Source organism: Talpa occidentalis, unplaced genomic scaffold (assembly GCF_014898055.3).
Source record: "Talpa occidentalis isolate TD23 unplaced genomic scaffold, MPIMG_talOcc4v2.1 talOcc4.3, whole genome shotgun sequence".
Classification (NCBI taxonomy): Eukaryota; Metazoa; Chordata; class Mammalia; order Eulipotyphla; family Talpidae; genus Talpa; species Talpa occidentalis.
Window position 1 is genome coordinate 131,379,855 of NW_023603184.1, and position 72,089 is coordinate 131,451,943.

Below are 72,089 nucleotides of genomic sequence, written 5' to 3' on the forward strand. Positions count from 1 at the left end.
ATTATCTAGCATAAATCAACAGAGTGATGTCTAATCATGCTGAATATGTGAAGAGACGGAGGACAGCAAATTTCATTTTAGAAAGTAGAAATTGACAAAGTAAAATTATCCCACTTTCAAAAATAGCATTAGAGGGCTGATGCTTGATTATGCTAATCATCATTGATTTTTCTTGTTTTGAATTGAATTTAGAAATAACACTGAGGGTGATTTGCTCATTCATGTTCTTGTGGAAATTGGCCAAACTCCTTAGAATGATATTCAAGACTCTCTACAATCTGGTGAAAATCTATATTTGATTTTGATCTCTTTTATTCCCAGCATAAAGCCTTTTGTTGGCATTGCTGGCTAACCTGCCCCTCCTTAGAGCTGCCTTTATATTACTGCAATGCATGCTCTCGCATCCCAGTTCAACTGAATCTGTATATCCTTCTGGGTGAGAACGGAGATTGAATTGATTGAATGCAATCTCTAACATAGAACAAGGGCTAACAGATATTTGTAGAAAAAATGAAGACTTGTTACTTATTTTTCTCTTGCAGTTTAGTTTCTTTAGAGATCCTCTATGTCTAGAATAGTATGGGGTGTGTTTTCTTCTGTAAGATAAAGTAACTCATTGACAATCACATGTTTAACATCTTAAGTGTAATTTTTTTAAGAACATAGAAGTTGTGTGTTCCAAAAACTTCATTTTACATGTAAGAAGACTGAGCTAATTGAAGTAACATAGGACACCTGGTGGCAGTTTTTATCATATGCCATATTTTCTTTTTACTTTATTTTCTCTTTAATATTTGCTTAATAAGAGAAAGAAGACAAGAAATGGAGAGGGAGAGAGAGAGTGAGACCCTGTAGACAACACTAAAGAAAATTATATAACCAAAGAAAATTATATAAGACTATATTATTAAGCGTGTTTCTGGTATTCAACTTAAAACTTAACCAGCTATTTGAGACATTGCTGTACCAAATATGGAATGTAGTCACAACTTAAAACAGGAAAACCCAGAATAAAATTCTGAGCTGTAAATAAATGTTAGAGAGTTTATAGGGAAAAATAAGGGGTGGGGGTTACTGTAGATATTGGCCATTTTTGATTGATTCTGGCATTCAAGGTCATTAAAAATTTGCAGAGCAACCGAAGTGAATAGAGGAATGAAATTAAAGGCAAGTCTGGTTAAAACCTCTGATAATAGAACTTTCCTAATGCCCCTTAAAGGCCAAACCTTTCAGGGCTATGGCTAACCCAGAGAAGATTGAGAAAAGAGATTGATATGATTTGTTGCAGGAGCTTAAGAGATTTTTTTGACCTCATGTAATCTCTAGTCTCATTGCACCAGGTCAAAGACATCTCAAACCTAGCTCAGATGGGTAAATTTAAAGCAAAACTTACATAAATTATAAAAACATTGTCCTATTGTAATAACTATAATAACTAATGTTTATCGAGTGCTTTTTCTCTGACTTAAATTATTTTATCGAGACTTTTCAATGGTACCCATGAGAGAAGCATTATTGTTCCATTTTATAGATGAAATCCTTCGGGCTTGATGAGCTTACATTGTTTAGGGTCACATAGCTAATATAACAGGACTGAAGCAAGGCACTTTGCCTCCAGGCCCACAACTTGTTATTCTACAAAACTGAACCAAGTCAGTTCCTTTTCAATTCATGTCTCTTCTCATATCCATAAAATACCAAGCTTCCATGACAAACAGCAGGAAAGATCAGCAGGACGTGCCAGATCAGAACCCTGTGCCAGAACAATGCAGCATTGTTCTAGAAGGACATCACATCTTTTTAAGTCATCAATATCTACCCAAGAGCACTAGAAAGAAGAATGAGTTGAGACAAAAAAAGCATCATTGTTTATTTCACCCATGCATACTGCAAATAGGTCATATGAGTGCTAAAATCATATGGTACTACATCTTATATTGGGGGTTGGAGGTGAAGGGGTATTGGAGAAAAAGACAGTGTATGTTAAGACAAAGCAAGATGGAGTGATAGATTATCATCAGGTGACCTACTTAACCATTATACAAATGAGAGAGGTCTATAAACCTGAAGAACTGATCAGACCCCCTTCTATAATTAGGTAACCCAAAAAAGCAATCCTAATTCCAGCTAAAACCCCATGTAGTATGGTAAAGTTAATAAGTATTTATTAATACTTGGAGAAAATAGGAAGGACAAGCCAACCTAGAAAGATAAACTCACAAGAGTGAACAGGAAGACTCCTCCTAAACAGCAGTGGCTGACAGAAAGGAAATAGTGAGAGGGGTGAGTGGAAGGGTTATCAACCGCTGGGAGCCTGCTGCCCTAAAGGGAGCTGGAGGTTTTGTAGAATACCTGTTTACTCTGCATGTGGTGTTCCAGGATGTTAGAAGTTCTGCAAACAGAACTTCTTCCCAGAATTGACTCCTGTTTTCTGAGGATGTACCAGCCTTTGTGCATGTTCCCTACTAACTAGAAAAACTTGTTTTCAGTAGTAACTTGTTAATCTGTATAAGCATAAACACAATTGTGTGCTATTTTCTTGTTCTTTTGTTCATATTTTTAATAAAAGCTTGGGCTTGGGAGAGTGAAAAGCAGAGCTGCTCTCAATGGCGCTCTCCCCAGCCTCCCCTTACTGCACATTCATTTAGACTCTGAGTCTTCGTTAATGGCAGAGAACTTCATTGGCTGTCCTGACCATAGCAATAAACCTAGTGGAAAAGGAATGTAAGGGAAAACTGGGGGTCTTGAGAGCAAACAATGGATGTTCTGGTAATATGGCTCTCAAAGTAAAATTCTTAGTATTTTTTTTTTTTTCCAAAGGAAAAGAAAACGTTTTTTTGTTGTTGTTTCCTTGGGAGTAATTTAAGCCCAGATTTGCTGGGGACATAAAGGATTATGAGATCTAGAACAGTGGGTTTAGGTAATAAAGCAAAGCTGATATGCATAGAATTAATGAATTAAATGTGCTGCTGGTCAATGGTAGGTATTATGTGTGACTGTATAGTCCACAGTAGAGTTTATCAAAGGTAAATCATGATTTGCTATTGTCCATGTAGGTGGTTCATTATCATAGACAAAAAATCTCATTTCAATGGCATATCCTGATTTCACTGCAAGTTACTCTCTGTGTCCTAAGAGACAGAATATGATCACAGAGTCAAGTGGGCTGTGAATTCACAGTTTTAAATTTTAATATCCTCTTACAATGATTAGGAAACACAACGAGCAGGGACAAAAGCTGGCAGTGTATTTACTTGCAAATGATGCTTGAACTTTAGGGTATGATGCCTGCTTAATGGTTAACAGAAGGAACCCAGCCACATTTGTTGATGAATAATGATTAAATGTCCAATCTCTGCAATGAGGTTTCATAGGCTAATATTTTTATTGGTTCGCTCATTTCAGTGACATGAGTTTCCTCATTTGTAAAACATAAATACTGGCAATGTTTATTTGACATGGATAGTGTGAGAATTAAGATAGTGATTACATGTAAAGTTCTCAGAACTATTTGCTCATCATGTATCAGTTATGGTCATTACATAGACTGAGTCAACCATGGGAAGAAAAATCTGCAACCATCTGGGAAAGTATAGGATAAGAGGAGAGATTTTACTAGGAAAAGACAGACCAGAGAAAGGTTATTTCTATTCTGTTTCAAGCCTCTTGAGGGTCTGGGGCAAAGTCTTCCACAGTAATTTTTACTGCCCAATCTGTTCTCCCCATTGCAATGAGAAGAATCCTTTGCAAAACTCAAATCATCTCAAGTTTTGCTTTAGTAGGTGTGATTTTGTTATTATAATAATGACCCAAATCATTACATGGTATCTAGTAGGTGGCCATATAATTTATTATTCAAACCGGTATACTTTATAAGAGAAAGGAGGCACTATTTTTACTTAATGTCAGGACAAGTATAACCCGGGACCACCCAGGCAAACAGAGTCATCTGATCACTTTGTCTGCAAGATCTTAGAGGATCAGGTCCCTGCTTTTACCATGTCAGTCTTATTTCTGTCACTTTCCTTGCTGAGTCTTGTGTGTCTGCCATACTATTTTTTCCAGCATCTTCTTTATGTCTTAGCATCTTTGCATGTTCTATTTCATCGAACACGATCCCCCTTCAATTGGTTAACTCCCTTTCCTTCAAATTTTTGTATGTTTCCCTGACCCTCCCAGGCTAGCTAAGGTGACAAGAGGATACTCTCTTTATTAACTTGTCCTTCATATTTCACATAACACTTAAAGAATATGCTTGTATCCTTACTCAATTGTGAGTCGCTTTTTTCAAAGTTATAAGCTCCATAAGTGTGGCTCACATGTCTGCTTTCCTCACTGTGCTTCATACCCCAGATTGGAATCTAATATAATGTGAGTGTGCAATGTTGACTAAAGGATTTATCATGTTTGCTTTGGCAACTAAAGCACCCCAAAACTAGGATGTGATTCTCATCCTTAGATTCAACTCTGGAGAAAAAAGAATAAGATGAGGTACAGTTTTACCAAAAATCAAGGTTAACGTACTATTAATCGCTATTATAAAGCTGTTCATTAAGACATGGTGGCAGCTGATCACCATGTGACACTCGATGGGCTTGAATGAAACTGTCTAAATTAATGTGGGGTCTTTACAACAAAAAGAATCGGGTTTGAGTACATTATTTAGGCATTATCAAGCTCAGTTTCTTCATCTATAAAGAGTGACAGTACATCTTTATCATTGTAATCAGTAAACAATTGTAAACAATAGTAGTAGTATTTACCTGATTGTCATTTAAGATTGATACTTTTCTCTTGTTCCAGTTAGACTGAAGTAATATTCATTCCTTCCAGTCAACACATAGGCTCAAAAGTAATGCCTGCTTCCTGTCCTCTAGCTGCTTTCTGGATAAACAGACATTTTCAGCTGACTACAAATATTCTTCTCAGACTCTCAACTTAAAAATACTCAGAAACATTGGAGCTTCTATTCTTCCTTAAGCCCATATACTCTATTTAGCCTCCTATTCCCTCACTCAAAAAAAAAAAAAACCAAACAAAAAAAAAAAACTTTGAAATGTCCTCGTTCAACACTGAATTTTTTTCTCTTACTCTCCCCTAAGGACTGCTGTCCTTACATCCCCTCTGTCTTCTTAAGTCAGGGATATAATGGGCTAAATTGAAAACTGTCTGTACAGGGAGGTTGTATGAGCTGGGTGAATGGGATATGTCATCTCAACAGATGAAGGCACACTTCCGGGCAAGGGACAGGACAAAAGCATGGTGCAACTTCGACTGGAACAGTCCATGATGTCTTACAGTTTCAAACTTTAAGACAATTTTCTTAAAATGAGTTGGGGAAAGGGAAAAAGAAGATAGAGAGCAGAGAAGCTGGAAAGGGTGTAATTCTCCTCAATATCATTTTGAAACACATGGAGGACACCCAGAAGCCATGCTCTCTGGAGGAGAATGCTAATGGAATGCCTCTATCCAAGTGAAAGGGGAATATTTCACTTGAAGTCATTGAGCCAATTTTATATATTGAAAGTCAACAGCTTCAGAAACTTTTGCTGAAATGCTGATCTCTTTCATGCAATCCTTAACCGTGAGACATAAAGCAATCTTTAAAAAAAAAGCAACTATAAAAGTTGAAAATAATATTGGGTATTTTCTCTGTAGGAGAAATACAAAATAAGTAAGTATATTTGTGACTAGGATCCTGTCACATATACTCAGGAAGTAGGGGCTACATTTTATGTATAATATATATATATGTATATATATATATATATATATATACACACACACACACACATATACACACATATAATACTTTATATAAATTTTAAGTATTTTATATAAAAATTATATAGAAACATGTTTATATATTTTTAATTTTTATAAATATTTTATAAATATTTAAATATTTTAAATATTTTTATATTTTATGTTTTATATTGCTATAAAATATAAAAATATTTTATATAAAGTATTAAATTCTAATTATTTGGATTTCTATGACATAGCCTATTAAGATAATTTATGGCACTTTTTCTATGTGCCAATATTCACATGCACTCTGCCTTCTGAGAAATTCAAACTAAAGAGATTATAAGAGTAAATAGGTAGGGTGCAGGATATGCATTATTACCTTTCCCTGTTGTTCAAACACACTCCCTCCTGCTTTGCTATAGTATGTCACTTTTCTGTTTTCCTAATACATTTTTCTGTTAGAAACCTGTTGGAGCTAATAAATGCTTTCCCATGGAGAAATTATAAGTGAAATCATTACAGGCGAACTTTTATACATTAACCTAAAATTATGTCATCTTTTAAGAAAATGGAGCCCGAGAATTATTAGTGTTTGCTTTGTGTTGAGGACAGAGGATGCTTTTATTTAATTCTGTCATAAGTGCAACTTAGTTCCTTGAACCTTTTCATTCTTAAAGAGAAAGGGTAAAAAAGAAGCAACTCCAACACTCTGACTTCACAGAAACTCTATATTTTACTAAGACATCAAGCCAAGATAATTGCTTTAATTTTTTTTTTCAGTAAGAAAGTGAAAGTTGAAGAATGCTATCATGAAATACTGTAAATGTTTCTGATAATAAGTCTGATGGGAGTTATTTATAAATCAACCCACTTTGACTTCTCGAAGATGCACAAAAACTATTTCTTTCTTTAATTATTATTGACGTCTCACCTATTAGACAATAAACTTCCACAGAGAGTACCAGCTGAATGACAAATTCTCTTTGAAAAGCATAAAGTGAGTGAAGTGGAAACAAAACAACCCCCCTCCCCCACAAAATCGCAAAACACTATCTTCTGCTAAATTGAGTTCTATTACTATTGCTGTTTTAAAGATAAGGAATCCAAGGCACAGAAAGAGTGAACTAATTTCCAAATTGGAACATTTGCAAATGCTGGAGAAACAGTTGGGAAGCTAATGGTCTCATTGGATTAAGTCCACTTGTCCCAGAATAAAGTTATTCTTGGGCATTACTCACTAGTTCCACTTTCCTTTTTTAAATACATCCCATTTTATTGTCTACAGACCTCATACCATCCATAGGATCACCTCTCTGGAAGTATAAATCTTATTTCAAGCAGTCACTGACTTTTTTTTTGCCAAAATTTGTTTTTAAATTAACATTTGTAAATAGTCTGATTAAAAAATCCACTTGTTGTATTAACTGGATTTGCCTAAAATTTAGAAATCATATCCCTGAGTGTTATTTTTTTAATTGTATTTCAAAATCTTCTTAACAATAGGTAAAAATAGGAACTTGATAGTACCTTACATATACCAGAAATATATATTATTTCTTAATAAATTTAGTTAATACTAATGCTTCTATACTAGTTTATTACAAACACATTTGGAGATGTTGATATAAATTGTAGAGCAAAATGATTCTTCCTATATTTTCTTTATAACTGTCTTATGAATATGTAAATTAGCCAGAATCATCACCAGTTCTTTATTTTCATCAACAGCAGTCCCCAGTAGTCTTTAACAGACAACAGTGACACCCAATCGATAATTAAATGGCAAATTAACTTTCAGTGCTTGTGAAAGCATTTTCTCTTTCCTAAAATTAGAATGATTCATCCTATTTGCTGATATCATTTAAAAATGCAGAAAATTTATATAAAATTTGTTAGTTGAAAGGCATTTTAGGTTTCTTTGGAGTTCAACCCACAAATAAATCAAGTGGCATTTCTTTATTTACCTGTTAAACATATCTATTCTGGTTTAAACAATAATAAACATTCCTAAAATCAGTATAGTTCTTAGATTGCAAAGATTATTCACAAACATTAGCACATTTTGGTTATCATTTTCATTATCTTCTCAGATAGTTCACATTAATTGAGACTTACTATGTGACAATCATTATGTTAATGGTATTAAATGAGTTAACATATTTAACCTCTCAATATTGACATAAATTGAGTTCTATTACTATTGCTTTTAAAAATAAGGAATCCAAGGCACAGAGTGAACTAATTTCCAAGATTACCCAACCACTGAGTGGCATAGCTCTGATTCCAACCTAGGCAATCTGATTCAAGAAAATGCATTTTTAACCATTTTTCCAGTTGAGAAGCTAGGAATGAACAGAGCCAGAGGGGTTTCAAATACTGAGGAAATCTTAGTAGAAATAGAATAGGAATTAAAATCATACCATGGAAGCTAACCAATCTAGGTGGTTGGAATTGTTTGTAAAAAACATTGATTAAAGAAATGAAAAATAAAAACAATTGTGAAACTGAGGCTTTTGAGGAGGTACAAAAATACTTAGGCACCTGGAAAGAAAATAAAGTGATAAAACTGTATATTTTTTTCATATATATATATATATATATATATATATGAAATAGGGAAAATGAAAACTTATGTATGCATACATTCATTTGTTCTAAATTTATTGTATGCTTTTGTTACGCATTATCTGCAGAGAGTATAGAGTGCATAAAATGATCCCTACTTTTGAGGGTCTTAAGTTTCAGCAAAGAAACTACAAATCATGAACATCTTATACTTGCATGACACTTCATATTTTTTTTAAGATTTATTTATTTATACAAGAACTGGGGTACAGTCAGAGGCGCGGGAGGATGAGAGCATTCACCAGAGCCAGAGTGGGGAGCAGAACAGGCAGAAGGACCGAAGACACTGCTGAGGGGAGCCGCAGGTGAGGCAGGAGAGGTCTGCCATACCATGTGGGTCTCTCCCTGGCTGGCCAGGAATCGAACCCGTGCTCAGAGGATGCAGACAGCTTCACAGTGGGGCGCTCAACCCACTGCACTACTGGGGAGGCCTGACATTTCATATTTTTAAGAGATTTTTCACATTTATTTCACATTAAGCCTGTTATGTGAAACTCTTTTTTACAGGCAAGTAAAGTGAGGTTCAAAGAGGTGAAATGACACATCCAAATTTGCAGTTATTAATGAATCCATTAAGGAGCATACAATAAAGATCAGAAGGGAGGTATGAATAAAATGAGGTGGGATTATCAAAAGATGAAGATGGAAATACTAGAGAAGATTTTATAGAAGAGATGATAAACAAGTTGGACATCGCAAGTGATATTTCTATAGACAGAAGAAGAACATTTAAATCTTAGATAAAGCAGGAGTGGGACTAGAGAGACCAGAAAGTGCTAATATATTTGCATAACCACTATTGGTGCAATTTCACTAAAGCATTGAAAAAGAAAAAACAATGGGAGTTTATATAATCAGTAGGATGAAACCAGATTGTGGAGGATTTCGAACGACTTAAAACTTCTCCTAATTTCATGAAAAGAGTTTTGAAGTTGTCTTTTTAATTAGAGATATGGCATACAAGGTGTTTTAAGTTGAGAAAATTAATGTGGAATTCTTTACTAGTATAAACTGGAAAGGACAAGACTGAAATTCATTGGTTATCTTCATCTACCACAAATGAATATCTCCTCAAATTTTAATGTCTTATTTAAAGCATAGATTTTCAGTCATTAAGGTCTTGGGCATTTGTAACAAACTCACTGTTGATGTCGGTGCTCTCATTGTTGACCTGTTAAAGAAAGGCTGTAGATTTCCTTCCTCTGGGAGGTGAATGGATTCTTGAATCTTCAATTCCCGAGGTTGTTTATTTAATGTGAATCTTGAATTTTGAGGTCTGAGTTTTGTATTAAAACCTTAACAGAATGAGACAACAATTATAAAGATTAAGTGGTAAATCTAAGCTCAGCAGCCAACCTAATCTAAACCAGAAGCTAACAAGGAATTATGCCATGGGATATCCGTGGAGCGCCATGACCATGCACTTTAATCACTAATACCCCCAGTGACCAACAGAGGCACAACACTGTCTCACTAACTGTTCTCCCCACTGGAGTCAACATCTCCAAATCAGTCATTATAACCAAAACCATAAATTAGTCCTGCTACGTTGGAGAATCTTTTCGTTTCTTTGGGTCTTAGTTTCACATCTGATTGATCTTATTGATTTTTCTTCTTTTTTTTTTTTAAATTTAGTAACATGTTGCTTTACAATACTGCATGTGATTCAGAGGCATCGGATCACACTTCCTCAGATGCATGGGCCCACGGACCCACCACCACGGCATCCATAGTCTTTTACTCTCCTTACTTTGTCTTCTCTCCTCCCTCTTCCCATCCTGTAGTCTCAATTCTACATTCAGATTTCTAAGGTTTCTTTTTTGCTTTGGTTTTTGTCAGACCCTGTGTTTTGTTTCTCTATATTTCACAAATAAGTTAAACCATCAGTATTGGTCTTTCTCCTTTTGACTGATTTCAATTAGCTTTGTCCCTTTCAGTTTGATCTATGGTATCACAAATTGCAAGAGTTCATTATTTTTATAGCTGAGTAGAATTCCATTGTGTAGATATACCATTTTTTTCTAATCCCTCCTGTCTTTGAGCACTGAGGTTCTTCCAATTACTTAGCTATTTTATTTTTTATTTTTTTAAGATTTATTTACTTATGTATACTTCTAGGGTACAGGCCAGAGTGTGTGTGTGTGGGGGGGGGGAGTGAGAGGATTCACCAGAGACAGAGCAGGGAACAGAACAGGCAGACTGACTGAAATACACTGCTGAGGGGAGCAGCGGGTGAGCCACAAGAGGTCTACTGCACCATGTGGGTTGCTCCCTGGCTCGCTGGGGATGGAACTCACACTGCAGTGGCTGTGGACAGCTTCATAGGTTGTGTCTTAACCCCTTGAGCCACCAGGGAGGTTCCTACTTAGCTGTTTTAAATAGTGCTGTAGTGAATGCAGGAGTTCACATCTCCTGAATCAGTGTTTTTATAGTCTTGAGGTAGATAGCTAGATGTGGAATTGCTGGATCATATTATATATCTGTTTTTAATATTTTCAAAAATTTCCATAATGTTTTCCTTAGAGGCTGGGCTGGTCTACATGCTTACCAACAGTATATGAGGGTTCCTTTTTCTCCAAATCTTTGCAATCATTTGTTATTTCTAGTCTTTTTGATAAGGACTATTCTCACATTGTGGTTTTGATTTGCATTTCTTTATGACTCGTGTTGATGAGCACTTTTCATGTGCTTATTGACCTTGTGTATGTCTTTTTTGGAGAAATGTATCTTAGATATCTTAGATCTCTCTAAGATCTATATCCTCTATATCAGATGTTTGATGTGCAAATATATTCTTCATTTAGGAGGGTGTTTTTGTTTACTAATGGTTTCTTTGGCTGTGCAGAAGCTTCTCTGTTCCAACTCTACATACTACAAATATTGAAATATCTAGTCACCCAAAAATACCAAAAAAATAAAGAGTTTCAGATAAACATAAGTGGAAAAAAATAATGCAGGACAAGGGGAGACTTAAGAAGTAAATAAGGAGACAAACATAGAGACATTTGAAATTTTTCTTGGGCCTCCCCGGTGGCGCAGCGGTTGAGCGCTGGGTTGCGAAGCTGCCCGCAGCCTCTGCAGCGCCGGTTCAATCCCCGGCTGCTCCCCGGCCACCGGAGGAGGGTCCCACATGGCGCGCAGACCTCTCCTGCCGCCCGCTGCTCCCCTCAGCAGTGTCCTTCGGTCCTTCTGCCTGCTCTGCTCCCCGCTCTGGCTCTGGTGAATTCTCTCACCCTCCCACGCTTCTGACTGTACCCAGTGCTTGTACAAATAAATAAATAATAAATCTTAAATAAATAAATAAATAAATAAAAAAAAAAAAGAAATTTTTCTTATTTATCAGCTAATGTTAAATACAATATCTTGAATATTAGTGCAGCTGTCTTTTGTAACATCATCTTATAAACCTGAGCTATGCATGTTTTTGATACTCTTTCTCAAGCGTTCCTACACATAGAAGCCAATCTGTCATGTGAAAAAAAAAAGTCCTGATTCAGGATTCATAATCAAATTATATGAGGAGGTTAAACTTACAAATTTAGGGGTGGGAATCTTAGGGGTGGGAAATTTCTTTGGCAAAACAGGACAAATTTCTCTGGCACAAATTCTCATCTTGTTTAGTATTCTTGGACTTGGATTTCATATGAATGTTCACAGTAAGGCTTCTTTCCTGATAACTTTCATAGTATGTAGAAGTCACCTCTGAATTAGGATAATGAGCTATTACTGCCAGCCCTGAATTGCATGCACACGTCTCTTGTCTTTGGTGCAGCTGTTTCCATGTAGTGAAAATGAGAAATTTTTATGAAATAATTATCTTCAGAATAACTTTGAAAATTTATGAAATTAAATGCTATTTATTCATTAACATTTGAAAAACCAGAAATATCTTTCCATCTGCCTTTGATGAAATCAGTCCTTTATTCAGTTCAATATTACCACAAATTAGTCTGCTTGCTTTCATAGCTTTTTCATGCTTTCCATTTCCTTTAACTCTTAAAAGTGATGTGCACTGTAGCTTAAAGACAATGCTCTGTACTGATGAAACAATCACAAATTATGGAGAAACAATATGGGAACCTTTAATAAGCTGAATAGAAGTATTTACAATATGCATCTATGCCCGGCTGTCTGAACACTTTTGCTTAGATTTCAGATTTCCCTTTCTATGGTTGGTTTGATGGAAGTCTTAAGAGAATAATACCATTTTGTAGCTTTTCATGATTGCTATTGTACTCTGTTATAAACTGTATATTCTTCATTTAGATATGCTAAACAGTTTTTTCTTTTTAATAATGGAAAATCTCTTTTTATATGGTGTTCAGAATGAAAATTAATATTAATATTGGTATCATCTGAGTTGGTAAAATGAATTTCAATAACATTGACCAACTGTAGAAGAAAAAAGATGCTGAAATAAATGGACAAGATTTGGGTGTAAGCTCTAAAAGTGTTTTGCTGATATGATCTACAAATAAAGTTGTTTTATTAACTTACAAATATAAAGTATTTTCATCATAAGAAAAGCAAATGTGTAAGATAAGTTGAGTTACTTCTAACTTGATTCAATTTTAAATGGGGATTGCTCATGTAATGCCAGAGTCAAGTCTCTTACATCTTGAAAATTATTTGCATCAGAATAGACCTCTGGAGAGGCAGTTCTCCATTTCCTGAATGTGACTGGGTTGATTTCATTTCCCATGTGTTGTTTCTCTTTTTCTTCCCTGCAGATTAATATCAAAACCATTATAGCTAGTGAAGCATCTTCCATAGTCTGCTTCTTTCTCTTCCTCTGTATGCCAATTGTATGATTTAACATTTTAGCAACATCTCTCAGCTAAATGTGAGCCCCTTAAACAATCATAATAGCAGTTCTCTATTTTAACAAAAGGTCAGGACTGAGAAAGGCAATAGACATCCTGGAATTATGCATTTATTCTGTACCAGACTTTAAACTTAGGCTTTTATAAATGTCATTCTCATTTTGGTCTGCAAATCTACCAGATACCTTTATTCTCATCTATTTTCATGAACTTTGTCCTATAATATATATGTTGATTATACATGGGTGATCATCAGTAAATATGAATGCCAAGATCAGCAATGATAACTATAGATGCCTGAGATTATGAATAACAGATGAAGTCTAATAGGAAAATTATATACCTAGTTTCAAAGGAATTTGGTGTTTTTATTTCCCTATCTTAAATTTGTTAGTTTGTTAGTTTTTGATAACTTTATGTTTAGATAACTATAGTACAGCATAATATATTAATATATATTATATCTATACTACACCAGACATTTAGATTTCAATAAGGTACAAAAAAAACCTTGATCATATATCTATTTTTAGACAGTCTTAGGTTTGACTTGAGTTAGAAATAAAATAAATGGTATGTACTGATATTAATTAAAATATTTTGAATGGAAGTTACAGAAACTAACACAGGCCAATTTAAGCGAAAGCAGAAAATTTAAAACAAGAATGTAGTGGTATACAAAAATAACTTAAAAATAAAACTTACTTAATTCCAAATGTCTGAGGGTGTTTCTGGGCAAGTAGGTCAAAGGTCCTCTATCCTATCACTTGCAGTTAAGGGTTGTGACCACAGAATAAATCGTTACTGTGAGAGTCTCACCTGTGCCCAAGAGATGGGGTAAAGTGTTGCTTTTTTCCCCATAAATTTTAATTGATATAATACTGCATTATAACTATATAAGTTTCAGGTGTGTTTCATTATAGATCAACATTTGGATATATGCTACATTAAGGGGATTATTTTCAGCTAAGTTATGAAACAGCCTAAGTGTCCAAGGACAAAGAAGTGGATAAAAAAAATGTGGCATGCACACACACACACTGGAATACTGCTCAGCTATTAATAAGGACAAACACTTTCCATTTGCAAGAACAAAAATGAAAGGATAATTGGGACATTGGTAGTAGACAGGGTGTCAAAGTATACCTCTGTAGAGGTTTGAACCTATCACCCCTAGAGTAGATACAAAGATATAAACCTACTTTATTTCAATAAACTTAATTTGGAAAGAAAAAAACTAAGTATGTTTCTTGTTAAAAAATAGAAAGTTTCTTATGGTACAACTGATAGGATTTCGATAATAGGATCTAAAGTTTTATTTCTGGCCAGTTATTATTTCTAACCATTCAGTTAACAATTTGAAATTCTGCATTCAATCTTTTAAATCAGACAAAGAAGAATTTCCTACCATGTTTTGAGTCTAAAATTAATTCTCTGTCAATTTAGAAAATGCCTATCATTTAGTTAAGAAGTAAAGATAGGATCCCAGGACAGTATAAATGGAAAGATGTTTGGAATTTAAATTTATCTTTGCATTAGCAAGGTAGAACAGTAATAATGATTGCAGAAAATGGTGAGTACTTACTAGTGACAGGAACCATGTAAAGAAATTTATGTTATCATTTAATTTAACCCAGTGCTGTTGTTATTATTACTGCTTTATTGAGAAAAGGAAAAGATGCCACAGAGCTTGAGTAATTTGCTCAAATTGTGTAGTTAGTAAGTGACAAAGCCAGGAAAACCACATTTCAGTTAGATATAAAACTAGATGATGCTTGGAAGTAAAGTGTTACCTTATTGGGAAAAAAATACAGTCATGCTAGAATAAGAAAATAAATGAAGATCAGTAAAATTCTTTGCTTCCTTTACTGGGAATATGAGGATCAGACCGCAGTATTTTGGAAATTTGTTATAATGTTTCTCCGCATTTACTTTATTTTTCCATTTTATTATCTTCAGAACAGATTTCTTGACATACTGTTACCCCTCTCTAACCTACCCCCAGCAAGAGGCTGCAGCTTACTCATCATGCCAAGGCCCCCACTAGTCAAGCTGGCAAAGATCATGTTTGTCTTGCTAACAGCAGCTGGCATAGCCTCATTCACTCTGAGTATTCTCTATGTTTGTTGAGTGAATAGATGGATAATTATTTTTTTCCTGTTTTAAAAAGTGGATTCACATTTCTTGTAGAATAAAATTCAAATTTATTACCACAGTTTTCAAGGTCTTTTTAAAATGTGCACTCTCTCATATTTCTCAATGTTTGGTCTTTCTTCCTCTCTCATTTACATCATAGACTCTCAACATACCTTCCTCCATTAGCACACATGATAATCGACATCCATGGGCATGACATACTTATATGAGTACAACCACTGCCCTAAAGAGGGAGAGCATGTTTCACAGGGGACAGGTCAGAAGTCCTACCCCCTTTTCTCCCACTCAGGAAATCTTATTAGAATGCTAATGAGTGAAACTGATACTGTTTTACTCAACACTTTTAATCCACCATCTTACCAAAAAAAAAAAAAAAAAAAAAAGCTTCAGGGTACTTTAATTATTAAGAATGGTTTGTGAAATAGTCTATCAAATTCTATAGTTGAACATCATATATTTTTACCAGTAATAGCTAACACTGATTGTCTGCCTTCAAAATACTGGACACTGTTCAGCACTTTATGTGTATTAAATTTCCTGACAAAACCTTATGAATAAAGTACTTTTGTCCTTTTTTAAAGAAGAAATAATTGAAGTGCAGAGATACCAAGTAATTAACAGATGTCACACAACTATTCGGTTTTATGTGTCTTTCAATATAAAAATGTGTTTTAAGGTGCTGAAATTGTCAACCTATTCTCTTTTCTTGTCTGCCACACCAATTTCCTATCTTAAGGGCTTATACCCAAGGTGCACACACACATGTACACACAAACATGCACACACAAACATATACAGACACACTAGGTTTTAGGATATTAAGTATAAAATTTATGTCTTGGAGCTCTATGCTATTGTTAAAAGTAAAATAATAATAATTAAGTACCTCTTTAGTAGCATTGATGCAATTGTACAGGTAAGTATGTACTAGCCATACTTGACCCTAAAAAATGAAAGTTCAAAGGTGATATTATTTTTGCTACTGTTGCTTCAAGAATTGACTTATGCCAAGGCTCAAAGTTAGTTTCCCCATTTTTTATTATTTTACATCAAATGGGATTCCCTTCTCCCAAATTGATTAACCAGTCTTGTATTTCACACAGGGATGTCTTCCTTCAATCTTTGCTTTATGAGCAACCTTTGCTTTAATTTGATACATATGTGTTTAAATACTTTGTTTCATCAAAGATTATATATAAAATTTGGTGATACCTCTCTGAACACACAGTCATAATTCCTCTGAATTTTTAAATAATTCCATTTCCTTATCATTCATTTCATGGAAAATGACATGTAATTTACATGCTAATATGCTTACACATAGGATTTGTATGTGAACATACATGCACATGAGTCACACACAATTTACTTACAAGTACGTCTCTGTAATCCTTTCTCTGGTGAGGCTGTCCTCCCATTTTTTTTTTTTTTTAAAGATTCATTTATTTATTCATACAAGCACTGGGTACAGTCAGAAGCACGGGAGGGTGACAGAATTCACCAGAGCCAGAGCGGAGAGCAGAACAGGCAGACTGACGAAATACACTGCTAAGGGGAGCAACGGGCGGCAGGAGAGGTCTGCGTGCCATGTGGGACCCTCACTCCATGGCTGGGGATCGAACCGGTGCTGCTGAGGCTGTGCACAGCTTCGCAGCCCAGCACTCAACTGCTGCACCACCAGGGGAGGCCCTGTCCTCCCACTTTTTGTAAGATGCTGTGAAAATTAAACATCATCTGAGTAAGACTTTGAGTTAGCTTATCTCCAAGCTTAGAAGTTGTCCTCTGCATCTCAATGAAAGTAGCTAAAGGACTCTAGTAGATAGCAAACACTTTTGTAGAAACAAACAGTTAATTCTCTATTTCTTCCTTAATATGAAAAAATGTAATATTTCTTTTTTTAAAGCTTATTTATTTATGCATACAAGATCTGGGGTAGAGGCCAGGGGGTGAGAGGATTCACCAGAGACAGAGTGGGGATCTAATGAACAGGAGAACAGGCGGATCTACTGAAATACACTGCTGAGGGGAGCAGTGGGCCAGACAGGAGAGGTCTGCTGTGCCATGTGGGTAGCAAACTGGCCATCTGGGGATCTAACTCATGCTGCAGAGGCTGCAGATAGCTTCACAGTGCTGTGTTCAGCCCCTTGTGCCACCAGGAAGACCCCAAAATAAATATTTCTTAGTAAAATAACCAATATATTATGGGACGGCTAAATGAAAATAACAATGTTTGCAATTAAAATACAGAATTTATAATGCCTTCTCTTCTTAACAGTTTAGTCATTTTGAATAACAAAACAAAAAAAAGAAATAGAAACATAGTGCTTTGACTAATAAATAATATGAAAGTAAAAAAGTTAATGAGGGAAAATTATTTATTATTTGATAAATGACCTTAAGTTGTTGGTCACACTGGTGTCCAGATCACACAATTAAACAACTTACTGAGGAAACTTTGAAAATGCAGTTTGCATTTGAAAACAAATAAGGAAGAAAGAAAACTAAAGGAATCCCCCTCCAAGTGAAAAGTCAGATTCTTGTTAGAATGCAATGATAACTTTTTGAAATATGGAGAAGCTGAACATGGTTAAGTAGAAAAGAATGAAATGCTTTGGAAAATAAGAGTGCCCAAGGCAGTTATTCTTACCCTCAGCACTGACATCTTTAACCACTCATTCTTACAGTGAAAACTAGAAATTGTAAGATTCTTCACAGCATCTCTGGCCACTACTCACTCATGGTCAGTAGCATCCCATCTCCCAGATATGAGCACTAAAAATGTCTCAAGACATTGCCAAGTGTCTCTTGGAGGCAGAGTTTCCTCTAGTTGAGGATCACTGACTTAAGGAAACTACAATTAATTTAAGCCAAAGGTAAAGCAGAAACAATGGATTATGGTGGCTTCATATACAAAAGATACTATTGACTTTTTCCATTCCACCAAAGCGCCAATGTGAAGCAAGTTAGATTTAAAAAATTGGAGCAGTAGGTCTTTAAAAGATGTATAATGCATACCTATTAAGTGTCCATAGTAAGTATAATTCTGAGGTTGAACTATTGCCCAATAGTGAGGCAGAATTTTTCAAAATTTTGGCATTATGATAATATTTTATCAATAATCTTGTTTAATTTTATATTTACTATATAAACACTGACTTATTTAAACATATTAAATGTAATAAAATATGTAATAAGCACACATAATTTAACAATATTTGTTCATATTTGTTTTAGATGTATTTTCTAGTTATGTTTTTATTTACACTTTGACTGTGTATGTTTATACCCATCACAGCATACAGTGTTGAGTTCCTGGTGGTTTTGTGTTTGCATAAATAGCATCTTTCTGTGTGTATATTTTTATATTTGTTTTTCATTCAATTTTATGTTTGCAAGATATATTCATGTTGGAATAGATAGATATTTGCACATATAGGTACAATAAAATTCTGTGAAACAAAATGAATGAGCTAATTTAATCATTTGTAAATAGCACAGCTACAGACAAAATAAGGAAAAAGGGTTGTTTCGTTTGTTTTTATGCTAAAGTTGGCAGCTAGCCCAGGCATGGGGATTCCAGTGTTGGAAATATTTGATCTATTCATGACCCTGACATATATAAGAAGAAGGACTGAAACAAAGGCAGGAAAATATTAAACCACCTTTTGTTTTATAGGGGAAGCAGCTTCCCAGAATCTGAGAATCAGCCATCAAAAAACCTAACCACATGAGTGGGAAGAGCCGCCAGACTCCTCTCCTGGGAGAAGTCTGGTGAACCTCTCAAATGGTGAGCCAACTTCAAGGAGAATATATTAGGTCCTCTCTTAACATTACCAACAGGTTCTTGGAAATCACAATTCTTAGCAAAAGGACGCCTATGAAATCAGGTGCTCAAATAATGTAATTTCCGTACTGAGACAGAGCAAGCTAGGGTTATTAGACAGTTTTAGGGACAGTGCAGGAGGTGACCTCTGAAGAATTTAGGGAGGCTTCAGAGATAAGGACAACCAAGGGAATGTAACCAATTCCACTGGGAAAAACAAACATCCCAGGACCATTGTTAACAATAGGGACCACTGACAATATTAAGGATTGTCCTGGTTTTCTTCAGGTGATAAGATAAAGTGTAGAGATACTCATCCAGAGGACTGGCCATAAAGATAAAGCGATAAGCATAACAAATGGGGAAAGACAAACCTGTTAGATAAGGAATGTGAAGATCCCCCACTCAGTAGCAGATTGAGACAGCCGAGAACTAACCAATCACAAAGAGACTGGTGGAGCTTTAGAATAATTAGGGAAAGAAGGTATATATTCCCTGAGACAGGACTCCACTTTGGCTTCCTTGCCCCTCCCAGGCCTGGTTTCCTGGCCTGGGAGTCCCACTTTATTTCTGTTCTTTTTCTCCTCAATAAACTTTTCCTTTCTATAAACGAACCTGCCTCTTCTCGTTTGCTTGCCTGAGCGTCTGCGAAGTTCCTGCTGTGGCTTCGTGAGACACCAACCCGTGGGGGTCTAGCGGCTGGGGCTCAGCGCTGCCCTGCAGCCTGGGATCTGTTCCTGGCTGGGAGACTAGGCCTGACAATTCCGGCATCAGTACAACATTGGCCAGGATTTTTTTTTTCCTCATTAATGTTATAAAGAAACAAGACTGAGGGGTCAAAACAGGGGAGGGAAGAGCACAAGGGATTATGAAGATGGATCACGAGTGCTATGGTGATGGGAGAATTGTGGGGACTAAACCTGAGGGAGAAATAAAACACTGTCCAAAATTAATAACATTGTCAGAAAATAAATAAATTTTAAAATAAGTGAAAAAAATTAAAAATATATAAATAATATAAAAAAGAAACGACGGAATAAAATATGTTATTCAAGAAACTGCCATACAAGAAACCTCTGGAGGGAACCTTGCTCAGAATAACAACCTGTGTGTGACTCTGAGCAGCAGAGTCACCCTGAGCTAGTCTGTCTTTGCTGAAGCCTGAGGGCAGCAGACCTTCCTGGGTATCTGAAGCTTCCAGACCTTTGCATAGAAGAGGAGGTGTCCACAGTTTTGCCTTGGGCTGAGAGCTCTAGGGACAAAGCCAGCTCTAAGAAACAATTCTGACACTGAGAGGAAGGACACAAGCCCTAAGGTCATGACTGGAGGGCCTATTGGTTCAGATCAAAGGTTAACAGAGAACTGCAGCAAAGCCTTTTCCTGTCATTTCAAGGCAGTGCCTGGGATAATTGACTGATGATGGAAGCTAAGCTTCCAGTGTGTGTTCACTTCTGAGTGCTGGAGTGAGTGGTTATCTTTTTATTGCCTTTACTTTGGTCCATGCTCCTTAATGTATAGCCCTCGGGCTGGTGGGACCTGGGAAATCATCTGGAACTCTCAAAAGAAAACAGTATTCTTTTAAGCTTTGAGGAGTATTTCTTGAGACCTGACTAATATTAGACCGTCTAATATTAAAGTTCCCTGAAAAATGAACCTTGGATTTGAAGCTCAGTGTAAGTCCAATAAGATTCTCTTAGCAATTTCCTTTAGCTAATTAGATAGGCCTTTGTTAATATTTTAGAGGTAATGTTATAGGACAGGGAGAGGGGCAGCCCAAACCCCGCAAACCTGCCTATTCTAAATGGGTTCTGCCATCCGCCACATCAACACAAAACATATGACACTTTAATGGGAAGGAACTTTAATAAAAACTAGGAAACAATACAGGTAAGGCAAAGAGTCTAGTTTCTAAATGAAGCACCCAAAGTTACCCATCCCCTCGTGGGTAAAACTCCATCCATATGGGATCGGCCCAGAGCAAGGCCCCAAAGCCTGCCACAAGTCTAAAGCATCTTCCAGTGGGGACCCACAGAAAAGAGTCAGAAACAACCAGACAAGCCCGGAAGGAAAAGAGCAAAATCAACATCAAGATAAAAGCTGCCATTGTCACCTCCCCATGGGTCTCACCCACATCTGTGTCACCCCGTCCACGACCAAAAGACAAGCGCAGCTTCTTCACGTGTCTCTAGGCTCCATGTGCCTCCTCCAGGTCTCCTGGCTCCATCCTGCTTCCTTCCTTAGTCTCTTCTTCTGCTTCTCCTCTTCCTGCTCAGCTCCACCCTCCCTTGGGTGGGGCAGGGAACCTCCCCCTTTCCTGGGGACCACCCTGTTACAGTAAGACAGCACAATCTCATAATTCCCAGCTTATGATCTGTATCTTCTAAAATGAAATTAAGATGCTCTATTGGGTTCCCTACAAAAATAATCTGAAGCAATGGCTTTCAAAACGATGGAATATTTAGAAAGTTATTTCAAGGAACAGGAAAGTGGGAATGGGGAGAGTGATAAAAGAGAAGGAAAACAAGTCAAAACAAATGTGCAGTATTAAGGAAGCCATCAGCTCAATCTTCCAAGACTACTCCAGGAGCGTTATAGGATTGCCCACAGAAGAGATCAACCTATGAGCTCTTCTTCCACAAGGGAAGGGTTGTTAACTCCATCCCACAACCAATGTGAATGCATGAGCTCCTGAGAATGGAGTCTCGTGCACTAGAAAAGATCTACAAGAAACTTCAGATTTCTGATATAACTGAAATGAAGAAACTTCTAGTTACTGATCTTTACCTATTAGGCTGCTGCAGCAGCAGCAGAAACAAAAGGTGGTATGAGGGGGTGTGAGGAAGATCCCAGGAGGTGTTCCAATGTAACAGTGGAATTTTAAAAATAAAGCTGATAATAAATTTCAAGTTATAAAAATTGTGATTACTAATTTTGGTCAAAGACCAGGTATTTATTGACATCTTCAAATTGCAAGTCTGATAAAAATCTTTATCTTGAGATGGAACATTTTCATCTTATTTGTCTAAAATAAGCTTTGCAAAAGAGATCAACAGTAGATCACTATTGGTTGGAGAAATGTTCTGAAATTGTAGTGATTTTTGGTTTTGGAGGGAACAGAGAGTAGTGTTATTACTAAGTTAATTAAGGTTAATGTAACAGATGAGAGCATTTAATGGAAATATTTGAATAGGTTTATCAGTAATAATTTTTACATGGTTGGCAGTCAGATGAATAGAGAAGATCTTCTCTCTTATCTTGAACCAAAGGCAGTCAGAACTGAATTTATCAAATTATCATCAGGAGGGCTAGCAATGAGATAGAAGTCTGCAAGTATGAAAAGAAAATCTTACAGTTATTTTCTGCAAATTCAACTTTCAACAGGTAGAGTGAAAGAATCACACTGTTCATTTTCTTTCTATAACTCACCTGTGATCCAAGAGATATAGTTCAAAAAATGCAGATGGATGTACCCCAATGTTCCACCTGCTGCCCTGTCTAATTTAAAAGTGATCCAGGGCAATTTATCAAGGGAGAAAAGAGAAAGCAGGAAAAGAAATAAAATGAGTTCCTTCAGCTACATTTAAATAGTGCTGAATAATGATGCTAAGTATTGTTGCTAACCCAGCAAGTGTACTGATCAATATTGTACAGAACCAAATGTAGTAGACTCTAAGACAAATGCTATTTCAGAATACTCCATCATTTTCCCCAGCTTTGTGCAGTACTCAAAAAAATAGAAAATATTTCATAAGATCTCAGATAAAACAAAGTTCTTACTAGACTTTGATATCACAGAATTCCAGGAAAAATGTAAAGTCTGAAAAATTCATCCCAAATTTTGCATCATAAATGACAAAAGTAGTTATCTATTTTCATACGTGTGACTATTCCCTTTATTTGCAATAAAGTATATTATTAAATTAGTATACAGATTATATGGTTTTAGTTTAAGGGCCTGTTTACACAGAGCACTGTATTAAAAAAGCATCATTTAAAAATTCTGTTACAGTGAATCTTGTAATAGATTAATCACTAACATTTAAACATATTACATAAGTTACACTTATGTAACCAAATTGTATGCATTGTAACCAAATGCATGCATTCCTAAAATAAAGAATATAGATCCTTTTCAGTTGGTATATATTATCACATCCATCCTTTTCAGGATATAGAGTAGGATACAATTCACTTCTCTTATAATATAATCCCAATTACACTAATATCACTATTAACTTCTTTTATCTTCACCTGGACTTCTAATCTGATTTCTAACAGAAGGTTTTTTTTAAAGTTGATATTTATTTTTTTAAAAAAGACTTTTAAAATACTGAATAAATGTCAGTCATTTTGAAAGACTGAAAATCTAACACAGAAGTTTTTTCCAGGGGAATGGCTAACATCAGGTAGAAATACAAGGTCTGAAGTTTTCTATATCTCTTTTTTTTATGATTTTTTTTTAAAGATTTATCTATTTCTTTATACAAGCACTGGGTACAGTCAGAAGCGCGGGAGGGTGAGAGAATTCACCAAAGCCAGAGCAGGGAGCAGAGCAGGCAGAAGGACCGAAGCACACTGCTGAGGGGAGCAGCGGGCGGCAGGAGAGGTCTGCGCGCCATGTGGGACCCTCCTCTGGTGGCCGGGGAGCAGCCGGGGATCGAACTGGAGTTGCAGAGGCCGTGGGCAGCTTCGCAACCCAGCACTCAACCACTGTGCCACCGGGGAGGCCCTTTCTTATATCTCTTTAATGTGCGCATTTTCCCCTTGAAGGTTCCTACACATTTAATGGTTTCATTAATTTGGGGAATTCAATATATTTTTTTCTTCAAGGAAAATAAGGCATGATTTAATTTCTAGAAGATTGAAATAATGTTATTTTCTAATAATTGGTATATATGGGTTCTTTTTTACTTTGCTTTTATGCAAGTGCTTTATCCAAATGTCATCACCATTCACTTTTTATCCCATTGGAAAATGTCAATTTTCTAGACTGCTAAGAAATCAAGAATGTTAGAATATTTAAGAAAACCAAAAAGATTGTAGGTAATATAAGAATAGAAAGCATGATTCTGAGTAGTTTCATTTTCCATCCAGCCTAGCATTCAGAGTAAGGAAGGCACCAAACAACTTAGTTTGTTAAAATTCACAGGTGTATCTTAAATATTCATTGCACTCTAAGTGAATGAATTGGACTGCTCTCAAAAAGTGTTTTCTAAACCTATTTACATCACAGTAGTTATTTATTGTTATTGCTGCTGTCTTTTTTTTTTAAAGATTTTTATTTATTTATACAAGCACTGGGGTACAGGTCAGAGGTATGGGAGGGTGAGAGAATTCACCAGAGACAGTGCGGGGAGCAGAACAGGCAGACTGACTGAAAACACTGCTGAGGGGAACAGCGGGCGAGGCAGGAGAGGTCTGCCCCACCGTGTGAGTTTCTGCCTGGCAGGCTGGGAATCAAACCCACGCTGCAGAGGCTGCAGACAGCTTCACAGCATAGCACTCAACCTGCTGAGCCCCTGGGGAGGCCCTGTTGCTGTCTTTTTGTTGCTGTTGCTATTACTATTCCAAATATTCTGGCTGACATAATTTTTCATGTATTTCCTTTTTTCCATAGCTAAAAGTCAAGTATCTTTGCTGACAAGGCCTTTTACACTCCCATGCCTGAAACAGTGAAAAGTTGGATTTGATCTCCTTCTGAGATGTCTGCATAGGAAACAGAGTTGTTTGGTTTTTTTTTTTTTTTTTTCCTTAAAAAGCAAACGAATTTACTGAACATTGGTTTGGGACTATATTTCCTTTGGGAAAAAAATAGACCTTAATTATGTGTTCTTCTCTCTCCCATGTATCAATCATCTTCACCTACAATGTGGTAAGGATGAAGATGATTTTCTTCACAAATTATGTTAATTATTTACTTCAGAATTTTTTTTTTTTTTTTTGGTGATCAAAAACAATAAACTCTTGCTCTTTGAAGCAATGTGGATGGAATTGGAAGGGATTATTTTAAGTGAAGTGATCCAGAAGGAGAGAGATAAATACTGAATGGTTTCACTTATATGTGGAATCTAGAGAAATCAGATAAAGAATCAGACAAAGACATTGTTGGCAGGAATGCAAAATGGTCCAATCACTTTGGAAAGTGTTAGGAGCTTCTATAAAACTAAATATATTCTCAACCTACTATGCTGAAATTACATTCCTTGATTTTTACCCAAAGGAATTGAAAACTCATTTATACAAACCTGCACATGGATGTTTATACAGCTTTGTTTATAACTGACAACATTTAGAAGCAACCATGATGTCCCTTAATAAACAGTTGGATAAATAAATATTGGTATTTCCTGATAATGGTACGTTATTCAGTGCTATAGCACCATAAAAATTAACTATCAAACTATAAAGATACAGGGAGAAAACCTGACTGCATATAAGTGAAATAAGCCAATCTGAAAAGGCTACATACTGTATAACTATTGGATAGTCTGGAAAATGTAAAACTTTGGAGACAGTAAAAAGATCAGTGTTGTCAGAGATAAGTAGGGGTGGGGTGAATACAGAGTATACAGAGGGTGTTCAGAGCAATGAAAATTTTCTATATAAATATACTGGATATATATCACTTTTCCAAATGCATAGACAGTACAATACGGATATTAAACCAAAACATAAACTACAAATTTTGGGGTGATTGTGACATGTCAATCTGGTTTCAGCCCTGATAACAAGGATGATTATAAGTGTACTAACCTGGTGAATGATGTTGATGGAGAAAGTTATGCATGTATAATAAAGGGGATATGGAAAATACCTCCATAGCTTCCTCTTAATTTTGTTGTGAACCTGTTCCAAAAAAAAGAAAAATACTCATCTCAATGAGAAACCCTATAAGTTCACTTACATTCCTAATATACAGATGATATTTTTAAAAGTATTTGAAATTAAAAACATATCAATGAAATAACAATTGTTCAACAGATATATGAATAGAAATTAGTAAGATAGGGCCTCCCCGGTGGCGCAGCGGTTGAGCGCTGGGTTGTGAAGCTGCCCGCGGCCTCTGCAGCACTGGTTCGATCTCCCGGCTGCTCCCCAGCCACCAGAGGAGGGTCCCACATGGCACGCAGACCTCTCCTGCCACCCGCTGCTCCCCTCAGCAGTGTACTTCAGTCCTTCTGCCTGCTCTGCTCCCCGCTCTGGCTCTGGTGGATTCTCTCACCCTCCTGAGCTTCTGACTGTACCCAGTGCTAATATGAATAAATAAATAAATCTTTGAAAAAAAAAAAGGACTACTTAAAAAAAAAAAGAAAAGAATGGAAAGAAAGTTGAATAATTATCTTCCCTTTGAATCACATCATACTTAAGCTGTTTCGGAAAGGTAGCTGAATAAACAACCTAATTTTACAAAATCTTCTTTAAACCCAGTGAAAATAAGACAACAAACTTATACAGTCTTTCAAATCAAGCAACTGACAAATCAACAAGCATCTCTTAAGTGCGAATTTTATGCTAAAAAAATTAATGGTGCTGAAAACATCTATTTGATTATTCTCCATTCCTCTTTTTCCACTGAGTAATAGTTCTTTAACTTTTTCTCATTTAAATAACTTAAACATATACAATGAAATATTGTACACTACATGTATATTTACTTCCGACCCTGAGTTTTGCATTTAACCATAGTTAATTATTTTGCCGTAAATGCTTTTTAGATGGTGCAATTTGTTCTTAATGCCTTAGCTTTCCTCTTTGGTCACACAGCTGGAGTGGAACACGAAGACTCCACCGAGCACGTCTCTCTGGGTGAACGTTTAAAAAAAAAATCACAACTAGTAGGCAAAAAGCCATTTCCTCTAGTCAGGCTGTGGTTATCTTGATCTAGCATGACAAATTGGTGTTCCCAGAGTGGCTGCAAAGTAATCAGACTGTGACAAATGGTTTACTTATAGCAATTTGTTTCCATTTTACTGAAAATTTCCACAGTCTTAAAAAAAAATAAAAAGATTTTTAATGGTATTTGAACATTGTTGAAAGTGAACTGCTTGAAATGGCCAAAACTCAAAATCTAAAATCATTGTGATGTCTTATGAGATGTGACCAGAAACAGGACTTCCTGGATCATGGAATATACTAGAAATTGTTCCTCTGTCCACTGGTGACAGCACGGAGTGACCTGAGACATGACCTGCCAGCCACAGTCATCAAAACTTACCTGGTAAAGTCCTTTAAGACTCTGTTCTCAGGGCCTCTGCAGTAGTCTAGGGGCTAAATCTCAGTGCTATCACGGCCTGGCCTGAGTCAATCCCCAGCCAGGGAACTAACCCACGTGGCGCAGAAGACCTCTTCTGTCTCCCTTGCTGCTCCCCTCAGTATTGTATTTCAGTCAATCTGCCTGCTCTGCTCCCCACTCTGTCTCTGGTGAACCCTCTTAATTACCCCACCCCCAGCACCTCTGGCCTGGACTCCAGCTCTTATATGTATAAATAAATAAAATATATCTTAAAAAAATAAAGTAGAGATTGGGGCATAGAAAGGACAAGCTTTTGTGCTAAGTGTTAGCTCTGTGCCAGGCACACATGATGGAGTAAGATGATTTGCCTATGTTATTTCATCCTATAGAGTCAATTTATTCTCCCGTTTTATAAATAAATGTGACTTATAAAGACAAAATTGTTAGAGATTAAGTAAATACAATGTCTTCTTTCTGTCCATTTATTCAGTATCATGTCTCTTATTTTTACTTTTTAACTAATTGGTATATGAAATAGTCTTTTTTCCATTGGTCTGTGTTATGAGTTAATACAAAAACAAACAAACAAACAAACAAACAAACAAAAACCTACATTGAGCAGAGAAATAGTTAATAATCTAGAAAGTTAATTAACAAAAAAAGAAATGTGGTCTTAAAGTCATTGTAATGTTAAGTTTCAATTCATACATATTCCATTTAAAGCAACTTGCTTTATTCTGTACCTACTTGTTATTTTTTCATATTATTTCTTTAATTTTGTTATTACCATATCTAGATATGCACTGAAAGAGAAAAGTCTCATATCTGTTTTTTGTAATATATCTTCATAAGTCTAGTATTACTGAAGATTAATTTCCACATGTCAGTAGTATTTCCTAACAATTACTGAAAACTCTGCAATATCATAGGATTTCACTTAACTTAAAATTAAATTAGTCAAAACTATTGATATCCCACTGATATTCTTTTTTTTTTTATTTTGGAATCTTATCTTCTTCCTAATCTATTTTGTTTCTCCTTTAATGATCAGCTTATAATTACATTATAATATAGGTGACTTTTTATGTTCATCATTTTGAATTCTAAATAAGGTTTGATATGCATACAACTCACTTTTATGTCAAGAGAAAAATAAGGGGGTGTTTGCTTATATTTAAATAACAAAGATATTTTATATTTTCTTTCTTTTAAAGAATTAAAAATCAGATGTATGCATTTTACATAAGCTTGTTTTAAATAGTCCATTGTCTATTTCATCACAGTCCCCTTATTCGCATACCATTGCCAATTAGATTGTACCTGCATTTTTCCTCATATGATTTAAAAATAGTCTTTCTCTTGAAAATAACATATTTTACTGTTTTTAAGAAAATAGGGCAATTAATTAAAGATGTAGATTGATGAAAACATGTAAGTAAAGTGTAAAACAAAATAATGACTTTCTTAATCTGGCAGGATTTCAATAATAATCCAGAATTCATTTCCAAGAATTTGTTTTCCCATGATGTTTAACATAGTGTTAAAGTTGGCTTTGTATTTCTCAGAAGAGTACATATCTAAAACCCATTTATATTTTTCTTTATGTTTCTAATAAAATGTCTTTTTAAAAAAATTGTGGTTTTTTTAAGATTTATTTATTTATGCATACAAGAACTGGAGTACAGGCCGTAGGTGTGGGGGGTGGGTGAGAGGATTCACCAGAGAGAGAGTGGGGAACAGAACAGGCAGAATGATTGAAATACACTGCTGAGGGGAGCAGCAGGCAAGTCAGGAGAGGTCTGCTGCGCCATGTGGGTAGCTCCCTGGCCAAGGATTGAATGCACGCTGCAGTGGCTGTGGATAGCTTCATAAGTTGCATCTTAACCCCTTGTGCCATCAGGGAGACCCTAATAAAATGTCTTTATTGTATGTTATATGCTTGGATCTTAGAAGAAGTCTCTGATTATTTAAAAATTAAGAATATTTTCCTTGTTAAAGTCATTGTGCTTTTTCTTGATTTTAATTGATTCTGAGTTTTATGATTAAAGTTATAGTGAGAAAAAATTGCTGCATATACCATATTGTCTTCTGCGTTGCCTTGGGAAAATTTAATTAGATAAGCATGTTAACAGAGGGACTTAGGAAGGGAAGAATTTTGACTTAGCTTCCAAATTTTAACATGAAATTATTCCAATGATGTCTCTCTTCCCTCTCACACATATCGACCAAACCAAATTCAAGGACTTCTATTAATTATACTCTGACTTTGTATAACAAAGAATCATGATCCTCTTCAGTGTATTTTCTCCTTTCATAGTTGGTGTCTCTCTTTTATGGTGACTACTGCAATCCTCATTCTTCATACTGTCCTCTATCCTTAACCTCTTTTCACTCACACATACACACACACAAATTTCTTACTACCTGTATATCGATTTAACACCTGGGTATTCTCTGAAAATACCTCCTTGTTTCCAGTTGAGTGAAAGCTTTTTATACTTCCCAACCAAAGGAGGGGGGCTAGGGTTAATATAATTTATAATTTCCTATCTCTGATTTTTTTTAAGGATTTATTTGTTTATTTATACAAGCAATGGGTACAGTCAAGCGTGGGAGGGTGAGAGAATTCACCAGAGCCAGAGCAGGGAACAGAGCAGGCAGAAGGACCGAAGCACACTACTGAGGGGAGTAGCAGGCGGCAGGAGAGGTCTGCGCGCCATGTGGGACCCTCCTTCGGTGGTCAGGGAGCAGCTGGGGATCGAACCGGCACTGCAGAGGCTGCGGGCAGCTTCTCAACCCAGCGCTCAACCGCTGCGCCACCGGGGAGGTCCTCTGATTATTTTTTATCCTAAAGTGAATATCACTCTTTCTTGAAGTTTCTAAATTATTGAGTATGCCATCATTTAACCATATTTATTGATGCCACCCTCTTTTACCTTGACTGCTCATATTCAAGAACTGTGAATTTTAAAACCTAGCTATTAGTCTTTTTTCTTCCACAGAAAATCAGCCAGTCATCATCAACTGGGTAATTTCTAAATGTAGATAACCATTCCAAAATATCTCCTCAAAATTACTTGCCTTCAATATCATTATCACTATCCCAGTTCCTCTCACTCTAAATCATTGTCACAACACTCTTAGGAATTTCTTCACTTAAACTCTTGCATGAAATCTTACAATCCAAAATGTTACCATCCTACCAAATCTCCTGCCCTTTTGTTCTTATGCCAGTATATTTTATTCTTGAAGAACTATTGTCTCCCACTTACTCATAATCTATCATCCACCTCACAGTCTCATTTTATTTCCTCCCTTTGCATGACACCTTAGTAGTTTAACGTTTTTGCTAGTATCCTAACACTATCAATTCTTCACTTCATAATAATGAAAATTTTCACATCATCTGTTTTGTAGCTATACAACCATTTCATCTAATTATTTGCTGTTCCCAGATTTCTGAATATTGTTAGAGAAAATAAAGCAATTGTATGAATTAATACCAACTATTTGGTCTCCAGATGGGATTTCAGCACAGTTCAGCAATTCTTTTTCAAGTCTCGGTTCTGTTCTCTCTCCATTTTCTCTTATTTGCATTGCCAAATACAACTAATAACTTTATACTTTCTATTCCACAACAATTCATTATCAAACAGACACTTTGCCTCTTAATTCACAGAAACACTTTCAAGCTATTTCGTTTAATACATTCTTAATGCTCATATTCATATTCACAAACGTGATTTCACCAGTTTTAAGATCGCAAATGTGTTCTTTTCCCTTTTATTTCCTTATCCTTCTCTATCAAAGATAGCCAGATTGTTTTTAGTCTCTTATTTCAATAGTGATTTCAGTGAGGGGGGGTTAAAAAAAAGAAGTTTTCTTTACTTCTGTTTACTGTATTTTAAAGTTGAGAAGAATAAAAAGATTGACACAAATGTCACAATAGAAATAAGAGAGTTCCATAGGAAAAGAAGAGGAATAATTTGATACCCAATAAAATATCTTTCAAAGATGAATACAAAATAAAGATGTTTTCAGAGAAAACCAAAATTGAATTTATCATTGAAAGGCCTGTCATTTTATTAAATGTAAAAATAGGAAAATGATCCCAGATGGAGGCACAGAGCTTCAAGAAAGAATAAGAACATTAAAAATGGTAAATATAGTTGAATATAAATAATTAATAACTTCTTAAAACATCAACAATAATAACAAACATATGTTGTGGTACTTATAACCTATGGAACAGTCAAAATATAACAGCAGTACAAAGGGCAGGAGGGGTTAAGTAAGTTAAACTGCTGTAAATCTTTGCATCATTCAAGAAATGATAAAATGATGTATAATAAAATCAATTTCACAGTAGACTAATTGACATAAGATTTAAGTTCTTATGGCATATTTGTGACCACAAAATCATCACCAAATCTCTAAGTAAAGATCCAAGATACTTATAATATTAAATGGCCATTTGTATTCATTTATTGATTCATTATATTACAGGGTATTCTGCTCATATGTGCAAATCAATATTTATTTAGTGCTTCCTGTGTATCAGGCACTGAGTTAGGACTACAATATGTGTACTTACATACATACTAGCATCTTTGTTGGCCAACCACTGGAAATAGAGAAATGTGTTTCAATAATAGCATCCTGATGTTTTGATAATAACACAAATATTTGCATCAGGGTCCTTGTAGAAAAGTGAAGACTTTTGCCACAATTGAGATTCAAATGTATAATGATTTTTTTTTTTTTTCATGGACAGGCAGAATTAGAGCTGAAATGGGTAAATTCAGTACTCATTTAGAAGACTCATAGAGCAGGACACTGGGTAATTGTGTCCCGTACATTAAAGAGAATAGAGATTCCAGGTAACAAGTGAGGCTATTTCTATCTGACCATCTGCTAGTCCTCTGTTCTCTCTCTCCACACACAATGCTTTTCAGGAATAAAAGAGCTGCCATTTGCTGCCCAAAATTTTTTTAGGGAAGTCCTCTATGGAAGAACTGATAAATAGCTTTTCTGTTAACCAAGCAAGAGAAGCCCCCCAGACTGGAGACTGGCAGGATCAATATCATCACCACCCCCACGCGTCATGGCGATCTGTGGTCTGGAGTTTCTCAATGTAATGGAAAGCAACCAAGTAGAAGGAGAATTTTCAAAGACTCAAAAGGAAAATGACAACAGGGTAGAGTGATCACAGGCAGGAGCAATTGTGAATGTGGGAACCTGACTGACCTCTTTCTCCTTTTCCAACCTCCACTCCCACACATGCAAACACACAACCTCCACTCCCACACATGCAAACACACACTGAGCCAAAGACTTCTAAAAAGAATAGATCAGAAGAGGACAAGAAAAGTAATAATAACTAATTACATCTATACAGTACTTCATTTTACCTCTTTGACTCCTCTCAATAACAATATTAAGTTTGGTACGATTGTTTTGCTCATTTTTTGATGAAGCAAATAAGACAGAGGGCTGGTCCTCCCTGGTGGCGTAGTGGGTTGAGCGCCGCACTGTGAAGCGGCCCACAGCCTCTGCAGCACGGGTTTGATCCCAGCCGGCAGGGATATTTTCCACATGGCAAGGCAAACCACTCCTGTCTCACCTGCTGCTCAGCTCTGCAGTGTCTTCAGTCCATCTGACTGTTCTGCTCCTGCTCTGTCTCTGGTGAATTCTCTCACCCTCCTGCACATCTGGCCTGTACCCCAGCTCTTGTATAAATAAGCAAATCTTTTAAAAAAAATAAAACACAAACTTCCTTAAAAAAAAAAAAAAAAGACTCAGAGGGCTGAAGTAACTAACTGAAGATAAAGTCCACCACAAAGTAAGTAGAGGCTAGATCATTGACAAACAGGCATTTGTTCTAAATATTATTTTTCTCACTTTCATATAAAATAATAGCAATGAAAAGGGAAATATTTGGGGCCTTTCTACTGTGCCTCTATGAATGAATCCTATTATAATATATATAGTCTATACATGCATGTCTGAATGTATATGTATAATGCATGTGGAAAGAGAAGTGGAGAGAGAATAGAAAATGGACTATTTTGTTGTTATCATTACAGGGAAATAAGAACCTTGTAAATATTTTTTCTTCAATATTCTAGCTATCCCAACTTCAGAATTAGAAAAATATCTTGTAGATATTAACATATACCAGAACCCAGGGGAAAAATACATTTGGACCATTTCCCATGGAACTTTGAACTGTAGCTACTGGATCATGTGATTTGTCAGTTTCAGACCTGAATTACTCCTGTAGTGGCCCTCAAACACCGGATTGGTGTGCAGCTAATGAATAGCTCCAAGGGAACCACCTCTCACTACCTCTGGTGACTTTATGTGGACTCTTTGGCTGTGAGGTCAGTACATACTCCCAATGACAGCCCTCCCATTGAAAACTGCATTGTCCTTGGCCATGAAACGAAAGAGGTGGCATTACCCCAGGACCCTGCAATTACTATTCAAACATGACCTCAAGATCTTCAGGTTAACGTGATTTCTCAGCGAGTCTTTCACATTTCCAAAATTAGCCACAGGACCAGCTTCACTAACCCCTTGAAGCTGACTGAAGATTCTTTTTTGGGGGCTGCCTGGATTTTGCCTTTGAAGTTTCAACCTGGGAGCAGTTGTCTGCCAGCCAGGATAAGCACTCCCAGAGCTTCCACTGGCAGCCAGTACTAACAAAGAAGGGATAAGACCTCTGAGAGTGCTGTGCCATCTACCAAATCACAGCAGAAAAGAGGGTAATCAGGGCTCTTTCCACAGGGTGCTTCAAGAGTGAATCCAATCAAATTAAGAGAAAGTCAAAGAGAAAAGATAAAATAGCTTCAAAAGAACCCACAGCTACAGACTTGCCTGTCAATCAGCAGGAGTCACAAGCCAATCAGAGGGGAAGTTAAAAAAAAAAAAAAAAAAAAACTCTTTGAAAGAAAATGCATTAGAATCAGTTGCATTCCAGTAGTGTAGGGAAAGGAAGAAAAAGCTGGTCAACCCCTACAACATTCAGAAAAAACCTGATAAATCAGCCCAGACAGCTAAGTATGTTCAAAATTACACTTGCACATCTGCATTGGCAAGATTTTTCCGTCTCTATGATTTTGGCATCCTCCTAGGCTACTCTCCCCATGGTCTCACAAAGCTAGTATAACCAATGAATGAATGAACAAAACTCTTAAACAATAAGTACAATTGCTAATTTGGTAGGCAGATGCAATTCAGTAATTCGCATGATTTTTCCCCTCACTGGTGTAGAAGTGTGTTTGCTCATCTTAAGAAGGTAATTAAATCTTTTTTGTTTCTAAATGTAAGGAGTTCTTATGCTTGTTTTTGAAAGTAGCTTACAAAGAAGAGTTTGCCAGACAATATCACAGTCTTTTGTTCAGGAAAGATCAGACTCATTTAAGCAAAGGGGATGGGTGACTTGTGAGCCAGAGGGAGAGGAAGACTTGAAAAACCAGGAGCAGACGGGTCAGATAAAATTAGTTGCTTAATGAAATGGGGAGATGATGAAGCAGGGGAGATGAACGGTCAGGAATCTGTGACCTACATACATGCAAGTCACTAATGGGGAACTTTAACAGGAAGGATACCTGTTAAACACATGTGTGGCCTTGACAGTAGTTTCAATGGATCTATGGTAAAGTCTGCTGATGGTGGGGTGGAAAGTTCTCTGGGGAATTTTTGTACACTCTTGGAACAGCGTAATCTGCTCAAAAGAACAACAATAAAGATGGTGACAATCAAAGACCAAAACTAGGCCTGTCCCATTTTTTCTGATATTGCAGTTGGCAGTGCAATGGCCCTTCAAAGATGCCCACATCCTAATCTGTGATTATGTTACCTTGACTTCTTGACAAAAAGGACTTTGCAAATGTGATTAACTTAAGTATCTTGATGGTGAGACTATCTTGGTGGAACTAATATAATAAAAAGGGTCATTTAAAAGAGGGAGATAGGATTGTCAGTGTCAGAGAAGGTGATATGATGTCAGAAGCAGAGGACAGAGAGACAAAAAGAGAGAGGCTTGAAGATGCTACACTGCTTGCTTTGAAGATAGAGGAATGACTAGTCAAGGAATATAAATGAACTTCAGGGCTAGAAAGGCAAAGAAAATGATGCTCTTAAAGACTATAAAAGGAACAGAACCATGTTAATTCATTGAACTTCTGAACTACAGAACAATAAGCTAATGTATTTGTGCTGCTTTAAGCCACTAACTGTGTTGCTATTTGTTACAGCAGCAATACAAACTAATACTAGCATCTTTTAAAATCAGTGTACTTGTGTAATCTGTGACAATACAGAATAGTAATCTATAGCTTTTAGAAGCAACAGATTATATGTACACAGACAATCATGCAGATATAAAAAACACAGTGTTGGGTGAATAAAAGTATAAGCCATGGTTCAATATATATTACAAACAGTACTACATATTTCACAATTATGTATACCTAAAACATAAGAGTTGCTTGGGTGGGAGTAATGAACATATGGAGGGAGTAAAAGGGCATCAATCAACTAATGAATACAGAAAGGATAGTTTTCCTCTTTTTCTGCAATTTAATTTCAAAACATTTAAAGGTTTTAAGAGTTTGTCCACTACGTTTTTTAACGGATATTTAAACTTTATCTTTGTAACACCAGAAGTAGGAAAGGACAAGCTGCAGAATTCAGCCTCAGAGAAATTATAATTTACTCCAGCAAGAGGACTTCCCATGATAAATTACCATATTGCATGGTTAAACAGAGTTAATTAAACTTTAGTTTACCATAATGAAAAATGTCATTTAGTTATTCTTTGCTAGATATTTTTGGATCATCAAGTGGAGATGATGACTTGGACCCTTCTTTCTCACATCCTCTGCTTTTGCTTTAGGAAATGAAATGTATCACCAACCACTTTTTTTGTGTGTGTGGGACCCTCGCCGGCGGCCGGGGAACGAACCGGTGCTGCAGAGGCTGCGGGCAGCTTCGCAGCCCAGCGCTCAACTGCTGTGCCACCAGGGGAGGCCCTCACCAACCATTTTTAAGTGTAACAATAACTCAGAGAAATTGTTCCTCAGTCTTAATTTTGACTTAAAAAAATGGTCAGATTGAGAGTGGGGATCTAACAATTTTGATTCACAGATTAGTTTGATGACAATTAAAGCATTCCCTGAATTCCCTTGAAGGTAAAATCTGTAAAATACAATGCTGTAAACCAGCATAACCTCAATTTAAAAAACAAGAACAAAAACAAAGTATAAACTATCACATTAATATATTTTTAAAATAATCATTGCATATTGATAATGTTATGCATTTTTATATAAATAAATTTATTTTTAAATAAAGAGAAAGGGAGAGTGAAAAGGAAGACAGGAAAAACAAACAGCTCTCAGGTCAAAAGTATATTTTAAAAGCTCAACAATAAAGAATAATAATCATAAATTATATATCCTATCTGAGTTGTAGTTATTACATATAAAACTAAGGGAAGACTTGACTTACCAAGAACATGTGTCTTCTTGATTTTGAAAATCTTTTCTTAACCTAATAATTTCATTTGGCAGGAAGGGGTGAGCCGGGCAAAAGGCTGGCCCTCCAATTTTAAATAATTTCCTGCATATCTATTTGTAATTCAAATGAAGACTCTTCATGTTCATGTGAGGTGTGTGCGTATGTGTGTGTGTGTATGTGTATTTTATATTTGTTTTAATGCTAACTACAAAAGGGTCTCTGTAAAGGAACAAGTTGAATGCCCTAAAAATAAAGCCACTTTTATTCGTATATGTAGCGTAAGGTAAAAAGTATCAGGTTTTTCTGCCCTCCCGCCATTAGGATAGATGAGGGAACCCTGTGGTCCTGAATGCATGCCTGCTGGTGGGCACCTGAAGTGGGTACACCTGGGCTGAGAGACGGTTTATAAGGGCAGCGTCACAGGGACGCCAGCAGAAACCAAGAACACGCAGAAGCTGAGAGAACACCACAAGAGCCCAGATACAGTGAGGATTTGCTGGGGGCTGAGAGGACTGCCAGCCTCCCAGCCCCCCAGCACCCCTGCCTGCCACATGCCTGGTAAATCTAAATAAAAGACCTGCAAAAGCCACTGAGGACTCTGACTCCTCCTTTACCCAGTCTGCTGGATCAGAAAACCTGCACTGTGGCCATTCCTGATCCTACAGTATATTACGCTAGTCTTGTGGATTATGTCAATACAATATTGGAGATACTTTCTCCTATATTTTAGAGAAAAAAATATAGCCAATTTCCTTGAAAATTTTTTATTTTGCAAATTCCTGAGCAATAATTTGGAAACTTGAAATATAGAATCAATCCATGTGATGAATCAGCTGCTCTATGAATGAAAAGGGTGATATTGATAACTATTGTCTCTTTTTTTTTCATTTCTAATAGTTGAAATGTTGCTCTTCTACCACCCCAAAAGGTTTCACATTTCTACCCAAGACATTGAAAGTATAGGAAAAATAAGATTTCTCCTGTGTTTAGAAAGTGATTCCTGAGGCTGCATAAATACTTCTAAGTAGCAAAAAAGAAATACAACTTGTTTTCATCCCTTGGATAATCGAAGCAACCAAACCATAAAGTTTTATACTCTTAACTGGCAAATCCTGGGACAGCAATGGGTATATTATGATGAAGATTGAGGGTTTTTATTCCTCAGTGGAGTCACAGTAATTTCTCGCAATTTCTCACAGAATTTGATTGCTTTTTAGAAAAGAAAATTAATTTCCTAACATAAGCTGGTTTGTTCTCTGGTGAAGATGGTTCTCCTCAAATAAAATGAATCAAGTTGCTCATGAGCTATAAAAAATACTCACAAAAACATTCTGACAAAAAAAGAGAAACAAGTTTCACTTGTTACCAGTGAATCTTTCCTGCCCAGAGAAGTAACCTCAAGGTTGCTTAGGGAATAATTAAATACGAAAATTCTTTTGAAATGTTTTATTATTTTTAAAACTGTAAAATAGACTTCTTTCTCTGCTTGGGGAAGCATATCAGTGAATATTCTTTCCTACTACACAGGTTGTATTTCTTCACAGTCAAAATTCAGCCTCAACAGTTTCTAGTCTCTTTCAAACCCACCATTGGTGGTTGATATATATTTGAGTTATTTTCTAGAATGCAAACAAATGACCTTAATAGCTCATATGGATCTGTGTTCTTTCACATTCGAAAATCTTATCTTGTTAGTGACAATAAACTATATTTATTTCAAATAGATTATTCTATCTAAGTAATACCCAATGAATATAAAGAAAGGGTATATAAATACAGAAAAATACAGTGTGTAGTCAAAATGATGTAATCATGAGCTTCAATGATTTATTTCAGGTGAATATGGTGCCTTGATTTTAACAATGTGCATGATTTCAATGATACAAATATCTTCCTAGTTTTGAATCTGGTGCTGTCAACATCTGTTCACAGATCAGAATTGGACAGCACTTAGAAACTACTACATAAAAGACATCATTTTTGCTTTGCCATACAATTATATCAACTGAATTCAAAATATAATAAACAAGAAAGGACAAGGATTATTTTAGGAAACATAAAGCTAACATTTTTAATAATGTAGTAAGATACAACTTATTCTATACAACTTATTCAATAAAGGGGAAGAGTGGTGATGAGGGACTCGGGGAGAAGATATATGTGCTTGGAGTTTCTTCTTATCACTTCTGAACAGCACTAAACTTTTACCCTGCTTCCTGGTTCTCATTTTTTTCTTTGTCTAATTCCTGCCTTGTCCAGATCTTTCAGCTTTGGTGACAGAGGTGTGTTACCTATAAACTTAACTCTGTCCAGTTCTTAGCAAGGTTGATGTCACATTCTATGTCTGGAATTGGTCAAACTGACCATTTCTTTTGAGCTCTAGACAACCTATATTCCACTGAGTTTCAGTGAGAACAATTTTTCTAATCTGGGTGATTAGTTCTTAGCTAAATGTTACTGATTTCATTGCAGTTTTTGTTGAGCTTGAAACTCATCCTGGTCCTTACCTTTAGTCTGTTGACTGGAGCTCTGAAAAATGGCCTACCTCTTCCCAGTTTTCTCTACTATTGGAACAAGATTCCTCTCCTTTACCTTCAAGCATTAACTGAAACCTGACTCCAAATCAAATGGAGTATGTGGACCATTATAAACTGTTTACCTAATCATAAATCAAACTGTTTACCTAATCACTGATTTTGCCTGCTAACTATTACTAACACAATACCAATTTATTTAGCACACAGTTCTGAATATGAGCAAGTAAGATGACTGGGCTAAGCAAGGCCATTGTCTAGTTGCTTATACAGGTTGCAGTTCAGGTTCTGGACTGGAAGTATCCTAATTCTCATCTAATAGTTTGACCTGGGTTTGTTCTAATGGAAAAGGTAGTAATCACTGGGATAGAATGACTAGACTCAGTACTGACACACTGTCATGCCCACCACTTTCTTTTCATCAAAACAAGTTAGCCCAGATCAAAATGGGGAGGACAATAAATGCTATTTTTCTATTACAAAGTTTGGAACTGAGAATTATGTGACTGTAAGGTGGTTGAAAAGATGGGGAGTTTTTGATAATCTTTGTACTGTAGGCTACTCAGAAACATTTATGGATTCCACTCATTATGGCCAGCTTTGAACATTAGTGCGCATCCACCCAACTTCACACCCACCAAATTTCACCCTTTTTCAATACCTTATTTGGACTTTTCTTTTACTTCTTAGGAGAATGATAGAAAAAGCCACACCATCACTGATTTATCTACTTTCTATACTTTCAATCCAATTCATTCTTGGATTTATTCTTTCCCCAATGTACTTTTCGTGACACAGTGCTGCTAATAACTGTCAAGCAGTAATTAAACATGTTTATATTAATATTTGAAGATTTTTTTCCCTCTTTTGGAATACAACCTAAGGGAAATTGGATCAAAAGTACTTACAAAAAAAATAAGTCAGTCTAGACAGCTATTTACCAGAAGATAAGATCCTAAGTAATTAAAATAGTAGCCCTATGGTCCATCTAAAGCATTCTGACATTCTGTTCCCCCTACACTACTATCATTTATGAGGTATATTTCGAAGTTGTCATTCCTACATATTAAAGATGAAGGTCAGGTATCAACAGTGGCTTCTTATCTTTGTAATAAATAGGAAAAATTTTTACCTAAGGAGCTAGATCTAGATTTATCTTCTTAACAAAAGCAAACTGGAAAAAAATGTTTATTTTATATCTCTCTGATTAATCGGTGTGCTAACAATAACCTAATTAAAGATCTGAGATTTACTAAGTATCTGGACACACTTGAGCAAATCTATGTAATAAAATAAAATAGAATTAATTCAGATGGGTTAGCCACTTTATTATATTACTAGTTATCATTTTTGGGGAACATTTTTAGCATTTTTTTTCTCATTTAAATTTTTATTTAGTAGGTGTGGCTATAAGCAAATTACTGATTTGGAAGCTGAGTTTCCAATAAATCAAGTGATTTGCCCAAAAACTGCACAACTATTGAATGGTGAGCCAGCCACTTTATCCTTTATCCAATGCTCTCAACCATGGTATTATAATGTTTGAGTCATTTGAACTCTTAAAATACAAAAGTGTTAAGTAGAAGGACTAACAAATGGAAAAGTTACAAGTTTAAATTAGTTACAATAGTTGAAAGACTTCTCTTGTTTTGAAATCTGTACACCTCCATCAAATTCTATTTCTTCTAAGAAGCTTCTTTGCTCTTATCAGGGAGACCCTAAGGCATAAATGTTAATAGATTCTCCCTTCTCTGGGTTTCTAACTTCCAATACTCATTTTTCCAATACTTGCTTCCAATATTGCTTCTATTCTGACTTGAACTAAAATCTGTCCTAGATTGTAAGTTCTGGAATGTGGGGAGCTTGTATAGTGACTAACCTTACATGTTACAGAAAGTAATATGTTTACATAACATAAATATGTGTTAAAAGTATATGCTTACACATATATATGAATCAAAGATGGAATTTCATTTTGATTCTCATTAGTCTCAAGCATTCCAGGATCATCAAGTGTGTAGTTTCTAATTTAAAGTGTTTATTATAATTGATAATAAAAATAAATATTTAGTGTTTGTTTGGGCAGCATATATACTAAAATTGAATAATAAAGAAATTAGCATGATCCCTGTGCAATGATGACACTCAAATTCATGAAGCATTCCATATAAAGAAAAAAAAAAGTATTTAAAGTAAATACAGTCATTTAGAAATTAAATAGAAATAGATTACAGTTTCTTAGGAAAAATTCTAGAGTTATGTAGAGTTCTGTTCTTAAATGTTAAAGCCCTCCCAATTATGATAAGCAGTGATTATAGTGCATTTAACCTAGAAATAAGCCATGGGCTAAACTAGTCCATCCTCTAACATTCTTTTAATTAACACACTAAAAATACTGTATAAGCTTGCAGTGCTAAGATACAGGTGGTGACACTTCAGGGGTAAACCCTATTCTAAGGGATTAATTAGCATTTATTCAAGTACATAATAATGGAGTTTTAAAGGAAAATGAGCCCACTGGGCTTGTTTACTCACTTTTTTAACTTATAGAGGGCATTTTAATTAACTCCATGGCTTTTAGAGCATTTCCCAGGTGCTAGAGAAAACATTCCAGTGCCTAAACATTAAATATGATAAACCAATGTATTTTTTCCTTCATTTTTTTGTAGTCTTCTTTTCCTTTAAAAAATAGACATATTATTTATTTTATTAATATTATTAAGTGTGTACATGTTACAGTATATAGTTACTGAAATCCTTTCCCTGTAGATAATGATTGTTAAGTTTCTGAAAGAATTGTGATAGAAATATTTCTGTGAATATAAATCAAATATACATTTTTTTCTATGTTTTAAGCAAATGGTAGAATTTTTTGCAATTGATTTTACATACTGCTTTTTATACTCAGTGATGTATATAGTAGATACTTTTCCATTTTGTTACAAATTGATCATTCAGTCTGAATAGCTAAACCATTCTTATCTTAGATGTTTACCTTTTTTTTAATATTTCAGGAGCACAGTTTGCCATTTCAAACTACACATTCAAGTCTTTTATTTTTGTTTCTGTAGACATTTATTATATTTTATTTTGATTATAGTCTCTGCTCTATTCAGCTATTTGCAGAAGGCTAGCATAAGAAATAGTCTGGAACTGTGGTTTTGGCTAACAGCAAAGTTTTATGAGTTAGTTTAATCTCTGGTTCTCATCAGACATAGAGAAAGAGAAACAGCTATCAAACCACAACAAAATTTAAATATAATTAAGCTATTACCTTTTGAAAAATTCTTTGTTCAATTCAATTTTCTTCCTTTTCAGAACCATCTTGGGAAAAGGTAGGAAAGTTCTATAAACTAGCTTCATATAAACTAGATATATTTCCTGCTTCTGAATTTTGAACTTTCTATTTTCACTTCAACATAAGCACATCCCTTTGGAGAATTACACTTTTACTCTCTTTTGTCTGAGATTTTTGTATTTCAAGCTATCTTTTCTCTACTTTCACCCATGTCCCTGTTCAATCTTACATTTTTATTACACAATTATCACTTATTTATACTTCAACTTTGGCAAAGATGGAATTTGCATTTCTATTTTTCATTATCCTTGCTATGCTTGGGTAATTTCCAAAAGAAGTAGATTTTATGAACTGTCATCAAAATAGAAGTTTCTTAATAGTTTTTTCTTAAATATGGATTTAGTGTGCTAATATAATAGGCAGTGCAGAATAATCATTTTTAGAAAAATATTGAGTGTTAACTCTCATATCAAATGCTCTATAAATCTTAAGCATTTTTATTGCATTTGTGTTTTACAAATGGAAACAAACTTTACAATCCATAATCATTCCAATTGACTTTACAATTCTCATAAAAGAATTATTGAGAATGCATTATGATACAAATAAAATAATTCTGAATACCGGACTTTGAAACTTTCTCACAAAATTCCTAACATGAAACAAAGCAAGAAACAATAGTAGAAATGACTCAGAAATTCAATTATTTGAAAAGCACCACTTGTATGTGACAAAAAAAGGGAAATAAAAACAAACATTAAACTGGAAATCATGATTTGCAGCATATTTGGTAAAAGAAAGTTTTTTATAAGTATAAGAAGCTGTAAGAAATCAATGTTATAAAAATTAACATAAACCAAAAATGAACAAGTGCACATTCTATAATCATATGTAAATCTTTATAATTTTTATCTAGCACAGCTGATTCCTGTGTTTCTAAAATTGTATTTTATCTAACATTGCTATGGTTTTAGAGAATAGGCATCAAAATGAGAATCAAGATGCCATTTTAATGAGAAAAATTCAATTGGTTAATGAACAAATATTCATAATATGATAAAACAAATAAAAATAAAATGATGTGTAAGTTTTCTTCTATAAGTAATCATCAGATAAAGAGATTGTCACCCGAGTCAAAATGTAAATTAGTGTGAACTTTTAATTTTATTTGAATTATAATTTTGAGCCACTTCAACTCAGAAATTTAATTTCTGAAAAATTATCCTCAGAAAAATTCTGCAAAATGATGTTAATCACAATGTGGTTTATTTTAATGAAAACCTGGAACATCCTAAATATCTGCCAATTCACAACTGGTTCAACAAATAAGGTTTTATTAAAACAAATATATATATATATATGTATAGAGCCATTAAAAGTAAAACAGAGCATATGTATGATTAAGATATTTAAAGATATGAAATTTTTTTAAGAGGCATGTATTTTTATTTATTTATGATTTATTTGTTTGTTTGTTTTGTTTATACATGCACTGGGTACAGTCAGAAGCGCGGGAGGGTGAGAGAATTCACCAGAACCAGAGAGGAGAGCAGAGCAGGCAGAAGGACCAAAGTACACTGCTGAGGGGAGCAGCAGGCGGCAGGAGAGGTCTGCGCGCCATGTGGGACCCTCCTCTGGTGGCCAGGGAGCAGCCGGGGATCGAACCAGTGCTGCAGAGGCCGCGGGGAGCTTCGCAACCCAGCGTTCAACCGCTACCGGGGAGGCCCAGAATATGAAATTTTTTAAAGCATATAGTTGAAACATGCCCAAAAAATAAAATTACATAAATATTTGGTACAGATAGCTAATGTTTTGAATGTCATAATTTTTTTATTAATTAAATAAACTTCCTGGAGTTCCAGCCTAAGTACTGTGGGTAGTCAAATCCTTTATCCAGTGACCCAGAGTTTATCAAGAGATGCACATTATTATTCTTATTCTACCTACTTCTTGATTCCATTCTGGTCTTACATTCAGAAATAGTTCATTTCTATAACCTGTACTGCTTTAGTCAAAGAATAGATGGGAGCCTTATTTATAATCCAGAAAAAGCTTAAACACAGCTATAGGGTACCTGTCAAGAGTTTTGCTTCAGAATATCTCAGAGATTACACCATGGCACAGAACAGGCAGCAAATTAATAATTAATGATAAATATACCAGCTTAACTCCCTAGGTCATCTATACCACAGGCTGTTTCTTACCCAATGAACATATTTTGTACTGTAGCCAGGGCAGCTTTTTCTCTTTAGGGACCACATTCTATAACTCATTCACTCTTCTATCAGTTCTTGATTCCCCAGGCCATTGTTTGCCAAGAAAGATTCAAAATCTTAATATTCCTTATTACATTAGGCAAATTAATTTTTTGTCATAACCATATTCTCCCAACTATATCTAGTAACCCAAAAATTCAATTAAGAAAAATTCCATTGAGCTTTTACCTAATCAAAACAGCTGTTCTCTTCCTTTTAAAAGCAGGTTTTAATCTTCTCTTGTATGATAGATACATCCACAGAAATATATAAGTAACTCTGCGTATATGCATATGTGTATATGTGCGCAGGTATGAGTAGTTAGTCCGAACACACCACAATAAAATTGGCAATTATCTCTGCTAGTACAGTTGGATATTCAGGGATAGTTGGTGGTGTTGCATTCACCTGCTCATAGACTTTGCATTTACCTGTAGATATTTTAATAATAAATAGGCATTTGGTAACTTTAAAGCTATTATTCAATTCAGTTATGGGAAGCAGGGATATTTGGAAAATCTGGGTTATGTGAGCTGATTTTTTTTCAACTGTATATTTTATGAGCTCTAAATACAGATCAAATTTTTCCAGTGAAACATTAGTATCCAAATTATGATGCATTATAAATTTAAAATAAATTCCAAATTTGGGAAGTGTGGCATAGCAAAGAGAATGTAATGTATCTCATCAATAGTTTTTATATTGATTACATTGTTAGAGTATGTTTTAGATATACTGAGTTAAGTAAAATACATTATTTGTATTCATTTCACCTGCTTCTTTTTTACTTCTTTTAGTGTGGCCACTAGAAAAGTAAAATTATGTATTTGGTTCACATTTGACTTCTAATGAACGGTGCTGCACTAGAGGATAAAAGTGTGATTTGCTACAAAAGCCACAAACTTCTGTTGTTCATTCATGCAATGTTACTTTTTTAATTTCTGCTGTGTGTGTGTGTGTATACATATTCTATGATTTTGGAAAAATCTTGATATCTGGCTTCTCTTAAACAATTAGAAATTTTGGCAAAACCACATTTATGAATTCATTTTTACATAGCAAGAATTTGCTGGAACTGACAGCATTACCTCATTTAGCTAGCTCAGAACTCTTCATTTTCTACAGATCACCACCCAATAATCAATAAAATCACTCTGACAGACCTCTGGCAGACATTTGAATTTGAAATTGTTAAGGCACATGACAGGTTGATGTAGAAGGAGTGAGGATTTTATCCACTAAATGTGTCTTAGTAAATGTTCTCTACATTGGAAGTTTTCTTTTCCCTCACTACAAAAATTGATCAACGTTTCAAAAGCTGAAAATACCACTGAACATTTTAGCAACTGCTCATAAATCAGGTCACAAAGTTATAGTGAAACAAGATCTTGCATTATGGTATGGAAAACTCTAGTCATATTTAATGTAGAGACTGCTCCTTTAAATCCCATAAAACTCCCAGGTCCTCTCTGCACTATTGGCCTATATGACAGGCTTTAATTAGCACAGATTTTTCACATTCATGGATAGATTAGAAATTTGGAAGTACTTAATGAAAAAGGTCTGTTACCTTGACCGTCTGAAATTGCAGTTAGAGGACATTTGCCTGCTCCAAAGGCTGACTGCATACAAATATATGAATACTAACACTATGCATATGAAAATAAAGTTCTAGAATTTTTTACTTAAAGAATATTCATTTTGATCTAATGGGAATACCCTGGAAAAATGCAAGTGGCATCTTTTTATAATACATGTGAATTAAATACAATTAGATTTTTGACACCCATTTAAACATTTTGGCTTCCCTTTGGCCTGTTGACTTGAAAATAAGGTAACAAAATCATCTAATATATCTTTTACTATAACTTACTCCCCACATGTAGCTTATTGTCTAATCAGATAGACTAATATATAGGAAGACAAGTAGGTACATGCATGCATTTATACATCAATAACACAAATAAATAACTTTAAAAGTATAATATTAACAAATTATTAAGTACAATGAAGAAAAATAAGCTGAGATAGAGAATAGAGTGAATGAAAGAGTAGTCAGGAAAGCCTTCTTTGAAGAGGTAAAATTGAGGTGAGATCTGAAGAAAGAGAAATAAATAATTATGCGAAGAGCTGAAGAATGTTGCAAGCAAAAGAAAACATGTCCAAAAACTTTGAGGCAGGCATATTTGTTTCAGGAACTGGAAGCACTATTGCTATGACAACCTGGATCTGATCTCCCAGACTGTGGTCACGGAGTAGTCCTGACTGGGCACCATTGTGTCAACTCTGGACTTCAGATTGCTATCGAGGCACTTGGACACCACCATCCCAGGCAGGCTCTGTGAAGCTCAGGACAAACCAGTCAATCTTCAATACTGGGCTAAACCAACAAGTCTAGATACAACCATGCAACCTGCAGAAGCAGAGACTGCTTTCTTTAGACGGACTTGAAATATTCCTTGATTCTTTTTGGTTTTAAAAACCTTGTCCAACCTTCTTCCCAGAGCTGAGTCTCTATGTTAAAATGGGCTGTTTGGCTTTTCAGCGATTATTTTCTTTCCCTTAATATTTAAATAAGAGGTAAAATTAATACAGATGAATTGGGGAGGTAGGCGTCAAAGAACATAGTTATGGAAAAAAATTTTGGGTTTCATTTAAGTATAAAGTCAGATTATGGAAGGGTACTAAGTGAAAAAATATGATGAATCCTATTTCTATTATAAAATTATTTTCACTGTTATAGAGAAAAAATACTTGAAGATAGATAAGAGTAAGAGCACAGAGAATTAGGGGAGGGTGTATGTAAAGGTGTAAGAGTAGGTGTGCATTGAATGGATGTGAGATCAACATGTCGAATCAATAAATCATGCTAACAATAAATGTTGGTAATTTCCGTAATTGATGGGAAGACAAATCAATATTTATTGAGTGCAGCTACTTTGTATGTCCCCTGCATTGAATCCTTACACAAGTCTGTGAGCATGTTATTGAGCTCATTTTACAGTTAAGAAAATGCAGACTCAAATTACCTAAAGTCACACAGTAATGGAGATCCAAAGCAGACTGTTGGGTTATCGAGTTTGCACTCTTACGTATATAAATTTAATTAATTAACAAGTGTTGCTTAGAGTCTATTTTTTACGGTTATACACAATTGAAAGAAGAACGCAAAGGGAGATTTTAAAAAGTCTTAAATCTTTCTTTCATGTCATAAAAACACGAACAAGATTTATTTCTCTGTAAAAATTGCAAAAATATAAAAGTATGACTCAAATATCTGAAGTTTTTGTGTTTTTTTGTTAGCAATGGGACTTTTAACAGGAACCCTCGGTCTTACATCCCTAAGATAGCTTAAAAATTCTGTATACAATTAATGAAGGCAACCTAATTAAATCCAGCATGTGTCTCCTTTAAAAATACCCAGTTAGGTGAGCCAGGCCTCTCAAAGGTGGAAATGGGTAAGAGATAATGGAGGAAATCAAGCTACAATCTAACTAAAGTACTATTGATTTGTTAGGAGCTCTGCTAAAGCTCTTTTGGTTGGATAGCTAAACAACACCAGCACTAGTCAGGAAGATGGATTACTAATCTCACAGTTACACAAGTAAGTCACCTTTCGATCCAAATCAAGAACATAAACTTTCTATGTACCCAGCCACTTTGTTCATTACGAAAACTCCTAACCTTGTGAGGAAGGGATAGGTATATCTTGCCTTTTGTTTCTTTGATTTTCTATTTCAGAACCAATTTTTTAATATTTGTATCGTATGAGTTTGGGTCAGTCATTTAGCAAAGCAAATTATTCCCTGCATTAGAATGGAGAAACAAGCATATTTTGATTTCTAAGCCCTCCCATGGGGGCACACAATGGCTCACACTAAGCATTTGGCTACAAGTCACACTGTCTCACATGGTACTTTGGAAAGTGTGAACTAACCTGTTCAAAGACAAACCAGCTTTATCCTCCTCTTCCTAATTCCTATCGCTGCTTCTCACCCCATTCTGGGAAGAGAGCCCCAGTGGAAATGTTTTCTTTCTGTGTCAACCCCCCACTTCCATGAAATTAATTAAATGATGTCATGCTTCATTTTATCTGATTTAGAAGCAATTCATCACCCTTTTGCTGGTTGTATTAGTCCAAGCGATCAGCATATTAATTCATTTGTGAGAATAAGCTCAAGGGTAATTACAGTGAGGAGGTTTAATGCCTAAACGTGTTAATGTCTGTAATCAAAAGTATTTTCTCAGTATGGAACAATTGTTAGACAATTACTGTTGGATATGATTGCCCTGGTAGACAGCAGACATGGTGTCAAGAGGGAAATAGCAAAAGCTTGTTTTGCAAGTACTATATGATCAGCAAGTTCCCTTCCCCCCCCACTATATTTTCTACTATGTTCAGTTCATGTATAGACATCCTAGTATTTGCTCTTTACATTGTTCATTAAGTTAAAAAATTGTATATGTTGTAAAAGAATCATAAGAAACAACTTGGCACTACCTGTAAGTTTTACCCTTTTATTTTTTTCTTTTCTGGTTCTTTAAGTTTTTTCTGCACAAAATTACCAGCTTAATCTCTTATCTTTTTCCCCCAATATGCCCCAGAGTCTCCAGAACCTAAGTTTTTCCTGTAACAAAAAGATTTTTAGGTCTAACTGGATATCAAGACCCAAACATTTTTAACAGAAAGCACTCCCCCTCGATTAAAAAGCTGCAGTGAACTGGATAAACACAGTGGGAGAACTTGGTTATTGATTAACACTCATTACTCCACTGGGGTGATTTTGAATATGAATTAGTATTTAGTCTTCATTATTTTGAATTCCTTTTTGCTCAAAGATTTATGATATAATTTAAAATGGAAATGTAGTCATAGTTTCCTCTCTACATGGTTTTGTTTCCACTTTCAGACAGACATGTGTGGTAGTGACAAGGAAAAGTGAAAGTAGACTAAATAGTTCTCAGCAATAACATATGAAGAGCATATATTGCCTTGTGTAATTGATATGCCCCAAAGTAGGGGAGGTTTAAGTAGTTTTATATCTGGACATTGATTGCATTTACTTGCAAATCGCTGACACCCATAATTTCTCCCTTTGTTGACTTTGAGCTTAGACTGGCTTCCCATATGGTTCCAAGGGGGGGTCCTCAGCCCTCACCTCTGCAGGCAGATTTACCCGTGTTTCCCCAAACATCAAACATTGACATTTTCATATCATTTTTTTTCCATTGGATTTTCACAACAAACCAATGAGATAGAAAATTGAAGGGTAGAGTCAGGACACTTGCTGTAGATCACAAAACCAACTGGATCATAGTTACACCTACTGTACTTCACATATTACATAATTAGAAAGAGGCAGAAACCCCTAAAAGAGTAGGTCCCAGAGGCCTCCCTGGTGGTGCAAGGGGTTAAGCACCACATTATGAAGCAATCTGCCGCCTCTGCAGCGCTAGTTTGATCCCGAGCCAGCCAGGGAGAAACCCACATGGTGAGCAGACCTCTCCGGTCTTGCCCACTGCTCCCCTCTGCAGTGTGTTTTAGTCAGTCTGCCTGTTCTGTTCCCCACTCTGTCTCTGGTGGAACCTCTCACCCCCTGCATCTATGGCCTGTACCCCAGCTCTTGTGTGCATAAATAAATTTAAAAAAAAAGAGTAGGTCCCAGATAACCAGTACCTAATTAAGGATTATAAAAGGATTCAGAGAACAATATCATCACCCTAGAATTAGGAACAATCAATTTATCTTTTTTTTTTTTTTTTTTTTTGCCATTTCATTATATTTCTGGACTCATGGTTTTGCCTAATTGAGCTTTGTTTTTACTACTTTTCACTTTGTGAAATCTCTAGATTTCAGTTGGTTTACTTTTATGGAGAGTAAAATCTGAATTCTTTGACTTGACATATTTTAACTACAAAATCTATGACATTCACAACCTCTCCTGGCCCAAAGCTTTACAAAAGAATAATATTCCATTCTATACTCAGCAATCAAAAAAGATAAACACATACAATTTGCAGCAACATGGATGGCGCTGGAAGGGATCATGTTCAGCGAAATAAGCCAGAAAGAAAAAGAAAAATACCGGATGGTCTCACTCATAGCAGGAATCTAGAAAACTTAAATAAGGGACCAGGAAAAAGAATAACTATAAAAAAGAAAATATCAAAATCAACAAATAACTATGAACAAGAGACACTCTATGGGGGTGGGGGCAAGGAAAGGAGGGCTTGGTGTCAAAATAAGGGGGTTGTAATTGTATGGGGAATATAAAAATAAAATTTAAATTAAAAAAAGGAATAATATTCCATTCTGAATTAAGATTGATTCACAAGTCTAATAAAATAATTGACTAAAAGCATTTTCCACGATGTGTCTATTATTATATGAAGACTTTTCAAATCAGGATTTATGGCAGAAATTTTTTTGTGAAAACAAAATTTTTAATATTATTACAAGAAATTTCTTATTGTATTTGAATGATGGAGCCCTCAAAGATTTTTGTGCTGCAAGGAGACATCCATTTAGCTGCATGACACTGCCCTGTTCTGCTGTTTATAAAATCATGCTGCTTTGTTTTAGAGCAGCTAATGTGAAAAAAATGTTTGCGCAGAAGGATATGAAATGGGCAAAACAAAACATAATGCTTAATGGGCTCCTTATTTAATGTTTTTATTTTATTTTAAAGATTTATTTATTTATTTATACAAGCACTGGGTACAGTCAGAGGCGCGGGAGGGTGAGAGAATTCACCAGAGCCAGAGCGGGGAGCAGAGCAGGCAGAAGGACCGAAGTACACTGCTGAAGGGAGCAGCGGGCGGCAGGAGAGGTCTGCGCGCCATGTGGGACCCTCGCCAGGGGCGGGGGATCGAACCAGCGTTGCAGAGGCTTCGGGCAGCCTGGCAACCCAGCGCTCAACCGCTGCACCACGGGGGGTGGGGGAGATGCTCCTTATTTAAGTTAGGAACTTTAAGTGGTTCCCCCTGTTCAGAGTCTTTGAAAATATTAAATTCACAGAACAGTTATAGGAATGTGACTCCCATGACTGAAGAACAGTACATGTGGCAATGGCATTTTATCCATGTATCAAACAGCCAGTACTTCCTCACCACCTCTGTAAGGACTCAGTTTTCTTGTCTGTCAAATTCAGATTCATTCATTCACTTAACACTTTTATTCAAATTTAGATCCAAACTGTGTTGAGGTGATAAAGATAACAGTATGCATAGTAAGTCCAGTATAGGAATTCACTATATAAAAAGAGAAAAATTCTAAAAATAAATAATTCAGTACAATGTGATAAGGGCAATTGATGTATGAAAAAACAATATTGGGCCTCCTTGGAGGCACAGCATTATGAAGCTGTCCATAACCTCTGCAGAATGAGTTCGATCCCCAGCTGGCCAGAGAGCTACCCAAATGATGCAGCAGACCTCTCCTGTTTCGCCTGCTGCTCCCCTCAGCAGTTTGTTTCAGTCAATCTGCCTGTTCTGCTCCCCACTCTGCCTCTGGTGAATCCTCTCACCCTGCCACACCTCTGACCTGAACCCCAGTTCTTGTATGACTAAATAAATCTTTAAAAAACAATATTGTGGAAATATGAAACTAATCTATGAAAGTGAGATGGGAAGATTTCATCTGAGTCATACAAGAGTTTAGTCTTCAATTCAAATTATGAATTTACAAAAAGAGGGTCTTTCAAAGGGTTATTGTGACAGTTAAATGAGCAACATGACAATGCTTTAAAATTTGTAAAGCTTAGACTGAAATTAGCACACACTAAACACAATTGCAAGTGAAAGGACCACTGATCAACTATGAAATTATAAGTTGCCACTTGTTATGTGTCCACTTCTACTTGAAATTTTCCTTTATAAAGTTTCTTATGCTTCTGGGACTTTACAGTAATTATTTAAATAATTTATTAATTTGAATAATGATTGTGCTTAATAGTCTAGTTTCCAACTGTTTCTCTCTCTCCCTCTATGTATGTATGCATGTATCTATATGTATGTGTGTATATATGTATGTATGTGTTGTGTTTTTATGTGTGTATATCTAAGCAAACAATCTTAATAAAATTCCTTTTATTGCTAAGGAAGTTCTTTTCTTTAAGCAATTGTGTGAAATGTTGATGAAAATTTCCCTTGTCTCAGATCTGTTTCCACACACATTCTGTTTGGTTTATTGGTCTTTATATCACTCATTGCCTGAAACTGAGAAAGAGATAATAATAATAAGCCAATTCATGATACAAAACACTTCAATTTTTTTAAGATGTTGTGCCCTGAAGAGAAGAAAAAAAATAATCATCCAAGATGAGAACTTTGTTAAAAAGAAAATTAGGAGATTATGAGGGAGCTCTTGTTTCCACGGCGACAACCATATTTCTATTACTTCTTTCATGAAGGGGGTGTATTTTGATTTATAAAATTGAAAATATTGCTAACATGATAGATCAAATTATCAAAAAAAAATACCATTTCCATCTTGCAAACTGGAAAGTAAATGTTTGTATCTTCTTTGGCAAGTTTTTGACTCTAACTTTTTGCCCAATACAAATATAGCAACATTTTTAAAAGGAAAGAAAAATTTTAAGAAAAATTAAGACTTGTTATAATATGAAAGGTGTTAAAATTTAATTTGCCTTATAATATGAGCATTTATTTTGAAACAACTTTTAAAGATAAAGATTAATTTTAAATATTTTTACTTAATTCTCTGAATTTATTTTCTCAATGCAAAATAGAAATAATAGTGTTATGTAGCACAAAATGTCATTTGATGATCATTAAAATAACAAATGTAAACTTGAGTTCAATTATACTAAGGTGACTATATAATTTATTATCCAATCTTGGACTTTAGAATAAAATTATAAAATAATTTATAAATCATTATTTAAACTACTTAATAGCAAATTGACTTCTTTATTAGATTTGTAAATGCTTTCTAAAAATTAAAGAAATAACATAATTCTATAAACATGAAAACAAAAATCCCAAAATTGGTGTAGAATATTAATTTTTAATAAACAGTTTGTACTTTAATATTTTATTAAGTTTATAGTTCAGCCGCAATAGACTTGCTCTCTTTCTCCAACTTTTCCCTATGAGATAGGACATCTTTCTTCAAAGACAGCATACAAAGCTGCCCACTGATAAAACATCCCTGGACACAAATAGCTGAGACTATCTGACTGGTCCCAGTCTTGAATGGTGATAGAAGTATTTAACGTTGCTCTTTTTTGCTGACCACATGTTATACCACTCGCTCCCACTATGGCCTTTGAAATGCACAGAGCTACTATGCCACACAGGAATAAGAAACTGTAGAAGACATATTTGTTGGGCATATGTTTGTCTACATGTGTAGACAACATGTTTGTGAAACAGGCTGAGCCATCATTTAGAGTACATTAAAAGTTTTTTGAATATTCTTGATGTAGTGTTTTATTATTATGTGATGCAAATCTAGATCTGTTTATTTAATTGTTCATCAGTTTTTTTAAATTCTTTTTGGCAATAAGGAGCTAAATTGAAAGTTCATGATAATGACAATGAAGTACTGTATTTCTGTTTCTCAAAGAAATTTTAGATGACTGTAACATTCTCATAGAGTGCTCTAGGGGGAAGAAGGTATAGGTCTCCTAATACTCAACATATCAGTCTCCTCTTGCAATTACTTCTGAAGGCTGCTGAGCATAATGGAAAGTGACACAATCAGCCAATCTCCATTGTACCAACTCAACAGCTCTCAATGGCACTTACGTCTCCCGATCCTATTGTCACTGTTTTTGTCCAGCCTGCTCTTACCTAATTAAGTGTTGCAGCAGCAACTCTGTTTGTTCTGCTTTGCTCCTCCTTTATTATTTCACTCAATAATCCACCTTCAGAGTCCTATTTCTTACGCAGCTGCCCAATCACATGGACTGACCTCTCGTTCTGACTTGTCTCCTCTGTTCACATAGCTGACTAGTCTTTATGCTTCAAGTACAGTCTTTAAACCCCTGAGCCTTGATAAAATCCTTTGTGTTCTTATTGGCCCCTTAATATGCTTGAATGTTTTTGCCTCTCTCAAATTGATATGTAAAGGCTATAACCCACAATGTGTTGGTGTTTGGAAGTAGGGTCTTTGAAAATAGTTAGATTTAGGGGTGCTGTGGGACATGAAGCTCTTATAATGAGAGTTTTGTTTTTAGAAGAACAGGAAAAAGAGGACCTCCCTGGTGGTGAAAGGGGTTAAGTCACAGCACTATGAAGCTATCCACAGCCACTGCAGCACAGGTTCGATCCCCAGCCAGGGAGATAACCTACACGGCTCAGCAGATCTCTCCTGTCTCACCTGCTGTTCCCCTCAGCAGTATATTTCAGTCAATCCTCCTGTTCTGTTCCCCACTCTGTCTCTGGTGAATCCTCTCACCCTCAGCACTTCTGGCCTGTACCCTAGCTCTTGCATGCGTAAATAAATAAATCTTTAAAAAAAAAAAAAAGACAGGAAAAAACTAGAATGCTCCCTTTCTCTGTTATGTGAGGACACAGAGAGAAGTTGGATGTCTGCAAGTCAGGAAGAGCATTCTCACTCAGAACCAAATCATCTGGCAACTTGATCTCAACTCTCAGTCTCCACAACTGTGAGAAATAAATCTCTCTTGTTTAAATCATCCAGTTGATAGTGTATTATTACACTGTTGATTGTATATTATTACACTATCAACAGTGTAATATCTGGCACAAGCAGATTAAAATACTCTCTTTATGTATTCAATGTTGACAAATATCATCCCTACTACTGCACATATCTCTTTTCACATGTATGGTAAATAGATTAACATGTCTGTTTCTGCAAGCTACCAAGTTTTCTTTTATAAGAATATTTCCTGTCATTTCCACCCAAAATTTCAGTGGGGACCATGCATTATAACATGTCTTCCTCAATTCCCTGGACACTACCTTCCCCCACCCCAGCAGAAGAAAAAAACAATACTTGTAACACTACAGAGAAAGAATATTTGAGTAAAGGTTAATCCTAGTCTTTCTCCAGAAATGGTGGCATTGGAACTAAGAAAGAAGTCATGGATTTGGAGCCCTAAAGTGAAATAAGTAAAGGATGGGAAATGTTAAAAGTCATATTTCCAGTCATCTTTAGTCAAACATTTGAGAAATTTGGTCTGCTTAAAAACAAATGAATAAATTCTCCCCCCAGCCCCTTACCCTGCCTCCCTTCTATCGCCGTCTCACAGACTAAGGATAATTATATACAGTAGCATTGAAGAGGATACAGTTGGTGTGCTATCGGTTATCAATGGCTCTAGGTGGATTTGTCCATGAGATCAACCCATGTCTCTAAACTTAGGTTCTTTGATGTTCTCCACCATCAATATAACACATTTTCTCATTTGTGTTTAAATTAAATGAAATTAGATTTCTGGGTCTTGCAATGAAGAGATATTAACTTTTCAGTGTTTTCTCATTGGACTGTCTACTCTTGACCACAGCAGATAGCCCCAAGACCTCATTCTGTGCCTAGTGTATAAGAGATGCTCAGCAATCACTCATTAAATGAATATACACATAGGCATTTGATCCAGCCACACAAGTCATAATACTAGGAGCTTTGGGTTCTAGGAGTCCTACACTAAGCTTCCACAATAGATACTCATTTTAAGGACATACCAAAATATACATTTAAATAATTACACATCACTGGGGTCCAAGTCTAATTCATGACTTTTGGGTAAAAAGGATGCAGAAATGCTAGAGGAATATTAGTATAGTTATGAGTTTCAATATTCTCACTACCAAAGTTTAAAGAACCAAATTTTAGGGATGATGATTTAGAAACAGAGACAATCCTAGTGAATAATTTGCACAAAATGGGATGGGAACAAATTACATTTTCTTATTAAACATTGTGGAGAATGCCTAATTACAATAAAACAAAATGACTTTTCATACAGAAAGGTTTAGTGTGCGAAGATAGAGAACAAGTTCAGATTCAAGCCTACCAAAAAAAAAAGTGGAATAATAATGGATTTTGCTTAGATAATAACTACTATTCTTAAGAAGCAAATAGAAATAGGGGGCCCTTTCTGGAGGCACAAAGGGTTAAGTCTCAGCACTACCAAGCAATCCACAGCCACTGCAGCACGAGTTCGATCCCAGGCCAGGGAGATACCCACATGGCACAGCAGACCTCTCCTGTCTTGCCCTCTTCTCCCCTTAGCAGTGTATTTCAGTAGATCTGCCTGTTCTGCTCCCCACTCTGTCTCTGGTGAATCCCCTCACCCACCCACTGGCCTGCACCCAGCTCTGGCCTGCACCCCAGCCCTTGTATGCATAAATGAATAAATCTATTTTTTTAAAGGAAACACACAGAAATAAAGACTCATACATTAATGCAAATGAGGTGAAAAAGAGATACAGGGAGGAAGGAGGAAAGGGGTGGATCCTAGTAAATGGTATATGTCAGTGAAAACGAGACACTAAAAATCTAACAGTGTGTGCTTAGTGCAGATAAACAGGTAACTTTAAGTGATTTCAATAACCATTTACAATAAGCATTGTAAGTAATCAGCATACTTTTATAGTGTCTTTGGGATTTATTTGTATTTAAATTATATGATAGTATCATTATAGTTGGATAATATAGTAATTTATTCTCAAATGCATCTGGTGAAAATGCTTCAGTCAGTTTATTTCTACTTCTAAGTTTGAAGAGCCTTCCTCAACTGCTTTCTTGTAGAGACATTCTTTATTCTTACTTTCCATGTTTAGACTCTTCAAATGCTATTGGGCTTTCCATGTTGGATTCCATAGCTCCATGATACTGCTGTCGGCAAATAACTACTATTGTCATATAAAGTTGGTTACCTTGGATAATTGCTGCAAATAACAGATCCTAACAAAAGGAAACAAGTTTTCAATCTACCATTTGAATCAGTGAGAAGTTCTACTCTTTAAAAAAAACCACAATGATAATTATGGCTTTGTGTAATTTAGAGCTAATGTTTTAAATAAACAAACAAAAATCAGAACAAGGCTAAGTAAGATTCCATATCCGAAAATAAACAATGAACAAGCAAAACATCAAGCAATTTCAGGAGGAAAGTAATTGTTCATTGACCAAGAAGAGCCAAGGAAAGGCAAAAGTATAATCTGGTTTTGAACCTGCCCTAATAGTTCATCAGCACATAGAATTAAATTTTCAAAGACCGGATAAAATTACCCAATAGGTTACATTGATAGTACTTTGAGATCTGAAACTCTTATGGAAAGACTGGCTGGTTGACCTGTTCAATTCTGCACCAAAGCTCTTTGATTCTTTTTATACTCTTAGGTTGTATTATGCTGACTTAGTCTGAGATATATAGTTCCATATTCCTTTAGTGGATATTATTGAAATGGGTTCAATTTATAATAAAAATCTTAGAGCTTAAGTTTAAAAGAGAGGAAAATAGTAAACCTTCTTGATCTCTCTTATATATATCCACCAGATGGGTGAGGTGTCTTTAAACCAAAATCTGACATGTTAATGTTTCTGACTAATGTGTCCTAAATCTGAGAAATAAATTCATGACTTCACTTTAACACCATCTTTGCAATGTTCACAGAGGCTGTCTCCATTACGACATTATTTCTGAATTTTTCATTTGCTGCCACGGGCTGTTCACATTTTCTACATCCATTTATTACTCCCAGAGAGCTTACTTCAGTAAACTGCAGTCATGGTATTAAAAAAAAAATGTTCATGAGCGTCTAGCCATGAAGTTGCCTAAACTTTTCTGAAAAGCTAAAGATTTTTCTAAATGACATTGATGATAAAGGCTTATTTTTATGTCAGCTAGTTAGTGCATTTATGTCTCAGCGTGAAAGTATCAAAACCACTTAAAAAAGTTATCTCTGAATCCTAGATTCTGGCCAAACTGACCTTTAAAATTCTTAATGGGACAAAGCCCCAACCCATCACTGTGCTTTGGAAATGTGTAAGATATTAAAGGCTCTGAGAATAAAGACTTGTGTGTGTATGTCTTCATTGCCACACCTACTTTTTCTTTCTAGCTTCACATTTTTACTGTCCATTTAAGGTTCCATGTTCCTCTTTTTCATAACACTTTTTGTCACTCTTGTAAAGTCTCATTATTTTTTTCAACTTGTCTGGGGAAAAGCACATCTTTGAGTGAATTCAGTGAATTTTTCTTCTTACACTTGAATAGCCATCACTATCGGGAAAAGGTCAGAGATTCCACTACAGATTCATAATCCTCCACCTAGACTGAGACTTCCAAAAGGTTCATTCATAGCTTTCTCACCCCTCTCATTCTTAACTTCTCATCAGAGGATGCTATCTCTGCCTACCACTTCAATGCCATCTATAAATAAATTGCCTTAACATTTATATCTCCTGCTCAGACTTATCCTATAAGCACTGAAAAAGCATTCTTGAACTGCTAAGGCAATATCTCAAGCGTCCCTCCAAAGTATCGTGTACAAAACTGAACTCAGGGACTACATCACAGCTCTTGTATGTATAAATAAATCTTAAAAAAAATAGAAATAAAGAATCAGACATTAATGCAAAGTTGTGTGTGTGTGTGTGTGTGTGTGTGCGCGTGCGTAAAAGAATAAAAAATTGTTGACATGAAAGACAAAGATGGAATGAGAATATATCTTTAAGGCCTCCCCGGTGGCGCAGTGGTTGAGCACTGGGCTGCGAAGCTGCCCGCAGCCACTGCAGCGCTGGTTCGATATCTGGCCGCTGGCAAGGGTCCCACATGGCGCGCAGACCTCTCCTGCTGCGCCTGCTGCTCCCCTCAGCAGTGTGTTTCATAGGTCTGTCTGTTCTGCTCCCTGCTCTGCCTCTGGTGAATTCTCTACCCTCCCACGCTTGTGACTGTACCCAGTGCTTGTGTAAATAAATAAATCTTCAAAAAAAAAAAAAGAATATATCTTTATGTTTTGAAGCTGAATAAATTCCCCTTGCATTCCTCCTTATCACAGTCATTATGCTCACCATCCACTAATATTCCACAAATGCCTTAGGACTTTAAATTCATGGATTAATGCATGGTCACATTTGCTCCAGTGTTCTTAGGAGAAATTGAATCTCATCAAGGAGAAGGCAGGAAAGGCATCAATGGGGTAGTAATCCATTCAAATCTAAGGTTATCTACTCCTGCACCTGAGGCCATATTACATTCCAGTCTCACAGACCAAACTTCACATCAAGCTTCTCTAGAGAGATACCTCCATTTTCACCCATGAGAATTCATGAATATTTATTCATCACTCTGACACCACAAAGTAGCAATTTTGTATAGTACTTACTTATTTTCCACTTTCATTATGGCTAATTTTTATGGTTTATCTTCCTCTTTGGAGTAGTTATCAAGACCTGCTCCTATCCGTATTCCCAAACAATGCCTACAGTAGTATTTAGACAGGATGGAAGGTCAAACTAATACAGTGTTGTTGAACCATGTTATTAAATAGGCAGGCTGTGGAGAAATGATTCTTATGGAAATCCTTGGGCTCAATTGCCAGAAATTGCTACTGAATCAGAATGAGGTACAATACACGCATTATGTCTTTGCAAATTTCCTCTGGTGATTCTAAGCACAGCCAGTTTGGGGCATCATTGATTTTTTTTTTTTAAGATTTATTTATGTATACAATATCTGGGTGCAAGCCAGAGGTGCTGGCAGTGAGAGGACTCACCAGAAAGAGTGGGGAGCAGAACAGGCAGATCTACTGAAATACACTGCTGAGGGGAGCAGCAGGTAAGACAGAAGAGGTCTGCTGCACCATGTGGGTCACCTCCCCTGGCTGGAGATCAAACTCATGCTGCTGTGGCTGTGGATAGCTTTATAGTGCTGCATCTTAACCCCTTGTGCCCCAGGGAGACCCCACCATCATTGATATTTAATAGAACTCTACCAATCCTGATATTTGGAGTTCATAACATGAGGCTGCAGTATGGACATGTGGACAGGAAATTCTACAGAACATTATGTAGAGAGGACAGGGCAACTGAGGACCCTTACTTTCTGAGTTTAGGCAGTAACTTTCTCACTATTTAATGTGATCATTGTAATATCTGTGAGTTAAGAAGCCTCACTAGAGTCAGAGTTAGAACCTGAAGATGCTGCACAGGTTTTAGTAATATATTTCTATTCTCAATTTTGAAATTATTCTGGAGATAATATCTAATGATGCATTCTCTCTTTAAGTAACTCCTTTTAAAATTCAAAGACTAATTCACACTAATTAGCCTTTAATCTTAACTTTAAGTAATGTTCTGCAACATCTGACCCATCTGTCAATGTCACTTTACCAGAATCCATCCTTCTTTGTGAGACCTAGTCCTTTTTAAGGACTGTGCCCCAATTTAACACAAATATATAAAATTATGTCCTTAGAAGTGATATCATTTGAATAGTGTTTACATTTTCTAATTGTTACTGTAATAAATGATCACAAACTTAGTGGCTAACAATTGCACATTACCTTACAGTTTCGGGTGTCAGAAATTAGGTAGATCAGAGCATCTTTTTGGAGGCTCTAAGGGAGACTTTGTTCCTTGCCTTTTCTGAGTTCTAGGGGCCACTTGTATTCCCTAGATCCTGGTCCAGTTCCAGCAAGGGCATCACTTCAATTTGTGTTTTCATCATGTCTCTCCTCTGACTAAACTCTGCTCCATCTTGTATACTCCATCTTGTATACTCTCATGATTACATTGGGTTCACCTCAATGGCAGAATAATACTCCATCTCAAAAATTTGCAAAGTTCCTTTTAACATATAAAGAAATATATCCACAGATTCTGGCCATTAGGATGTGGATATCTTCTGAGGCTCATCCCTCAGCCTACCACAAATGGTACTTCAATTATAGATTTTCTCATGCCTGAAACTTCAAATAAAGCACAAGAAAATCTAGCTTTCAATTCATTGCATTCAGTGCTTTTTAATACGCAAACACACATAAAGCATAAATAGGTAAATAATGGGGGTGTGAATATATATACATATATATATGGGGTGCACAAAAGAGGTGCACATATAGATGCACATATATATGTATAGTTTACAAATTGCTCAATTAAATTGAACTAGGACATAACATAGAACTCTGAAGGTCTAGAAAAGTCTCAATTGTGATGATTAAAAACAGCAGCTGTCATTTAAGTTTCATGGAGGAACTTCCAGGTGGTGCAAGGGGTTAAGCACTGCACTGCGAAGCAGTCCACAGCCTCTGCAGCATGAGTTCAATCCCCAGTGGCCAGGGAGAAAACCACATGGCATGGCATGGCAAGGCAGACCTCTGCTGTCTCACCCGCTGCTCCCTTCAGCAGTATATTTCTGTCAGTCTGCCTGTTCTGTTCTCCACTCTGTCTCTGGTGGATCTTCTCACCCCCTGTATCTCAGGCCTGTACCCCAGGCTCTTGTATGCATAAATAAATAAATCTTTAAAAAAAAAATAAGAAGAAGCCTCAGGGAGAGCTTCTCTTGTGCTTGATGCATGTCTTCTTGAAGAGACAGTATCTCCTAATTCCATTGACATGCATTCTAATTTCATACCATTAGGAAAATTACTTTTTATAAACATGTGCTGTTAAATATCTAAAGTCTACAGTTTTTTAAAGAACAAGATGGTGACATCTCCCACTTTTGTAACCAAAGATCATTCAAAAGAAATCAGAAGGTAGGCCTCCCTGGTTGTACAAGGGGTGAAGATGCAGCCTATGAAGCTGTCCACAGCGGCCTCTGCAGCACTAGTTCGTTCCCCGGCTGGCCAGGGAGCAATCCACAGGGCGCAGCAGACCTCTTCTGACTTGCCCGCAGCTCCCCTCAGCAGTGTATTTCAGTCAATCTGCTGGTTCTGTTTCCCATTCTGTCTCTGCTGAATCCTTTCACCCCACCCCCACCCCTCTGGCCTGTACCCCTGCTCTTGATGCATAAATAAATAAATCTTAACAAAAAAATCAGAAGGTATTGAGAAAAGCATCTTTTTTTTTTCTTCTTTATATCCTTAGTTGGCAATGGCTGGAATTTTAGACTTGAACTGATATTTTTGTGTTTTTTTAATGTTTAAATGGCAAGGATTTCTACTTTTATTTTTCAAACCCCCCCTAAATAGCCTATAAGTTTAAGCATCAGATGTGAAGATGGCAGTGGTATTAAGGAAAAAGTCTGAATGCTTCTGTGTTCACAATTTCCTAGCATGATCTTCCTTTTTACCACTTTAACTTCAATTTGTTTTTCCCTTTTTTTTTTTTTTCATAAAACATAATCCTTTGAGAAATGGTGCAGCAGAGTCATCTTCTGGTCTTGATATACATCATAGTGGACATAAGTTTTTAAGTTAAGCCAATTAATGTCCTAAAATTCAGTCTCAACTACATGTAACAATTCTCACTGAAATTCATTTGGTTTAACATAAATAAACTTTATTTACTTGATTTACCTCTCTATTTTATTATAAGATAGAGAACTTGATTTTTTTTCTTTAGCAAAGCATGTTGTAGAAATTTACAGAAGAGCTTTGGAAAAGGAGATTATGCATCATTCTGACAAGCTCTAAATCCACAGCATTTTCTGGTGAACATGCAAAATCATCCTTTCTGTAAGAGTTAACAATCCCATAACACTTTTCACTAAAAGAGCATGTTTATTCAATTGATAGCTAAAAGGAACCATATTTTAGCGAGTCAGTCCTATTTTCCTCTGTCTTCATCAAAGTTACATATTGCTCCACCCCTACTTCCTCACACAACCCCACAAACTTACCTTTATTAATTTGGTCCAGCATAAATGTCAAAGGTCTTCTAGGTTTCATTTCATCCCTGCAGTTACTGAATATGCAAACTGACTTCCATCTTTCAACAAATTGGTGACTGGGCAATCCACTTATCAGCACTCCCAAACATAATGTAGTTTATTCTGTATTTGGAATCTCCTATGTTTAAAAAAAAAAAGGAAATTAATGGACATAAGGAAAGAGAATGCTATAATGAATTGCATCTGTATCATCTTTCTGTATGATGACATCCATCAAGCAAAATTCATAGAAAACAAATCCAAAGTGTGTCTGTGTGCAGTGCTCCACTTTGGCTGATCTGTTCCAAACTGCTTTTTTTCAAACCATTAATTTTTTTGTCTTTTTAAAAGATTTATTTATTATGTATTTATTTATACAAGAAACAGGATACAGACCAGATGTGGGGGAGAGTGAGAGGATTTACCACAGACAGAGCTGGGAACAGAACAGGCAGACTGACGAAATACACTGCTGAGGGGAGCAGTGGGCAAGATAGGAGAGGTCGGCCGTGCCATGTGGCATTCTCGCTGGTCAGCCGACATTGAACCGGCACTGCAGAGGCTGCAGACAGCTTCACAGCACTGCGCTCAACCGCCTGCGCCACCAGGGGAGGCCTAATTTTTTGTCTTTTAAAACATCTTTGGATTTTCAAAGAACTAACAGAGTTTGTCATTCCCTGACCAAAATAACTGATAACTATATATTCACCTGCAATTCCAGGTGAAAAAATGTTTTCCAAGAATTCATTGCAATTTACTTGAACTTTGAACTCCCACTTAAAATATGCTGGTCTTTGGGGAATATGGTATTTTTCAGATATTAATAAATCATTACTTGAAATTCTCCCTAGCACAAGAAAAAATGCTTCAGCATTTCCATATTCATATAATTTTCCCTTCTAAATATCAGAATAACAAGTAAAAAAGGAACCAAGGATATTAATAAGCAATCTCTTTGCCCCCTGTCACCTGGGACAGGGCAGGTGATGGCAAAAGTCAGCCAAGACCACTCTGGAATTGGAGTCACCAGAAGTTAGAGGGAAAAATCAGATTTACAAGGAGATGCATACACTTTTAAGCATGTAAAATCTATGTATGGTGGACTATTGGAGGATTTTTATGGTACAAAATATATCACCTATTGGCTTCCACTTAGGTAATAACAGCTCAGGTTATAATACCTCCCCAAGAAGAAAAAGACATGTTATATAGTGAACAGAATAAACTTTTAATGCTTATGTTTCTCCATTTTGCAATTTATGCTCATATATAACAGAGGTAAAATGGTATTCTTTTCATAAGGAAGAACTCTACCAATCAACTATAATCAACTAAGCTCTAAGATATACTTTGGAATAGTTAGGTGTACCAAGTATGTGAAACTAATAAGTTATAAACTCTTACCATTCGTTAAGTCTTGATATAATATAATGCACAGTAACTTATTGTTTCTGTTATGTTTCCATGATTTTACTCCTCTACTTTTTTAAAGATTTACTTATTTAGGCATATAAGAACAGGGTATAGGCCAGAGGTGTGGGGGGTAAGAGGATTCACCAGAGACAGAGCGGGGAACAGAAGAGGCAGATTGACTAAAATACACTGCTGAGGGGAGCAGCAGATGAGACAGGAGAAGTCTGCCAAGCCATGTGGGCAGCTCTCCGGCTGGCCAGGGATCAAACTTTTGCTGCGGTGGCTGTGGACTCCTTCATAGGTTGCATCTTAACCCCTTGCACCACAGGGGAGGCCCTCTTGTATTTTTTTATATAGATACATTTGGAACCTTTAATGTAGTTACCCCATAAAGACAACAACAAAAATTCAAATATACAATCATTGCCATGGAGTACGGGCAATGTAAAAACTTCATAATGATATATTTGGTACACATAGAATTTGTTACAAATTCTATTCATATCACAAAAAAAGATAAACTACTAACAATCATAATTTGTAAGAATGTGCATGTGTTTATGGCTTTGTCAGTGTGAATAAGCAAACACATATCTATGTGTTTATTTATTTATATTTAATGGTTAAATAACAGTGATACACTAGAATTCACCAGACCTAACCTATAACAGCATATCCATCTTCACACCCAGGGGTCTGATGTGAATGAGTGCTGAGTTATCCAAGCAGTATTCTTTGACTCTGCATTAAACCTAACACCTATTCACATATTCTCTTCCTTATTAAATACAAGTTAGTCTGAAGTATTATGTTGATTATTACTGGCAGAGAGCAGTTACCAGCAGCCTGTGATTTCTTAGAGTGTTTTGGAAGTAAAGTTAGTAATGCTAAAGCCATCAATTGTTTTGTTCAAAATCCAACCAGTAGTCCTTGGCAAAGGTCACATACAACAACAAAAATTTTAACTTCTGAATTTTCAATCCTAAAAAATTGTAAAGACAATTACTTTCTCTATGAGATTAACAAGGACTAAAACCAAAGAGTCTCTCCATTTAGGATGATGAGAAAAAATACCATTATAACCATGGATTTCCCCAATCTTACAGGTAACTAATCAGACTAATCATGATAATCCCTTGCAACTAGCCATTAAAATGAACTGCCACCTCTTGGCCACAATTACAAAGTTTTTATCAACTAGAGACAAGTCCAGAAGGAATTAGAGCATCTGAGTTTAAATTTCAAAAACTACTTTGGGGCCTCCCCTGTGGCGCAGCTGTTGAGCACTGGGTTGCAAAGCTGCCCGAGGCCTCTTCAGCGCCGGTTCGATCCCCGGCTGCTCCCCGGCTGCTCCCCAGCCACCGGAGGAGGCAGACCTCTCCTGCCGCCCCCTGCTCCCCTCAGCAGTGTACCTCGGTCCTTCTGCCTGCTCTGCTCCCCTCTCTGGCTCTGGTGAATTCTCTCACCCTCCCGCGCATCTGACTGTACCCAGTGCTTGTATAAAGAAAAAAAACAAAAACAAACCTACTTTGATTCTTTTCAAGGATCCAAAATATAAATTAAAATATTTTCCATTATAAAAGTACATACTATTGTAGGTATGATAATAATTGCTAGCGAAGCATGTCAGTATCTTTTTTTAGTGTGCTAGAAATACATACTCTCAAAGAAATAAGCCCACCTTAAAAGATTCATTTGGCAGTCATAACAGTTGGTATGCCTGTAGGGGCAGGAAGGACACTGAGCAGGTTTTCGATGCTCCAGCAGACGGGGAAAAGGAGGAAAGAGTCCTGGAGCCCTCAGTGGCTTTTGCAGGCTTTTATTGGGATTTACCAGGCACACGGCAGGCAGTGGTGTGGGGGCGGGGGGGAGGCTGGCAGGCCTCCCAGCCCCCAGCAAGTCTTTACTCTAGCTGGGTTCTCCGGCGTTCTCTCATGTTCTCTCTGCTTCTCTGCTCTTTCTCGGCTTCTGCTGGCGTCCCGGTGATGCCGCCCTTATAAACTCAGTCTCTAGGCCCAGGTGTACGCACTTCAGGTGCCCGCCATCAGGCATGCATTCAGGACCACAGGGTTCCCTCATCTATCCCAATGTCAGGAGGGCAGAAAAGCCTGATACTTTTACCTTACCCTACAATGTCATTCAACCACAGAATGGAGAGATGTTTCAAAGTTTATTTAGCAGGTGTACAAAAAAACTTGCACTAAGTGAAACTTAGCAGGCAAGGAAGACTTCATTTCCGGCCATTGCAACAAGGACAGAGGCCAGAACTCAGTCTGAGCTCAATACCAGTAAAACAATTAGTTGAAGAGATTTTATGAGCTGAGGTAGAGGTAGAGGTGAAGAAACACAGCTATCTCTGTTAGCTAATTGGCCTGACGTAAAGGAAAAAGCTTAAGTTCTCTTATATCATGCCACAAAGTCATTTTGCTACCTGGAGCAAAGGTGCTCCCTAAAGATAGGTTGCTACGGTCCCAAAGAGACCAAGAGAGAGACTGAAGATAGAAGTATTATCTATCCTAATGATTACATTCAACTCGGTGGTCCCCAGATCCTTGAGAATGGTAGTTCTGAGCTGTAAAACTGACAAGGGGCCTTTTAAAAGATTTTCATCTTAAAGAGACAGAGAAAGAATTTGCATTAACACATTTTCTAAAATAGATGCTCTAAATAAAGGGAGGTCATAGACCTAAAGCCAGGAATAAGATTGTCAAAAGTTTGGTGACGATTATAAAACTTAGGGGTTCCCTGGTTAAGGCATAGCACTATGAAGCTATCCACAGCCACTGCAGCATGAGTTCGATCCCTGGCCAGGGAGATACTCACATGGCACAGCAGACCTCTCCTGTCTCACCCGCTGCTCCCTTCAGCAGTGTATTTCAGTAGATCTGCCTGTTCTGTTCCCCACTCTGTCTCTGTTGAATCCTCTCATCCCCCACACCTCTGACCTATACCCTAGTTTTTGTATGCATAAATAAATCTTCAAAAAAAGACTATAAAACTTAGTTTTATCAGAAACTTTTATATTTTTATAGAATAAAAATATTCTCTAAGATTGCATCTCACTTAAAAAAAAAGTAACAAAAACAATGCATTCACATTTTCTTAGAAACTTGCCTACAAATAGAAATACCAAGCATCTGGAAAGAGGTATTTAGTCTTTTTTTTTTTGTTTCTTTCATTATCTGGAGTTTTATAATCAATATTATATCTTCTCAGGGGCAAGAGTTTAGATTCATAGGAAGAGCATAAGTGAAGGAGAGTGTAGGCTGACATCAATTTGGACTGGAAATGAGTGATGTTGGGTTAAGTCTTCAGAGCAAGGATGGGCAGGGGGAGTAGTCTTAATGGATAGTGCATCTGGAAAATGAGGGCTCATTTTCAGGAAATTACTCTGAGGTATGGCGTATACTGAGCTGCAGCTGGTGTTAATCATGTTAAAGGTGAAATTGAAGAGGAGATACTAAGGTAGGAATCTAAAAAAGAGAAAGTAGGTGTGAAAGGAAAACAGCTAATAGTACCTTTTTAACTTTTTTCTAAAAACCATCCATCACTAGCTACATTTACACATTTGTTTAAATTTCTACTTTTAAGATCAGTTTTTTTCTCTAACAATTAACTTTTCTGGGGTTTCCTCCTGCTAGATAAACAAAGGATTAAATGCTAATTTTCTTAAAAAATGACTTGGGATCAACATAATAAATTTCTGTATCACCTGAAAAGCTCATTAAAAATGTAGTATCTTGGTCCTATAGAAACATGCTGAAGCAGATAAAGGAGAGGAAATGCGAGGCAGAGCAAGGGAGGGGAACAAAAGGGAATGGAGCCTGTGCCCCAGATCTTGTATGCATAAATAAATCTTAAAAAAAAAAGGGAATGGAAAGCTAGAATCACAAAAAGAGATGAAAGAAAGATAGTAAACACTGGAGGGAGCTCAGAGGAATATAAATTTTTATCAAGCTTCTAGGGTGATTCTTTATTCATTATCAAGTTTTAGACTTGCTAACAACAGTCTATAAGTTGCCAGATAAAAAGCAGAAAGTGGGCCTCCCCTGGTGGCGCAGGCGGTTGAGCGCAGTGCTGTGAAGCTGTCCGCAGCCTCAGCAGCACCGGTTCGATCCCGGCCAGCCCGCCAGGGAAGGTCCCACATGGCGCCGCAGACCTCTCCTGTCTCACCCGCTGCTCGCCTCAGCAGTGTATTTCAGTCAGTCTGCCTGTTCTGCTTCCCACTATCTCTGGTGAATCCTCTCACCCTCCCACACATCTGGCCTGTACCCCAGTTCTTATATAAATAAATAAATTTTTAAAAAAATAGAAAGCAGAAAGTACAGGGAGATCCAAGATGGCGTCAGAGCTTTCCTTGCTTGGCTATTGAAAGCAAAAAGCATCAGCTACTTCAGTACTGCACCCAGAGAATTTCACTGCTTGGGATGAAACTGGAACCCCTCTTGGACACCAGAGACCAGAGGTGAAAAGCTATACCTAAGACCTATAAATTGTTGTAAACTGATGTTAATGTAATAAAATAAAATACATTTTAAAATGTTTTAAGTGTGCAAGCTTTCATGATTCTAATGTAAGTAGGAAAGAATTTGATGTTAATAAAACACCTTGTCATTTTTCAGTGTTTCAGTGTTTAACACTGATGGTTAATCCCCCACCCCCCACTTTTCACTGACCTGTATTTTTGCACTGATGTCATAACTTGTTTCTAAGAATTCAAACATTAGAAGTAAAGAATCAACAGATTTGGAAACAGTAAAAGTCATTAAATATCCTTCAGCTTAGTCAACTTAATTAGCTCTGAACTTAAACTACAGGAAAAAAAAAAAAGAAGCAGCAAGCTTCCAATCCTCTGTGTCCTAGTAAAAGAAAACTTTCCAATAAAATTTTCTCAAAAAATAATAATAACATGAGAAGTTTCACACTGTAATTTACACCTTGAGATGATTCACTTTAGAGTCTTTTCTCCTAGAAGCTTGTTAAAATCTTATAAATAAAATAATAATATTTATAATAAAGGAGGAATAGTGAAGAAAAAAATGCATAGACCATTACAAGCCCGGGGCAGATTTAAATGGAATACAACAGTTGAAAAAAATTTGCTTGCCAGAGGGTACAGAATGGGAATTAGAAGGTCAGAAAGAAATAGAGAAAAGAAAAATAGTAGGGAACATAGGCAAATTTTTTCATTTCCCCCATTACCTACTATTCTTCTAATGAGATTTAGTTTACAAAAACTTTACCAGGAGTTACTATGTTTATTTTCATAATAACTCTCTGTGTACATAAAATTTTTCTTTGTTTCATTGAGGATAGAAGGGAAATAATTTATTATTAAGTAATTTCATTTATTTAAACATTAAAATAAAAAAATAAGAATCACAACAACATTTTAGCACAATAGACATAGAAAGCAGTTAAAACAACTCAATAAATGAAAATCATTCTATTTAAAACTAATCAAAGTCTCATTTGTCTCATAATATGCACTTGAAATGTTGCAATTAAAACGTTTTATGTACCACTTTCAGAAACTTTCATATATCAGTACACCCTATATATACATTTATTCCTTACAAAATGGGTCACTTTTGGTTCCAACTGATAGAAGTACAACTTGACTTGCTTGAGAAGAAGAATGAAAAGCAAGAAAAAAAGAAACTACAGAGGGTGGTCTTTGCTGGGTACAGAGTTGCTCCCCCAATGATACCAAGTTTAATACATATTAATCTTGTTTCATTTTCACATCAATACTATAGGCAGAAACAAAACTAATATTTATTGATGCATAGATACTGGGTAACTGGGAGCTCATCACTCTGGCTAGTGGTGGGGCTGACAAGAGAAGAGAGAGAGCAGAGACAGTTTTCTCAAGTTCTCACTATTTTTTCTCCCCCCATTCCAGTCCAATGTCACCCTGATTTCTTGGACCTACGGGCACTTTCCAAATACCCTTGGGAGGAATTATATCAAAATTAGTTGTCAACTAGTGCTTTATGCAGATTATATTAACATTCTCTGAGGAACAGACAGGTAAACTCTTCTAGGAAATGAGAAGAAAACATTTTCCTAATATCAAATTTTCCAGGTTTGTCATTTGTATCAGCAAAATGGAGCACTATTCTTTATACAGACCCATAACACATAGTGCCAAAAAATCACATATCTAATCATTGATTTAGCCTTCTACTGGAATCTTCTAAATTTGACATGGAAAAAAAAGGTTTAAATTCTTTGGGATGGCTAGCAAAATCCTAACTTCTAGCTTATTGATTAGTGATTTTTTTTTTTTTTTTTGGTTATTGTTCCTGGTTACTAATTGTGCATTAAGAAAAAAAAAAAGGTTTATGATGACTAATAAATGAGAATGCCACGAAAACAGTTCACCCCCTCATCTCAGACCACCCCATTAGTTTCTTTTTGTCCTTTATATAAATTTATAAACAGAATTTTAAAAAACAATATATAAAAGTCTAATATGTGCCACTGAAAGGCATAAAAAAGTTCCAGGGTATAAGGACTCTGAATGATAAACTAAATGAGAGAGCTTCCATTTCTCCTGGAGAGAGGGGACATTAACACTTCTTGCTGAAAGAAAGTGTAACGGATGATCAATAGTGAATTTTAGTTATCTGTCACTGACAAAAAGGATGAGAGTTTTCGCTTTCCTATATCCAGTTTGTTATAAAGCATCAGGTTTCACAATGTATTTCATTATATCATACCAGGCAGCTGGGATATGAGGTGTTGAATTGCTGCCCCTTTTAAAGAATTATAGCTCAAGTTTTGTTATTATTATGGCTCATTGGTGATCTAGGTCAATCTGAATATATA

At 36.0% G+C, this 72,089-nt stretch overlaps 1 non-coding gene across 1 annotated transcript; it reads left to right on the forward strand.

Annotated features, from left to right (window-relative positions):
- The first annotated feature begins 41,541 nt into the window (after nt 1-41,541).
- On the forward strand, nt 41,542-41,644 carry LOC119256411 (U6 spliceosomal RNA). Its single transcript, XR_005127750.1, has one exon. It is a non-coding gene; the product is annotated as a U6 spliceosomal RNA (small nuclear RNA).
- The last annotated feature ends 30,445 nt before the right edge of the window (nt 41,645-72,089 follow it).